This window comes from Streptopelia decaocto, assembly GCF_964273445.1.
Source record: "Streptopelia decaocto genome assembly, chromosome: 2".
NCBI lineage: Eukaryota > Metazoa > Chordata > Aves > Columbiformes > Columbidae > Streptopelia > Streptopelia decaocto.
Genome location: NC_138655.1, coordinates 147417545 through 147489633, shown reverse-complemented (window position 1 = coordinate 147489633; position 72089 = coordinate 147417545). Strand labels below are relative to the sequence as shown.

The following is a 72089-nucleotide window of genomic DNA, read 5'->3' as shown; positions in this document are numbered from 1 at the left end:
ATGTCTTCTCTTCCCTCCCCCCTCACTACTTCGGTAGAAATCCCCTTCATTACTCACACACAAACAAGGCTGTTGCTATAGAAGACTTCTTGACTTGGTTAAAAAGTGATTCAAGAGGATCACCCGGTGGCTGAATGCTTATGCTGAGAGTAAGAGAGTAGAAACCAGGCCCTCTGTGGTGGCTGGGGCTGCGGGGAGAGCCCGGCTCTCCCGTTAGAGCTTGCCAATCTTCATCTCTGCTTTTGCTCAGAAAGTGAAGCTGAACAGGAAATTATTGTGCTGCGTGACACAGAGAAGTATATTATGCAGTATTAGGAAGATCGTGTTTATGAAATGTTATTTTTTACTTTAACAGTTAAGCCTTTGGACTTGTTTTCTTAACATAATTTTCATTGTCTGCAGTTATTTATGTTTTAGTGCTCTGCTCCTCCAAAGGACAGGATTCCCTCCTCCTCCACTAATGCATAAACTCTGTGTCTCTGTGGCAGCCCTGGGGCCAAGGGGAGGGAACGTGAGTCCTGACACACATCAAGTGTGAGGTGGGAACCATCCCCGTGTGCCTCCTCACCACCCACCAATGCCAGAGCAGTGGGCCAGGCTCCTGGGCACACGTGTGGCTTTGGGGACACAGTGCGAGGTGCAGGGGGGTAGGTAAAAGGAAGGGTCTAAGTGGTCTCTTCCTCCAGTGGGTAAATATGTGGTCTCACCTCCTTTATCTTTCAGAAATGGTCTGTAGCAAAGTGCTGGCATTGCAAGAGGCCCTGTGACCCAGAGAGTGCAGTATGAAATAATTCATCCGTTTCCAAGAGTAAGGCTAAAATAAAATATACACTGCTCAGCTCACTGTAAACATTAACAGCCTCCCTTGCAGCCTTTTTGATGAGCCTCCTCTAGTTACTGCTATGTGCTGGAGCAGCAGTTGGGCATCACCACTGCAGATATATGCTCTCCTGGGAACACTCTCCAAGTTAAGGGTCCCTCTTGCTTCAAAGAACTTGCTCTTCTCTCATCCTTGGTAGAGACAGAAGCTGCCAGGTGCCAGACATGCCCCAGCAGTGAGCCAGCCGCGCTGCCCCAGACCCGTCCCAGCACAGCTGCTGCAGGCACCCAGCAGCCATGGGCTGCCCCATGGCCCCTCTGTGCCCTGGACATGCTCCCTCCTGGGCTCCCAAATGTCCCTTTGCCTACAGTGTGGCAAGGAGTGGGATGCAGCACCCTGCCTTTCGTGGGAGGTGGAGGATGGAGAGAGATCGGTGGGGCCTGTCCACAGAAAGGAGGGAAGGATGACACCGAGGAAGGACCAGGTCTGTCGGGCTGGATGGGGATGCCCGGAGAAGGCGGGAGGACAGTCACATCCTCACCAGCTTCCCTAAGTGATGGCAACTTGCTGCTGAGCTCCAGCTGCAAGGTCTGAGGTCTGACCTTGCCCAGGGCTGAGCAGGCTGCAGAACCCAAGGTGCTGGGTTACCCTCTGAGGATCAGGGTGAAACCAATCTCTTCATTAGCTGTTAATTAATGGTAGCCTGCTCTACCTTGGGTGAGACGGAAGTCTTGCAGGAGATGTGTAGCATCTGGCTGTGCAAATAGAGGCTCTGCCACAGTGCAGGATGTGACACAAGGAGGTACAGTGGGGTAGGACATTAGATTAGACATTAGGAAAAGGTTATTCACCCAAAGGGTGCTGGAGCACTGGAACAGGCTCCCCAGGGAGGTGTCACAGCCCCAAGCCTGACAGTGTTCGAGAGGAGACTGGACAACACCCTCAGACACATGGTGTGAACTGTGGGGTTGTCACATGCAGGGATAGGAGTTGGACTCGATCCTTGTGGGTCCCTTCCAACTCAGGACATTCTACGATTCTATGAGTAGCATGGGCATGGATATTGGCCCTCCCTAGCCTGGGGGCTGCGTTTGGTAGCTCCAATATTTAGTAGACATATTTTTATGTTATCTTAAAACACACCCTGAAGTTCAACATAAACCACTGTCACAGGCCTGAAGTTGAAAAGCAAGACAGGGCTCATGATGTATCATGTGTGCATGTGGATCTAATTATCACGGGAGCAATAACAAAATACTCTCTCTCTGCTGAGGCTTACTAGGGTTCTCAAGGCATCATTTGAGAGAAGTATCTGACATCTTCAGAGTATTAAGGTCAAGGATTTTTCATATTTTTTAAAAGCTAAACATGTGGGACACATACAATATATTTTTCCATTCCAATTAGCATTTTCATTGGCTAAACTGATACTTTCAAGACACACACTGATTCCACATGCCATGAGAGCCACCGAGGAAAACAGATATGCAAAGACCTTGTAATTATGCAGGATCTTAAGCAGCTTCTGCTTAATCAGTGAATGGTGTAATACTAGTCTAAAAGCTTCAACCAGTCTTTGATGTAAAATTTAACTGTTGAAAGTGAGAGACAGAGAGAGGAAGAGGGAGAGAAAGAAAAGACCTGAACAGGCTTCGCAGACTGGAGCTGCATAAAAACCTCTGATCATATCAGTTGAATGCCATGATTTGAACAGAAGAAGAGGAAAACTGAACCTGTGTTTGAAAGCTGTTTCCTTCCCAGACGGGAACTCAAAAGATCACCTATCCACTTGGTATTTAATTTGCAATATTGATGCGCCTAAGCTGCTCCGACACACAGTAAATCAAGAAGCAAGGAGCAGAAGATAACTGCCAGCCCATACGGACAGTGACTCGCTTCATTTACTACCCAGAGAAGTGTGTCCATTTTGCAAACAGAAGTGGCATTTTCCTCGCTCGGCAGCACTAAGTGTCTCATTACAGCAGGGCCATCAGTGCGAGAGACTTACTGACAGCTTGGGTTAAAAGTGCCAAGTGCCCCGTGACTACCCCAGTGAAAGCCAGTCTGATGCAGACGTGGTCACTCATATCTCTTTAAATGACACAAATATACTGCAGTGATGCCAGAAGTTCTCAGGCATTATTTATCTGGGAAACGAAGTGTCTGGAAGGGAAAATAAAAGAATTTTGACAAGCTGTCTATGCCAAATGTGAAGTGCTTAGCTGTCTCCTGGAAGCAAGCAGGGGGAAGCCTGAGAAGATATGCCTTCCCAGGCCTGCTGGGACACAGCTGGGCTGTCAAACCCGGCCTGTGCCTCTGTTAAAACAGGCCAGGGGCTGAAGAGACGAAAAGCGAGACATACCTGTTCCATCACCCACATCAGCACTTCTCCACTAGCAGCCTTTCAAACAACTAAGCAAAAAAGCAAGCACAGACTGGAATAACACTCGAAACGTGCTGTTGCCTTTGGATGTCACTGTCATTCATCCTTGTGTGCTCCAAAGCCCACAGTTTTTTTTTAGGTGAGGCCCTGGAAAAGCTCTTGCCCATGAAGCTGAGCAGAGCATTGCACAACGCTGTAGCCCTGCAGCACACCACTGCCAGGCCATAAGATTGCACTGAATTTGTAAGGCATCAGAACAGAGGCTTTTGAGCTGTGCTTGGTCTGAACTTCTATTGACCTGCTTGCAGCTTTGTTTTACTTTGTTTTGCTTCATTTAGCTGTGGCAGCAAGTTCTCTAAGTGACCGTGTGTGCAAAGCTAATTTGTCTTACTTTTGTATATCTTTGCATGGTACAAGCATACTTTTATAGCAATAGCAGTTATTCTGTGGAGAATGAGATATTTATGACTAACATAATACTGTAGTGTAGAGGAGGACAGGACCGCTACAACAGCCATCGAGAAGTGGAGACACAGGATGAGGCACAGAGGAGCACATACGTGGGATGACGAGAGATGTGGCACAGGCTGGCACTGACGATCCCACAGCTATAAACATCTCACCCATAGTTCAGTAAAAATGGACCTGGACAAAACTGGGTTTAGGGTAAAAAAGACAACAAAGAAATAGCACCCTGTAAAAGGTACCACATACAGTAAATTCCAGTGAAACATGGAGCTTCACACCAGTGGAGAAAAAGAAAGGTGTAAAAAAAACAAGTTAGCAAATATATTAAAATTACTCAAAGTAGATCGTAGACAAAGCAAAGAAACAACATCAACCTGAACATCACGCCCCTCCCCACAAAGCACTCCAGATGCCCCCAACTTGCTGCAACACCCCCAGCCCCATCAGACGGAGACCATCCACCTCAGGGCACCGAGGAGCAGGGGATGGGCCAGCCCGACACCAGGAAAAGGGGTAGAAATTAATTGTGTGTGAAAAGATTTTAACTGCATTGTTGTTAATTCTTTTTCTGTAACAATTAGATCTAGACTAGCTGTGATTCTTCTATTACTGTTAAGGTTTCAGTTAGTATAAAACGAGTTTCCTCCTCACCTGTAAACAGGATTTTTAACATAAAAATTGCTGGAAGTAATAAATGATTCATGGAAATGACAGAGAGGGCACAGATAGGAGAGTCTACTGGTCTTCTGCAGGTTTGCTCTAGGCTGTCACAATTCCTCTGACAGAATCGTGGTATGGGGTGACTTCTGGAGGTCAGACGAGGCACAGCTGGGGGCTGCACAGCACAGCGTGTCCCTTGGCCAGGGACAGCTATTTTGGCAGAGAGCGGCCGTGATGGCAAAATTTTCACCCACCACAAGGAAATCACTGCTTTTCCCAGGAACACAAATGGATTCCACTGGGGAAACGAGAATCCTGGGATAGATGAGCTGCCACATACATTATTTATGTTAAAATGCTAAAGATCAGGCCAGAAAATGCTATAGCCAAATTGATTTGGAAGGGCCAAGCTGGATTAATGAGGAGGCTAGCAGAGGACGGTATGTGTATAATTTGTAACTTAACCCAGGCTGCAGCAGTATGGAGACACCAGCTGTCATACCCCTTGTGGATGCACAGGAAACATTGAACATGATTTAACAGGACTATTTGGATCAAGAGATGTCGAAGTTTGTTTTTCACAAGACCTTTGCTGATAGTGGTTTTTTTTATGGACCCTTCCATCCAAAACTGTCACCAAAACTCAGCAGGATGCAATTTCTTCTTCATTTTGCTTGTGAAAGGAAAAGCTCTGCAGTTCAGTGGGGCTAACCATACTAGCAGGTATCAAGTCTTTACCAGTCTTTAATCAAATCCTTTTAAATTTTTTTAAAATTCTTCTTAAATGGGGAAAGGGCTACTAGGTTAAAGCACCTGGGAAACACCACTGCAAAAAAATGGAGGCTTGGGAGGGCTGGGGCCAGTGTCCAATGCATTATTATGCAAACTGTATCACATAGAGCACCGACTACCATTTCTGTAATCACAGTTTTTATGACCTCCGGGAACTGCAATGTGCTTTGAAAACCTAGTTTTTGGGTGGACATATCTGGATGCCAGATCCAAGTCAGCCCAACCAGATCAGTGGGATGAAACTTATGGACATCATCAAGCTCTGGATCAATAGAAGCACAAGACCCTGGCAACTCTTCAGATGGGCCAACATCTTCAAAGGTCATTGCCAATTTTGCAATGCCAGATTTTTAGTCTAACGCTCAGACAGACATATGCCACCTGCTTTACAGATACACAGAAAAGCTGTTTTTTGCTCCAAAGACCTTACTTTCTAAACACATGGATCCCATACAGGCAAGGCTGCTGCTAGAATTAATAGTCTACTAATCATGTTAGCTTTTACTTTTCAGCATATGCTGATGCCATATTTCTGTAGCCAAGTTATCCATAACGTGAAGGATAGTTTTGCCTGCTTCTAATTTTCAAGTAATAGTGGGAAAAATTTAGATTTAATCAGAAGAACCTGACATTGTTCTACAGTTTTGTTCTTGGCATTGCTTTCATGATGAAAAACACTACCAGTGCTCTGCTTTCAAACTCTTAATAGAGATGGGGGTGGGTATACCCAAAATTTCCTGTCTCCATCATTATGGGTGGGACTCACTCAAGAGGTGAGCTGGTTTCCCTTCACTTGCTGCAGAGTCTGGACCTCCTGTGTCACCAGCCCAGCACCAAGGCTGCTCGCACAGTGTCCAACCCAGCAGCCACCCCATACCATGTACAGGGGCCACGAACAGCCCTCCTGGAGCTGTTTTGGAAAGCAGCCCATCCACAGGACCCGCAGCGCTGCTGTGCTGCCTTCCAAAGCAGCTGGCGGTGGGGAGGGCAGGCACGGCGGCTGTCAGATGAGGGGATGAGGAGGATGAAGTCCCCTTTGGCACTGCCATAGTCCTGCCCGAGCTGGACTGTGTGCTGTCAAAGGAAAGTGCTGGGAAATGTTTTGCTGTGGTATGTTCTCCTTCCCATCCTGGCAAGATAAGTCATAGAACAGAGCAAGTTCATTATGTTCCATGTTTGTTGATCTAAGCGAGACAGAATGAACTCAGGCTGATTTTATTTGGCTGGAAAGGGCTGAGCAGCAGCTAATATTAAACACCTCTTATGTGAAGCAGGGACATTGGTACTGAAAGAATTATAATGACTTAATGTGAACATTAATAAAGTGTTCATGAATAATACATTTGAAATTATTACCTAGATATTGGCTGGCTGGAGCTCCAACCTTAGCCCATATTTCTCTGGAACTATTTAACCTCGTCACTAATTTAGGAGATTAGAGGCACTAGAAATCCTAGCTTGGGGGAATACAGATAGATTTAACAGTACAAACTTTGTTCCATTCATGCACTGTTTATCTTTTGCTCGCATGAAAGAGGGTAACAGATAAAATGAAGTCTAAGAATGAAGTCTATAAAACGAAGTCTATGCTGAGTCTGTAGCTTCTCTACAAAACAAGATGGGGCTTCCACCAACCCAGGCCATGTACCATCTGTAAGAGCTCATCAGAAGTGTGGGAGCTGTTTTCCTGCAAGGCTGCAAGTACCTCCAGCAGGTCCCCACTAGTTCCATATCTTGCTGACATGGCCAATAGCCGCATTGTGTCTAATGGAGCAGACAGCAAATTCAGCCCATGTCCTTTTGATTGCTAAAGTCAAGATTAAGATTCATTCAGAAAACATCCTACTAGCCAGAATTTTCCAAGCAATGGATGGAGGAGGCAGAAAACACTGTAATACATAGGCTTGTAACGTGACATTGACACTTGACTTTTCTTTCCCTATCAGCTGCTCAAGTAGCTGTATCCCTTTCCAAGACCCAGACACTCCGTATGTACCTCCTGCATGGCTCCTTCTTGTGGCCACAAAACTGCACCTCTAGCAAGTGTGTTAGTAACACAGGGTACAGCGATGCAGATTACTCTGAAAGAAGTGGAGGTGCAGATTCACAGTGCCAGTGTAGCTGCTAGTGGCAAATTCTCAAAGGCAGCCTCTTGCCTCTGAGCAAATTTCCCTTTATGGTTAGGCAACTTTCCGTGTACCACAGGCTGTGAATGGGACCTTGCTGTGGAAAACATGATGTGATGTCAATGCAAATCCCCACAGTCACTTGTTTGCATAGCTGTACTTTTGGAAATAAGAGTTGCAACCAGAGCTAAGTTTGAAAAGAGCCCTGCTGCTGGCCAAACAATGCTTTCAAAGGACTTTCAAACACTGCTTCATGTGGGATTTGTAAATTGTTTTGTGTACAACTCACTGCAAGCCCATTTCAGCCTGGGTCTGAAGCACGGTTTATAGTTAAAAACACCATGCAGCTGTAATACAATAACAAAGCAGTTCCTCTGTCTAAAACTGGCTGCAGTCCTAGGGGCTTTTCTCTTGCTTTCTCAGTCACACCCTTCCCTTAAATCCCCTCCTGGGTCGTGCAGCTAACCCCAGGTCTGAGGCCTCTAATGATCAGTCTAAACCAGCAAAATGATTTTCCAGACCAGAACATTTTGGGTTTGATAAATAGATAAAGAGTGAGCTTAAAGCACTGTCTCATTTTTGACTCATGAGCGATGCCTGACCTGACTGATGTACCCTCAGCTGGTTTGCAGAAACCGAGCTATCAGGGGAAATATTCATCCTCAAATTCCCATGCACCATAGATGTTGTGTGGATGTCACCAGAAGGCCACACCTAATGCGCACCCACACGCCTCTCCTCTGCCTCACCCCAAACTACCGCTCTGGGGTAGGTACATGGGCGAGAGCCACTGGGTTTGTTCCAGCTGCCCCTGCCCGGCGGTGTGAGCACCCGGAGCGGGGGTACAAGGACCTGCACATGTCCACCCCTCCCCAGCCAGCAAAGCCACAGAGCCATGCAACGCTGTGCGGGACTGCGCTCCAGTTAGGGACTGGGGCAGGGCAGAGCAGAGGGGACATTTTCTGTAGAATGTACCTGTCTTCATCAGACTTTTTTTAAGATTTAATTAAAGTAAGGGAATGTTTAAACACATCTTTGCAGTAACCCAGTTTGAAATTCTGAATTTTTGGATATTACCCTTTAAAAAAAAAAAAAAAAAAAAGTTTTTTTTTTAAATCCTCAAAATCTAGAGAGAAATGTTCCCCAAATTTCTCCAAATTTTCTCAAACCAAAACTCCTGACCGAGCCAGGCACTTTCACAGAAGGAAAAACAGTAACAAAGCTGGATCATTAACATTGCATAGAAGCTCAGTTTCATCTGATTGTGTTCGAAATTTTGATACTTTCAATATCTTTTTCTTCTTTGCCAGTTCTAATAAACCACAAAACTTAGGGGAATAAGATACTACAACACACACAAACCTTAGTAGTTCTCCTCAGTGCTCAGCAATCTCTCTTTAGCAAGCCAGGTGTCTGGTTTTGTCATCAATCCAGACATCACCCTAACCTCCAGTTCACAGTGCAGTGCACAAGAGTGCCTGTGTTGCACTAGCTCCACTTAGCCCAGGGTCCGCTTTCAGTGATGAAAGTCCACAGGACCAGGTGTCTCCAGGCCAGGCATTCCAGTAAGTGAAATTTATTGTTTTAATATTCCTTTCTCCCACTTCTCCATCAAGGGATCTTCCATCACTAAATCAACATGACTCAGCCTGCTGCAGAAAGACAGAAAACAGGACAAACATAGGCTGTCTAAAAATAAAATGGGACCAAAGAGGTCCTGGGCAATATTGAGTTCTACTACAGCACCAAGATGACTCAAGAGAGCTACTTTGTGAGACCAATAGAAGCAGCAGGTAGCAAGAAAAGCTTGTAATTGATGTCATTATGGGTGCAAATCATCCTGGTCTCCATACTAAAGATGGAAATCTGAGGTCCTGCACCGAGCAGGAGCAGGCAATCGTGTCCCTCCAGCCCAGTGCCTTTATCATCACAGTGGTCACAGAGAAGGTCACGGAGGCTCGAGGGTGAGCATTTCCATTGTGCTTTGCCCCTTTCTCTGTGCCCAACACCAGAAGGATAAGAACACCTCAGTGTCCACTGGAAATTTCTCACTGCCAGAGAAGAGAACATTTGGCTTCACGACACCCTGTCTCATGGATGGCCCAAATGTACCACCCAAAGGAAAGGACAGAAATAGTATCTTCAGCCTTTCTACATCAGCTGTCTGTGCAGGAGACACCAGATCTGCCCCTCCCCATGAGTGGCCTATCCAGTTCCTACAAGGTACCTGGAAGTACTCTATATATTTATAATAATGCTGAAGAAGAGTAGTCTCTGATGGTACATAGTGCACAAAAACAGGGTAAAAATATGATCCAGAGGGTTTACAATCTAATTAAAGAGTTTAATTCTTTATACACACTGTAAAACTGAAAATCCAGGGTAGGTCCATTTGAAAACAAAGCAAACCAGAAAAATGTGAGCTGTTTCACACTGGGCTACGGGTATATTTATGTAGAAGACTGAACAAATAAATTAGTGGTTTCTTTTCTGATAATGTAAATACTTCCAAGAACACTGGATATTCCAGCAAAGTCATCTGGACGGGGATATAATGCAGTGCAGATGTGAAAGTGCTTGAAGGGAAGGAGGGAGCGTCCAAGCCTTTCCCAAGGCTCTCCTAACACCCTTATGACAGTGATCTGCCTCAGTGTTGTTGTTGGCATGGCTCGTTCAGCAGCCGTCACAGCCCAGTTTCATAATTGAAGCTACAGGCCCAATTCATTAAAAGAAGATTTACTGGTGTTAAGGGGGTTTTGTTACAGATCTTGTTTTTGTAAATGGGGCTCTATAGTGCATTATGCATGTGATTTACAGAGGAAAGAAAAAACTCTGAGTTATGGGGAGAAGTGCATGAGAGCAAGGTTCTTGGAGTGAGAATAGTTTAGCATGGAAATGAGATTGTGATCTAGGGGAGAAGGAATGCAATCTCCTTCTATCTGCTGGCATCCCAGGAGATGTCACAGCAAGACATGACCACATGGGGGTTGTTGGGGTGCTCTGCACATCACTGCTCCTGCTGTCATCCTCTGCACCCCAGCAGCTCCAAGGGAGGTGGCAGGGAGCAGGGGGGCTCCAGCTGCCACATCTCGCTGCCTCCAAAGTGTAGCCTCTCCTGTCTTGGAGAGCTGCTCAGGTAAGTGCTGAGACCCTGTAGATGCCTTCTACACTTGAGGCGACTTTCCAGCCACATTGGAACAGCATGGTTAGCAGAGGGAGCTGCAGCTATGGTGCAAGTGACTGTGGAAAAACATGGTAGACTATGGCATAATAATGTTTGGCAAATAGAGACCTAGTTAATACAGGTAGTAGAGCCTGGGCCCCCTCTTTCCATTGACTGCAAAGGGACCCAGGGTGAGTGGCCCTGATTGAGATGAGGTTCCTCCACAGGTCCTGGTTTAAGCTACATTTACATCCTGGTTGTCCATCCATGTGGCAGAACACAAATAGTGTGACTACCTACAGTGCTATCTATAAGCCGCCAGCAACACAACGCCTGGATCCAGATGTGGAAATCTGGAACACAGACCAAAATACTTCTAGCCCTCTTCTTCCTCCCCTTAAAATAGCCCCTTGTTAGCCTTTACATCTAGAGTGCAAAACAATTGAGTAAAATAGCCTGTTCCTTTATTGAACCCTTTAAGTTTCTGTTCTTAAAAAGCAGCTGGATTATTTTACACACACAAAATAAAAACCAACAAGCCAAACAAAAAAACTGTGGAAGCTTCTAATTTTTATTGGTTTTGTCTCTCTAAATCCATAAAAATCAATATTGTAATTAACAAACCTAATGAGTAATGCACAGCTTAGTATCAGCCCCTTCAGAGCTGCTCAGAATCCATGATGCCCAGGAGTCAAGGAAGGAAATTGCTGTGTTTTGATTTATGATGCTATGTTATGGTTATTTTGCTCTTGCAATGTCTGATCTGCCATAGTGACCTACCAGAGGATGCCCTGAACACAACCAAGCAACTTCCCTGGTCAGATCTTGTGCATACAAAATGTTTTCTGGAAACATTCATTCACATCTTCACAAGTGATTCACTTACTATAGGAAAATCATAAAGGCCAAAAAAGCTTGTAGGCATTTTAATAAAATGGAAGTGTGAGGTGAAGCATTTACTGCCTTTAATTTAAGCTGTTCATGTTTCTCCAGCTATCATAAACTAGTTTCCAGAGGCCCTGCAGGTGTTCGAGTGCACATTGGATTTGACAGGGTCTATTGTTTGTGCCAAGCAGTAGATTTTCAAGCAACATTTGGAAATGTTCACAGAAAAGGGCAGTTTTGGACTTGTACAATGGGAGTGATCATGCACAAAACCCAAAGCTAAGTTTCACTTGCCCAATGGGAGAATAAGGAACAAAACCATCCTTAGGAGCCATGAATTCAGTCAACTTGGTGTCCAAATACTGCATACTAGATGTAGGCTGCTCCCAAATTTCTTTGACCAGGGAGTTATCCATGGAGTAATTTTGATTAAGTAAAAATGTTGTAAATGCTCATAACTTGCTTGTAGTCAAGGGAAAAAAGATAAATCAACCAAATATAATCTTCATTCCAAGAAGTTTATTCTGTTCTAATCACATGGCAACACACAGGTATCTGTATCCAGGCACACCCCACTGGCAAGCCACCAGTAAATCAGCCTTGATGCTTTTAACCCATCCTTTTCATTTGCAAACCTCTAAAGAATCATGTAGTGGAGGGGAAGATCCTGCATTTCAAATGCAAGCTGGCTGACAACAAGCAGTTAACTTGGACAATCCCCGCAGGAGTTGTTCCGGGGATCCACAGATGATGACTGAAACCCACAGTTTTAGATCAATCATATTTGACAACTCAGTTTCAGGGCTGGGCTTTTTCCATGTTGGAACTGTAAAGTTAGAAAGAGATTAAGAAGCCTGCCTAATAATTGGCATTCCAGCCTGCCAGAGTCATATCATCACACATAAAATTTATATTAGATGGACAATTCAAAGGTTGCCAGGATGAGTATTCAAAAGCTAGGCAACACCAGAAATAAGACATTATGCTCTGTTTTAGCGCTCTGAATGACCCAGCCATGCTATCCTTCTGTGGCAGTCATCACTGTATTGTCTGTCCTCCACAGAAAACAATTACTGTTTTCAAGACAGTTTAGTGAGATTAGCAGATGAAGATCCCATCTATACTCATCCACATAAACCATGACAGCCAGAGTTTGCCAGAAATTTGATTGCTCTGCTTGAAGTGTCTCTGAAGTGTTTGAAGTGACTTTTCAGGATTGTTAAGCCTGGCATTTCATCTGCCCAAAGTACTGGTGTTCAGTGGCACTACCTACCTCTTCAAAGACTATTTGAATGATGTGTCCCACGTTACCCAGGGAAAGGGACAATTCAGGTTTCTGGGGTGGTACTGACCTTCCTATCCCCATGCTTCCTTGATGCAATGTGAACTTCCATTCGTGCTCAGAGGGGATGGTTTCTGGGAGGTACTAAAACCAGTCTGTAAATGTACCTTGAAGACTGATCAGGTGCTTCAAAGGCTGCTCTTTTGCTTCATGATCTGCACTACAGCCAGTTCTTTTGCCACACTGCGAGCCTTTTCTGGAGTGTGAAAGAACTGTCACCCATCCTACTCCCCACCTGAAAAAAAGGCACTCAAAGATTTCAGGCCATGGAAAAAAAAAAATTCATCCTTAACTTGGATCTTGGAAGTAGCTCAAGCTGGATGTCTGGCATGGAAAATCTCCTGCCCAAACATTTTTAAAAGTTTGGCAAAATCACAAACAAGGGAGACTCGGGTCTTATAACAGGGAAAATTTTTCAACGCAAATAATAAGTAGAGCTGCTAGATCTCTCCAAAATAGCACTCGATACAAGATCTTTAAGAGTTTCTCCACATAGGGTTCAAAGTTAATAAGCTAAGGACTAATGTTTTATAAAGACTTAGTAAGACTGCAGAAAATCCTCTACATTTTCCTGTAGACATTTACTGAGATTAGACTGACACCAAGAGTTGTACTGAACTAAATCCTCAGCTGAAAAGTGATAGTGTCTCCTGGTTAATGTGAGTAGCCAGTTTCTTCAGGTTGAATCACGAGATTTCTGTTCTACACTAACAACCTGTGCAAATAATTAATGGACTATAATTGAGCACTTTTAAAATCAAGGTGACAACAAATATTCATACAAATCAGCTTCTGTCTTCCTACAGATGGCTTCTTCAAAAATGTTACTGTTCATTTGCAGAAAGCCCTGTTTGCAAGAAAGGAGAAATGCATTAGTTTGACACTGACTGTCTCTGGGTGCGCATTGCCTCTTTCTACCTGCTTTTCACTTTCTAAGGGCTAAAATGTGGGAAACAGTGATCCAAAAAGGTTCTGATTTAGACACCAAATGTGCGAAAGATATGCCTGAAGATTTATCATCCCAGATGCTCTTTCGGGTTCTCTGCTTTATGCTCATCTCTATTCTTCTGGATTTAGTTTTCACTGACACGTGTTTTCCCAAAAGAAGCGTCTTGCACTGCAGGAAAGAAGGGCTCCCTGAAGCTATTTTGTGTAAATCTTTAAAATAATACTGGCTTACACATTAAAAGACAGACACAGCTGCACTGAAGGACACTAGACTTTTGATCTTAAAAAAAAAAAAAAAAAAAGAACAATAATTTTACTCAAATAAATCTGTGCAGAGAAACAATGGAAGAGAAATCTGTGCCCTTTAGAGACTGGGGAAAGCAGCTGGCCTGGCTTGCGTGGGAAGCAGCCTGTGGGTCTGAGGGCGAGATTCTCCGCTACCAGACTCACACCTGGGCTGTGCTGCAGCGGGAGCAGCAGGACATGCGTGAGGACGTGGGGATCTTGTGGTGGCTGACCCTGCAGAGAAGCTCACCCTCACAGTGCTTGAAGGGAGTTGCTTGGCTCTGTGTATCTAAAAAATGCAGATACCCCTTGGGCTCGACATTGTGTTTGTCTTTTCTTGTGAAGTAAGACTTAATTTGAGAAATGATTGTTCAGAGGTGGTGGCTGGCAGGCATTTCCCCGTCAGACAGCCTGTGCTCTGGCTTGGGTCAGCTCTGAAAAAGTCAGATAAATGCTTTGGTGTCCGCTGTGTGAATACCCCTGCCTTATCATAGGCAGCATTAGGTGGTGAGAAGGGGAGACAAAATAAGTGCAATTGCCATTTGTTTTCTTCCTCCCCAGGCAGATCTGAAGTGCTTTGCCTTTATCTCCCTCCTATAGTCTGTAACACCAAAGGGACCAGTAGAGGTAAAAAATGTTATACTGTGTTGTGTGACCTGCTGGCAATTCCAAGGACTGTCTAATGCAGGTGATGTGACAGCACTGGGTGCCTTTTCCTACTATCAGATCTCAAAATTCATCACCATTTTACACCATGGAAAGCACACAAAGTCCATTGCCAAGTTCATCAAACTTGTTTACAACAGAATCAAAGGTGAAAAATTATCTTCATGCTCCTGCACTCCTGCAACGTTCCTCTCTCCTACTCCCAGCTCATCTTGTGATGTTAATTAATGTTCCCTTCCCCACAACATCGAGTTCAAAGGCTGGAGGAAACCTAAGTTAAGCTTGGGATTTACATAGATTTCAGGCAAAATGGGTTTATTTTGGCAAAATCTCTTTCGGATTTCGAGAAAAATGTATAAGTGATGTGTGAGGTTACAGGGCAGCCGGACAATTGACTGCTCAGCTCAGTGGGTGTTCCCAGTTATCCTGGAGCTCAGCTCCCCACGAAAGAAATGTCAAGACACAGCTTTCCTCCTCCAGCATCAAGCTAACATGGCCAGTCCCTTCCCAGCTATTCTTCAGCCATCTCAACACAACCAACAATGAAAAACAAAGCCAATCTCCATAGACTTCCTATTTACTAACTGTCCTCAAGCTATTTTCCACATAAGTGCAAAATGTCAAATTTCCCTACGCTGGGTCTGAAACCACAGGACTGGGATCAGACAATTCAGTTGTGGTGTCAAAGTCAAATGGGATTCTGGATTTCATATTTGGGACTGGGGTTTGTAGGATGACTGTCATGAAAAGAGCTATGGAGCTCTGGTTGTTATGGCTTAGTAAGTGGGAAGAAACTGTGGTTAATACAGTTTTGAAAACAGCCCCTTATTGCTCTGCCTCCACGAGAACTATCACTGGAATAAACCCCAGGTCTTTTGGAATATTCATTAAAAATAAAACATTCTCCCTTGCCAGAAGAGCCCAGCAGCCTGGAGTATGCAAACCTAACCTCACAACACTGGGTATGTACCAGCCAGAACAAAGAGTCTGGTTGCCATGCATTGGATTTTATTATTTTTTTCAGATGCTGCATTACATCTCAGTCTCTTCTTCTAGAAATATCCTATTTTGTATAGATAATTTGGTATTTGGTAAGAGTAGGAGAAATTATGTCAGTGTAGGCCAGAGTAAACTGATCAATAATTAATGGCATCCCAGTTTAGAAAGAGGAAGAAATTAAAACCAGAGGGTTTTGGCCAGTGTAAGGTATAAATGAGAACAAGCCCGGCATGACACCAAGGGCAGGGAGGAGGGATGGCTATGGGGGGAAAGCAGGATGCTCCAAAGGGGTTTACTGAAGAATCAAGTGCTAATGATGTTGTTTTGGCCAAAGTGGAACTAAAAGTGTTGTTTAGAACCAAGAGCAGACGTCTGGGAAGTAAAGAAGGATGTTTTAAATGGCCAGTGGTAGCTGAGGAATGTGATGAGACTGCTGAGTAACTTCACATATATTTTGTTGATCTTTTCCTAGTCCTGGGAAACCCTGTTACAGTGTAGTCATGGGTCCCCACACCTTTGGGCAAGTTGCTAAAGCAGAATCCACATGTCTCAGGGATATTAGAAGGGCAAACTGTTTGATGGTGGGAGGTGGACTGCCCACCTACAAAGAGAAATGCTGAGCCTTGTGCTGTAACAGGTGCTTCTACAGACCAAAAGGGAGCTGCTGAGGTCAGGTACATGTTCCTAGGTAGGCCTGTCCTAAGGAATGTAACAGCAAAAGTGGTTTCAGGAATGAGTTATATTGATGTATGTCTCATAGGTAAATCCAAAGAAGCAGGCGCTCCAGTGGAAGGTTTTCTGAATTTTTCGTCCCTTTCCAGGTCTGCCAAACAACGCTTCTGTCAGTGTGCCACAGCACCAGCTAGAGCAGCCAGCCACCACAGTGATCTGTGCGGCCACTCCACCCTCATCTGCCACTGGCTCCTTCTGCCTCTTGTCCAGGCTCCAGTTTAACAGGACTCTGAGCCCACCAGCTCCCACCCATCCCATCTCCCACCCAACCCCAACCTATCTCTGAATGCAAAATCCTATTGCCCTTTCACAGCCTGTTTGCATTTCGGCTGTCTGTTGCGGTTGAGACGGACAAACGACACAGACCACGTTCTTCCAGGATGAAAGTAGTAGATGTCATTTGTTGCCACAAGTGCATTTTTATACAGTTTTACCAGTTCATGTGCCTCTTCACTATTGGTTACAAGTTACAGCAGTAACATGTCACTGGCTAATTTTGCTATCATCAATGTTACTCTTCTACTCCCTTCTTTCTCACAGGTTCACCTTACTATCTCCAGATACTCCTTTACTCCCATCTTTCTTACAGGTAAACCTTAATATCGTCAAGGCTGATCTCTGTTCCTATGCCCTCCGTCAGGGAATCCATGGACCCACCGTAGTCCCCACAGCTGTCTCACAAGCCCCTTTAATCTTTGGTAAAGGGCGCCTGGCCAGCACACAACCCTGTCCCACTCCTCCCTGTCCCCCGCGCCAGGGTGAACATGACCGGACCAGGGGGTGAGTCACCCCCCTGCCAGGGACGAGCCGCCTGGGTGGGCTGGTGGCGACAGGCCTGGCAGCAGATTTTCATGGCCCAGCCTGTCCTGCCGCAGGGCCAGGGTCTCTCTGCTGCTCGGCACCAGCTCAGCTCCCCAGGCACCCTCAGGACCGCCCGGTTTCCTGCACGCTCTACTTCAGCTCCCCGGTGTGCCTGGGGGGCTGGTCCCCAGCACCCCGAGCACAGTGTCTCTGCGTGCCCCAACAGCCTCCGCGCCTGCTGGCACCTGCCTGGGCCAGGGCCTCCCCTCGGCCCTGCCCGTGAGCGCCGGCCCGAGCGGCCGCACGGCGCAGAGCCGCCCCGGCAGCGCCCAGCGCCTCCGGGACCAGCGGCCGCGGCGCGCCCGCAGGTGGCGCTGCTGCAAAGGCGGCCGCCCGGCGCGGCGGCACCGGACGGGACGGAACGGGACGCAACGGGCGGTCCCTGCAGCCCCGAGAGCCCGCCTGGGGAGGCGCGGCCGGTCAGCGACTCTCCCGCTGGGACTGCGGCGCAGTTTTGCACAAGACTGCCAGGAAACCCTGCACTGACCGGTATTTACCGCTGTTTGCAAGAGCCCCGTGACCCCGAGGGACGCCTGAGGAGACTGTGCAGCGCGGGGCTGCTGCGGGATGGGCGGTTGCCTCAAACACTTGACCAACTACGGCTTCTTGTCACGTTTTCCCTCGTATAAAGAACACCAATAAAACAAACAAAAGGTATTTACCAACCACATGAATTTCAACAAGGGCAAGTGCTGGATTTTGCACCTGGGACACAGCAACCCTGGCTGTACGTACAGACTGGGGGATGAGATACTGGAGAGCAGCTCTGCAGAGAGGGATCTGGGGTTCTGATCAATGGCAAGTTGAACATGAACCAACAGAGTTCCTGGGAGCCAAGAGGGCAACCGTGACGTGGGTGCATCCAGCACAGCATGGCCAGCCGGGCAGGGAGGGGTTTGTCCTGCTCTGCTCTGCACTGGTGAGGTCTCACCTGGAACACTGTGTCCAGGTCTGGGTAACACAGGATAAAAAAAGACAAAAAGCTACTAGAGAGTGTCCAGAAGAGGCTACGAAGTTGGTGAAGGGTTTGGAGAGGAAGTCGTATGAGGAGCAGCTAGAGTCACTTGGTTTGTTCAGCCTGGAGGAGACTGAGGGGACACCTCATCACAGCTACAGCTTCCCCACAAGTGGAGGAGGAAGGGTAGGCACCGAACTCTTCTCTTTAGTGACCAGTGACAGAACCCAAGGGAACGGCAGGAAGATGTGCCAGGGGAGGTTTAGGTTGGACATTAGGAAAAGATTCTTCACTCAAAGGGTGCTGGAGCACTGGAACAGGCTCCCCAGGGAGGTGTCACGGCCCCAAGCCTGACAGTGTTTGAGAAGAGACGGGACAACACCCTCAGACACATGTTGTGAACTGTGGGGTTGTCATATGCAGGGACAGAAGTTGGACTCGATGATCCTTGTGGGTCCCTTCCAACTCAGGACATTCTATCGTTCTATCAAGTGGAGTAATTTTTTTACTGGCAGACTTTCTTCTGAGGAAAGCAACCAACCAAGCAAGCAAGCAACCAACCAACCGTGACAGCAAGCCCGAGGGCAGCCTTCCATCGGATGAGAGATCTGTAGTGCCTGGGCGCAGTGTTGGCACAAAAAGGCACCAGCCCCAGCAGTAGCATAGTGGCTTCGGCTGCAGGAAACCCTTGTGTTTCCTTGCAGATTTTGGGTTAGGTTCAGGGTATGTGATGGGAGGGACTGGAGCAGCGCAGCAGCTGCGCATGGGGCAGTGGTAGCTGTGTAAAAACAGCGTGGCCACCCAAAGTGGGGACAAGTATTTGACAAAGATGGCCTGAAGTTAAGGGTGACACACTTCATAGTGTGATTTTTGTCTCTGCTCATGACTTCACCTTCGAGGGTGAAGAGTCCTTGAGGAGGACGCTGGGGAAGGAGGTCTGCCACTGCCATCCCAGGGGTTTCCATTGAAGAGCACAGTCAAACCCAACTGTCATAGCAAGAACAGCGGTTACAAACTGCTGGTGAAGGGGACACGCAAGCCAACAACCACACTGCAGTGAGGTGCATGGGCTGACAGATCAGAGGTCAGCCGCAGTCATTCTAAACAAGTGGCTCTCCTGAAAGGAGCTTGGCTTTTTTACTGCCCTACCTGCATGTAATTGAGTTTTTTTGTTTCCCTTCTCAGGTCAAACTATTTGCTTCACTGCTCCACGGCTATTATGAACTCCTTCAATTATTTATGTGGCTCAAATGTAGCAACACTGCCTAAAAAAGTCCTTAAGGCAGAGTTTTAGGAAATTGGTCTGAAGTCCTAGAAGCTGAGTCACTGGGGATGGGTTGAACTTTGCTTTTTTCTTCCAGCTGCCTGCTGGGTGTTTGTCTGATAGGGATTGAAGTGAGAAAGGGTCTCGGAGTTCAAACGCCTTCCCTGCTGCAGTGAGGTGGAGCGTGGCACAGGATGCAGCTTATCACAGAGCACAGCTGTGTGTACCAGGGGTCTCCGCTTCCCTCTCGCGCCTCTTGCTTGGCTCCCTGCTCCCTGCTGCATAGAGGGAGGCTGGGGTAGGGTATGGTTTTCAGACCCATTAACAGCTCTTCAGCCAGCTCAAGTCTGTGTCACAGGGCATATCCTGCTGATTCAGCAGTAGAGGGCAGTTCCATTTCAGAAGGAAGGAGAATAACAGATATAAATAAATCTCCTTCGCCTTTGGAGGCCTGAGTTACACCTTACAACCCTGCCTGGTGGAATGTGGACCTATTATTACAAAACTCTGCTGCTTCACTCTCATAGTTAAAGCCATATAATTTCTCAGCAGTCAAGAAAACTGTACAGATATAAATGTAGTCACTAACATTTGGCAACCACTGAATTATAGCTTCAGCTGGAAGAGATATTCTGTTCCACGGCGCTGTGTGCACACCAGGCTTTGGTGGTTGTGGTATGAAAAGTTGGCGGTGGGGGGGCACCTGGAGGTCTAAGCAGATCAAAAAATGAAAAATTACCTTTTTTTTTTTTTTTTCCTTTTTTTTTCGGGGGGTTCATGATTCCCAATTCCCCCAAATCCTCTTTCTAGATCTGTTACCAAAACCATTATCCACAGGTTCTTAAAACACCAACACCATAACCAATAATCATTTGATAATAAAAATGCAAAGTGGACAGCAATAAAAGGCACAATGTTCTCCATTAACATCCCCTTATTACAAGAGTTGACAACTTTCCTGAATTTTGTTTTTCACTTCTCCAGGGGAACAAAAGATGATTTTTACATAAGGAATGTTTCTGTTTAAAGTCTGGCCCAGGAGCTCAGTGGCCTCTGACTGTCCTGACTCACCTCCCTGCAGTGACTTGGCGGCAGGGGAAAGGGCCCAGTATTTTTGGCATGGTGCTGATATCCTTCAGGGGACCTTTGGCTGAAGTGACCGAGCTGTATGAGAGCTGCTTAGAGTAAGGAGGGTGTTGCAGGAACATAGAGGTGTGTCTGCACTGAGAGCGAGAAGGAGCTGAAAAGTAATGCAGAAGGAAAAAAGAAGTTTAGTGGATACTTTTCTGCCTTGGGAACGCAACAGAAGGCTGAGAAGGGAAGGAAATCAAGCAGCATATCATGAAGTGAAGAGAACAGTGACATTTTACAGCAGCCGAACATCTCCTCCACAGTGTTTGTACTCCTTTCATGTGGTGTTATCAGAGTTCTTTGCGAGAGTTTATTATCGTGTTCTCCCAGACAGAAAGCAGACAGCCATCTTGTGACCACATCCTGAGTTTTACAGCCCTCCTTGTCCTGTGCCACCTGGGGTATTTATAGTGTGACCCACCACTGGGAGAGCGGAGGACTTCCTTTGTACTCCAAACATTGTGCTACAATAATAATGAGAAACTGGGACAAATGACAAGCCTTCCTGCCCACAAAATGTTATAACCCTGCCACTTCAAATGACACAAGCTGGCTAAGTCACCATGCTGTTTGCTCTGCAGGTTCCACGTTACTGTTGTTGCTTCTACAGTGAAGCTGGGGCTAAAGGCTGTTCCTTGCACAGGACATGGAGAGAAAGCCTAAATGCTCTGCTGGTTAGCGCAACATCTGTCCTCCCAGCCCTTCCCAAGGACTGGCTGTTAAATCAATGGCAAAGTGAGCCACAGCTAGCCTTTGAAGTACGCTACTACAGAGCAGCAGTGCAGCACCTCAGAGAGACTGAAGGGTTCTTTTCCTGTTGTCATTTTGCAAACATTAGCCATGATCTTGATTATCATTACAAGAAATGGTCTTATTTTAAGGGGCAAAAGGAGGGAGTTGGCTTCCTTCCTTTCTGCGTCACCCCCCTGAGGTATGACATTTGCTGTGTTAACACCTCACTGCAGAAGTGTTGCAAAGGGACTCCCAGGAGGCTGTTTTTCTTTCCCCCAGGAAAGGGAAGATTCAGAGCAGAACACAGAGAGAGATAATACAGCTTTAATTGAACCTGAGCATGCATACCATTGTCACCCAGAAAAGGTCAAACATGTTCTAGGGCTGTAAGAGGTCAGTGGGAGAGATAAAGCAGATGAGGTGTGTGTAGCGCAAGATAAGAGCTAAGGGTCTTATGCTATTAGCCAAGGGTCAGGCGTGTGTGGGCTGGTGTAGCAAGGGGTGAGTAAGCTGGAGTGCTGGAGAAGGGGTGAAGGGAAGGCTGGGAGGGTTTCTGGTTGACTTAGCAACACCATCCACTCACCTTCACCCACCCCTACATCTTCCCTCTGACTTGCATTGCAGGCCAGGATGGCTCTGAGCACATACAGATTTGTCTGGAGGGAGCACAGGCTATGTTGGCCAGACCTGTCCCTGTCTGGTGGCAGGCAGCAGAACATCTGCCCACCTGGAGCATGTCATGGGTGTGCTGGCCACGTAACATCCAAGAGCAAAAGCGAGAGATGGCTCCTGGCTGCTGTGGGCCAGCATCGGCCTTGGTACAGCTGCTCTCCTTTTGCAGAGAGAGCAGGTGGGAGCAAGTGCAGGAAGGTCTCTGCCCTCATGCCCTCACCTTTCCTACTGGACTGTGTGTGCAGGTTTCCCAACACACGGCCAGCCCCTTGTTCTGAAACATCGGCTCTCAGGGTAACAGGACACTTTGGTCCCTAGCCATCCTAGGGACTTCCTCCTGTTGTAGCTGATAGCAAATGGGCCAATACTACTTTTCTGGAAAAAGTAATGAACAATGTGTGTGCATTGATGCAGGGACCAAAACTAAGGAGAGGAGTAGGAACAAAAAACACCCATCAGCAATTGGAAAGAACTCAATGCCTTCCTTCTCCTACTGGCAAAAAAAAAAAAAATAGGAAAATTGGTTTCTAGATGCAAATTGAGTAGAAACTGGGCTTATGCTGGAATAGGGATTTTTATACTTCCAGCAGGTTGGGGAAGGAGAGGGTGTAGTGAGATCAGATTGGCTAGATGATGGAAAGAAAGGACAGCAAAACTACCACAGTGATTCACATCTTTAGCCTCCCCAGATCTTTCTGGTCTTCTGTTGCACAGTTTTGTTGGTGACAGGTGGGAAAATCCAGGATGAATCCATTGTTTTTCTACAGCAGTGCATGTGAATATGACAGTAAGACCTGACCTGCTTGTGAGCCAGTGACAAAAGACAGAGCTGCACATTTTAGCCATGAGCAGCCTACACTTTTGCCTGAAAAAAATTATATTAACATGATAACTTAGTTCTCTTGAAGTCCTATCAGCACAGATACAGAGGATGCCATTCTTTACTGCAGCATAGCCAAAGTAAACAATCCCAGTGCCATATCAACTTGTGCAAAGGGAGTGGAAAATACTCACATGGAGTGGAAAATGCTCTGACACTGTGGGTTTACCCAGTGCAGATGGCTGGTTGCCAGGCAGGAAAGGAGGAATCGACTCTCACACAGAGGCGGAACATACCCCAAAGGTAGCAAACAAAGAGAACACAACTTGGAAATGAGTGAGCTACAGTCTGTGCTAATCTGAGAAAGTGCAGATGTGGAAAGTAATTCTCTCAAGTTCACACGATTTCTGTACCTGATGGTATAACAGGCCAGTCACAGTGCCAGGTTTTGAAGCAGCAGTCCCCTGGAGAATACTGCAGCCTTTTAACACTTCACCAATACACTTATCTTTCTTGAAGGCAATACAAACATCAGAGCACATGCTCCATTTCGGCCCATGATAACAACATCAACAACATCACAGAGGAACATACCCATGCAAAATCTTTATTTGGAGAATGTCTCCTCTTGAATAACAGCACCCCTCCAGTTTACACGTAAGCCCAGAAACACAGTATTTGCATTGTGCAGAAGAAAATACAAAGAAAATTCTGAAAGCACATTCATCTTGTGATATCATGTAAATAGTATTGTAATTGTTCACCCCTTTTTCCTCTCTTTTTATACCTTTAAATCTGCCCTTGGGCTAGTTAGAGCAGAAAGCCATGGCAATGAGCTAGTATTAGTTTTGGAGACAGGCCACAGTATCTTGAAAGTCAGTATGGAGAATTATCTGCATTGTATGAGGTCAAAGACACAAGGATACTGGTACACTGTCTAGCACATATATCTCCCTGTTTTCCTTCCAGGTTCTGGTTGGAATGGTTGATTATTTTCTCTGCTGGTCCAGAGCTCAAAAGAAGGCTGAGATTGCTGCTGTTGAGGGTGGAAAGTTCCTCCTTCATTTTAGTATCTGCATGTTATTGCGGTTTCTCTTGGCTGGGAAATTTCATTTTTATTTCTAATCTCAGCCATGTGTTGGTCAATTCTGACTTCAGTTCCTTTCACCCTCTCCCTGCTGTGCAGCTCTGCAAGCCATATTGCAAACATATTTTTCAGCATGGGTGGGAAGTAGCACTGAGGTTTGGGGCTTTGCTATTGATATCAGGATTTCCCTTTTTCTTTGTTTGAAACATTTTTCCTTTAAAAATAGAGATGATGATAAACAGCTTTCTTTGAGTCCCCAGGAGTGAGGTACAGTGAACATTTTCAAGCAACTTTAAATGAGAATTAAATCACAATTTCCCAGCTTTTCTAATGAATTCAGTGCTATAGTCATCATCTCATGAAATCTTCAACTTGATCCTTTATTGGGATTATGCAAAGAAAAGAAGTTTAAACTTTGTAGACTCCACTTGTAATTAAATCGCACTCCAGTAAACTAGGACTGCAGCATCATGGCTTATTGCCAGTGGAGGGGAATTAGGGGATCGTTTGATCCTCAACCAAGAAAATACCGATGTCCTCCAAAAGGACAGCTTTACAGAAAACATTCAAAAGGCTGACAAGCTGACAATCCTTTCCGTTCCCTTTAACACTGTTTTATCTCTCTTCTTTGAGCTGGTGGCTCCTGACAAGTAAAGATTCACATCTCATATGTACTTGCCACTATCAGATCTTGAACCTGGACAAAAGTGCCCACTTTGCAGTTGCAAGAACTTCTGCCATTTAAATGCAAGAACATTTCACTTCTACTTTTCTCCCAAACTCTCCCCTAGTTTTTCTTTTGAAAACGAGCAGTGAAGAAAATACCAACATTTTAACCCAAAGAGAAGGTCAAGTACTATAAAAGTAACATTCATCTGGCAACAGAATGTTGACCCTAGATGTTAATACTGGTCTATGATACTAGACAATCAGAAATATTATACTAAATTCCAATACTCATATGTAAATAAGCTTGATGAGACTGTTTTTTTCAAAGGGTGACATTAATTCTGTCACTTGACCACTTTAAGCACATGCTGTCCTTAATTTTTTTCAGGAGTCATTGGATGTTTCAGTAGAGAGACTTTTTGCTCAGGAGCTGAGTCAAGGACACTTGATGATTTCGATAAATGACAGTTTGCAGTAAAGACTAACCCACCTGTGGTAGGCATTACAATGGTCCTTCTTCTGCCTAGTGAAGGCTTTGTGAGTTGGTAGCTGACAAGCGATGCTTAGTCAGGCGTTTCGTGGGCATTTCCAGCAGCACTGACCAGGAGCCGCTCAGGGGCATTTCCCTCCCCTGCCTCCCCGTCCTGCCGCGGTGCCGCTGGGATTCGACTTTTATCGCTCTTCTCGGAACACAATTCTGCCTGGTTCAAAATGCCTCCAGCAAGGAGAAGGGAGCGGGACTGAAAAGAGCGGTTCTCGGGGAACCCAGGCGCCTCCGTGCCCCGGGCAGCCGCCGGAGGGACCGGCCGGGCCTGCATGGGCGAGCACAGCTGCACCAGCCAGGTCTGCAGCCCCCGGAGCTCACGGTGACTCTTCTTTCTGTGACACAAGACCCTGAAACTTCGTGTTCATTGTTTATCTCCCCAGCAGCTTGGCACTGCCACCAGTTGCTGTCACCATCACTAAGCCCTGAGGCTGACGATCCATTCTGGATTTCAGCTGGGTGAATGGAAGGAGATGGCAGGTCCTATTTAGCTATCTATCTCCCGAGGAGTCTCCCTATTAAGCATTTTCAAAATATATAAACGAGGCATGTTTTTTTTGTGTGAATTTCTGGGAGTGCTCATGAAAACAGTATTTTCCCAATCAAGCCCTTGGATAACCTGTAATCCAACTCCAGCTTCCCCAGCTGCAGCAGTACAGCAACAGCACAAGCTGGATACACAACAGCTTGTAACAATGCAATTTCAGATGTTCTAGCTCTGCTCCTTCTCCAGAGAACAAAGATAAATGCACAGTCCTTCACTGCTGCCCTGCAGTCACACACCTGTGCTGAAGGATGGGCTGGAACAGGCTGGCACATCCTCCTCCTCTGCAGCCACCCAGCCCCTGCCCCTGCCCTTACCCGCCAGTGCTGTTCCCATGACAGTGTTATATATCCATGGAGACAGCCCCTGAAAGTCACCATTTACTGTTTTTCAACTACATCTGGTACAAAAGGAGCTTTCTGTTGACTACTATTTGCAACGAGCAAAAGGTTTCTGGAAAGGTATTCAGCTGTGGTACCATCCAGCCCATTCCAAAAGCCGACATTCTAATTGTGGCACAGGTACTGTAGAAACACTGAGCCACAGTCATTCATATAACTACGCTGCATGTATTTCTTAGCTGTCTGTATCATAGTGTGAAATGAAAATGAAATTTTTAAAGCAGTACTAGTTTTAGTCTTTCATCCACTGGTCAGTCACATACTACTGCAAAATAAAGCTTACTAACTTCCTAGGTTTTAATTTCTCATTCTTAGTCAATAAAACCTATCCTGCAATATTGCTGCTTCCTTTGTGTTAAGATCGTGTCTGTTTATGTGCATTGGAAAAGTAATTACTTGACATGACTGATGAAACAGACATATTGCAGAATCAATTAACCCCCTCCCCATCAGAAGAAAATAAAATGCACAGAAAACTCCTGTTCCACGTAGGCATGAACTGAAGGTAGCAGGACTGGTTATGTGGGACAATTAACAGCTCTCCAGAAATCAAGGATAAATTAAAACTTTCAAGCTATTGCCAGGCATCTCAGCTTTACTAGTAAGTGGGATGATGAGAGTTGAAGCAATTCTTTTTCATAACTGTTTTTTTAATAGGCAGAATTGGTTTGGGGAGTGGGGAGAAACATGTTCTGTAGCTATTTACTAGCCCCTGTATATCCTAGATGGTGATGAAAAAAGGTGGATATAGTAAGAATGGTGGCAACAGTTTGTCAACAAGTATTGCTACACAGCATGCACAAGAGTTAATAAAATAAATTATACACCAGATTTTCTTTTCAAACAAGCTTTAAATAGTCCATATGTAACAGAATCATGTGTTACAGACAAGAAATTCTTGCTGCCAAAACAGAAGATGAGTGTTCTACCCTGTCGTTCTTTCCAAATTACAGACTTCGGAAAATACATTTCAAGAAATTAGAAGATTTTAAAAAACAAAATTATGCTAAAAACCAGAAAAGGCCATTAGAATAGACCAGTGAAGTACATGAACAAGTCATCTGAAGAATGTTAGTACATAGGTACTTTGAAAAAAACACACAGGAGTGGACATAAAGGCTTCAAAGACACAGATACTATGCAGGCTAATTCAGTATCAAAGAGCAGAATGCATAGGCTTTATTATAAACTCCGTAATTCATGCATTTGTGTGTGCAGATAAAATATACTTAAAGCCATGTATTTAAATGCCTGAACTCCTCCCTAGCAACATCAGTTGACTTCAGGGAAGAATTAAACTCAGATTTGTTTTTTTATACACTGGCCTAATCCAAACCCATCATCTGTAAAAGGGAACAAAGTGAAAGGAAGAAACCTGGTATCATATCTGAGCCACTTGGAGACACTGGGACAAAGATCCAAACCCACTTTTTGGTAATTGCTGTCACTGGAATGCAATGGCAGCAACACCAGCCCAGACGGTTCTCAGCTGTGTTTCAGAAAGTGGTTCCAAGAAGAACAATCCAAGGGTTGAGTGGAAAATAGAAATTAACCCTGTAGTACATACATACATACACACATAGATGGCTCTTTTCAGAACAAAATAAGGTAGTACTACTGAGTATGTGGCAATATGGGGTGTGCATTAAGATATATAAGTGAAATCTGCTTGGGGCACCTTCACTCAGAGGGATAAGTCTTCTTAAAATATAATATAATAATAATAATACTTCTTTATACTTGCCACTTGTTAGCAATTGTTTACATCATAGAAAAATAGATAGTATTCTGTAACAAGAAATATAGTTACTTTGTTAAAATGGGCTATTTTAAACCAGTTACTATTCTTTCATATAAAGAATTTCTAACAGCAAAACAAAAATAGGTAATACTGAGTGCAAAACAGCCAGTGGTATACTTTGCATTGGTTTGAAACACTAGTTGTGAGCTACTATAATTACACGTTCTGTACACTGTACTACAAAAGTCTTCCATCTTTTAGAAGTTCTGGGGTTTTCACCTTTCTTCTCTCTAGGTGGCAAGTAAGTATTTAATCCAAGTAAATTCAAACTCTACAAGCCAGAAATAATTTCACAATCACTCCTCGCTACCATTCTCTTGCATTCCTTCCCCCACATAGTGCAGCAGCACTTTCTACTTATGGCCAAAAATCCCTTAAGTTAGACAAAGTTTAGACTGTAGATACTTAGAAGTTTAGCTTATAAATTCACATTCTTTTAAAATTCATTTCACTAATCGCCCACGTTTACATTTACACCAAGGAGAAAACTCAAAAGCCTCACTTCATGCATTTCATCATCCCCGCTGAAGACTGAAATAGAGTTCAGATGAAAACTCTTTGCCAACGGTAGATATTAAGTCTTAACGCTACAAAGCCAGATGGTTCCAATGTAGAAGTCAGATTTTTCTGTGGTCTTCACAACAGTTTCAGATACAAATAGCTAATTCCTAGTGGCAGTGGTAAAGGCATTATCAGTACACCACGAACACCACAAATGGAGGCAATTTCCAAACATCAAAGAACAAAAAAAAACAAACAAAAAGCACCCAGAAAAAAAAATCAGTGAAACATTCTTAGTAGAGAAGAAATCTCTGTTCTCCTTTCTGTTCATCTCACACCTTTTCAACTTTGGTGGGGTCATATGTATCTGAAAAAAAGACAAGAAAACACTATTAATAATGTATTGTGAAATCTATTCAACATTGCTAGCTATGGAAACGAGACATTGTTTCCCTAGCTTTTATTAAAACAAACAAACACCAAAACTACTACTGGACTTACAGCCTTAATGATACATACTACATTCCTGACCCAAATTCTGTATTTACACCAGTGTAATTTGGGAGCAACTTGGATCAAATATATGCAGATATAATTTGGGAAACCTTGAGTAGGTAGGAACAAGCACACTGACTGCTAAGTGATTGCTTATAGTTTTCAGATGCTTCCACAGGGAGAAAAAGACATATGATTTGCCCTGCATTGTACTGAACAGTAAGGACAAGTAATTGCTTTAAGCATCCTAGCAGAGTGTTTAAGGCTGGCTGAAGAAGTGATGGTGCCACCCACTCATCAGGATTTCTTCATTCGATCGCAAATCTTTGGTTTCAGACTAATTCAGTAGAATGTGGGAAAGAAAAGCTGCATTGCTTCACTATGGTTGGACTGTCTCAGTCTGCAGAACTGCAGCTCACATTCTTCATAAAGGACTGGACTGGCTTACTAACACTGGTCTTCATTTTCAGCCTAACTCCTGTCAGTTCACAAGGACAGACCATGCGTCGGTTTTCTTTTCCTGAAGCCCCAAGGATGCTCTTCTATCAGATTTTTTTATTGGATTTATCCCAACACTGGCCATGAAGTGAGCCTTTTCCTTCACCCTCGTGACTCTGGGACAGCACTGCCTTGTGAGATCTGCCTACCCCGTGCCACCACGCACACATCTGACTTACCCTTGGCTCCCTCGGATGCACACTAATGTCATGGAGGAACCAGGGCTACCTATGGAGGAGTCTGTAGGCACACGGGGCCTGGACAAACCAGTGCTGCAGCCCATGCTACCAGGTGCTACCTCGCTGGTCTTACACAACCTAGGTGTCTGACCTCACCTTAAACATCCCTCCTGTAGGCCACGCTCCCACAGCACTCGGATTTAAAGTGTTGAGCATGAAAATATGCACACATAAATATCACACTTTGGACTTATCACCCTCAGGACTTTCATGTTGATGTGAATGTCTTCATTCAAACAAGCATAAAAACCCTCAGAGGGAAATTTCTACTCCTGTGTGCAAGTGTCCATCTGCAGCATCCACACTCATACCAAGGGGAGACAGGATACGAAAGAACTTCTGGATTTGGCCCCAGTGGGTGTATTCTTGATGCAGGATCCTTTATCGTATCTCTTGCCCACGCTCCTCAAATTGCTAAGCCAGCCAAGAAAGGAGTCTGTGCCAGCAACGCCTATGTTTTCAGAACTGCTTATCACTATTCAGCCTCTTCTGGTGTTTCCAAACTTCAAGAACAGACAACACATGAATGCGAAAAATGAAGAGAAAGAAGTTTTTGAGGGCTAGTGCACTCCAGGATAATGCTGTATCTTTCTAAGCTTAATGCTCTGATGGTGTGGGAAGATGCCTGTAAAGAATAGAATAGAGCAGAATAGAGTAGAACAGCATAGAATCATTTCAGTTGGAAGAGACCCTTAGGATCATCAAGTCCAACTATAACCTAACTCTAGCATTAAACCATGTCCCTAAGAACCTCGTCTAAATGCCTTTTAAACACCTCCAAGGATGGTGACTCCACCACTTCCCTGGGCAAAGCAGTAACATTTTTTCAGTTGTAAATATTTTGCCATCTAAACTGCTAGAACATGCAAAAATTCTGAACTGTTCTGTGTGAGGCTGACCTAAGAATAAAAATGGCTCAGCATTTCAGAAGCCTGATTTTCCTAAGGCCAGACACATTCACACCAATAGGTGCTCACTGTTTGGCAGGGGGGCAGAAAATCAGGCCACATGATATGGAATGTCTGCATGGCTCAGTTTATTACTTGAAAACTTACCCATACCCACAGCACCCAAACCAAGGACACAAAAGGTCTAGACTGCCAGGCTACATCATACTTCTGGGGGGACAAACATTGGAGTTCTAGCACTGATACAGAAACATTTATTCAACAATTGATTAAGCTGATTTGAAATACTCTCTGCAGGAACAAAGCAAGATCAGCAGCCTCATGGAAGCAGTCTTCAAACAGCAATGGTGAAAAGTCATCCAGTGCATTTGGGAACACTTCGGAGATTCTTCTAATGGCAGTATTTGCATAGTAAGATCAGTTTCTTGCACTCAGCTTCGTCAGAGCTCTTACTCTGAGATGACTGTTCATCTGTCAAGCTGCATTATACATATAAAAACTGGTTTCTGCTAAGGGCTCTAGCCTTCGTGATGGGCCCAGTCTGCAGTTACAAGACTTTACTAATATTCACTCTCTAAAAGCAACAAATACAATGGTTTTCCAGGATTAACTCTCATTTTGGCTAGTGAGCTAGTCTGGAAGTTGGAGTGAGGGTTAACAGAGGAAGACACAGCATCAGGCCTTCCTACAAACATGAATCTTCAGTCCTGCTCCATTAAGGTAAAGTGAAGATCTTGCATGCATCAACAAATTCAGGTCTCTTTGAATGGGAAGAAGCCAGTGGAGGAGACACCTTCCTGCCCCATGTGAGTGCATGTCACCTGTGGTACTGGATGTGTGGCGCAGGAAGGGACATCCACGCTACCCGGACATGGGATGGCTGTTACATCTGCAAAGGAACTACTGCAATGGGAACACACTGCAGAATACAAGCCTAGCATTGTCAGCAAGAGGGATAAATTTAGACCTAATTTACTGCAGAATAACTCTCCAATAAAACACACACAATCTGTTTTGATACATCCCTGAAGTCATGTCACCACAACAGTTACTGTCTTCGCTCCAGCAGAAACCCCAAGGGAGAAAAGCATATGAAATGCATGTGGGGCATACTAGACTTGATGGGTACAAGGAAGCTGAATTAGTCTGGAAAATCTGGTCTAGGGAAATACGGTTCAGAGCAGAGAGAGACATAGAGCTGTGGGATACAGAAAAAACCATGAAGGGAAAGGCTGCAAGACTGTAGGAGTCAATACTTAGAACTTATACAAATACTTCTCTTCAGATGGAAATACATAAATCTGCTTTAAAGTATGCTCCATTTAATTTCAGTCCCTCTGCACTGGAAAACTGTTAACAGATTTATATCAATGAGGTTTAATGAATAACCTGTGTAGATTTAAAGGTAGAGTGTCAGCTGTTACAGAGAGGATGGAAAATGGAAGGAGGAGATTAATATTAACAGCTTTCACACCATGCATTTGCTCACTCCAACTAATTTAATGGACTAGACATGTGTCCTGGGAGATTTATTCCTTTACACACATCTATGGCAACAACTGATTTTCAGTTGTTCAGCACAACGCCATAGGAAAACCGTTTGGCAGGAAGAACAGCTTATGTTACTTTGGGCATGCATATGGACTACACAAGTTTACATGCTTTTGAGAAATAAGGAACACACACACAAAAAAAGGTGTTCACTGAAAAAGTAAACTTTCCATTTGACCTGGGGATAATAGTTATTTTCAACATCTGATCTGGAACATATTCATGAGAGAGAGAATTTTCCAGGCCCTTTAATGCAGTCATTTCCCAGAGGCTTCACAGAAGGAACATCAGATTTTTATTTTTAGTTTCTTCTGAACTCTGATATAGCATGTGTCTACTTAAGTATTAGAGAGGGAAAAAATGGGTATTCAAGGAGAGGCTATGATTAAATCACCACATCTTCCCAAACACTGGCACTACAGCAACTATGTTTGAACTCCGCTGTTTGAAGCTGGCCGTTCCCTGAAACAATTAGACAGAGAGAAAACCTCAGGGAGTGCTTCAGTCTCTGTGAATGAGTTTCAGTATCACAAGTGAGTTTTACAGTAACTTTTCCTAAAATGGGATCAGCAAACACTCATGTTATCTATTCCACAAGGAGAGCAAAGGGGGTGGCAAACAGATAGGGGTAGTACCACCTACAGCCTGTTACTATTTGAGCAGCGTTACGTGGGTGTGAGCAAACCGATCATACCCATTACATAAAGAAACAGAACCCACTTGGATCTCCCATAATAGACTCTTACCTAAAGAAAAATCTCTGTCCATCTTCTTCTTGTCCATTCCACCTAAATATCCATTTTCACTGAGAGAGATAACACGCTTGGAAACAGCCCCTGAGCTTGCTAGTTTGCCTCCTCTTTCCTCTTGTACCCTCGACAGCTTCTCCTCATCCGCATCCTCTCCCGAGTCTGCACTTTTAATGCTCAGACGTCTCATCCGGGACACAGAGTCAACTTCTTTCATTCGCACTAAGCGATCCATGGCAGTCCGGCTTGGTGGAGATGCGAGCTTGCCTTGGAGTGTCTCTATCACTTTCGAGGTGCTTCTCATTCTCTTTTCTGAATGATACACAGCTGACCTGCAAACCAAGTTTTGCTCCTCACCTTGGCTGGGACTTGCAGGTTGTTCAAGAACTTGCTCGGTTACCAGGGTTTTAGCACTGGCTTCCTGCTGAGTGCTCTGGTGTTCATCAGGGTATAAAGATCGGCCTCCTGCTCCAACAAAGAGAGCGCTCTCTGTCCAGCCACATTTTCGTCTGCCTTCATAAGAACTATCTTTTTTTCCTTCTTTGTCACTTACTGTGCTCCCCACTGATGACTCAAAGTCCTGGGCACCATTTGCAGGGCTGGGCCCTGGATGGGGTCCAACATGGTCATCCAGAAGGAGAGACTCCACTGCTACATCTATACCTAAAATTCTTGCAGCTCTTGCCTCCAATGACTCATTCACAGGGATTTCCACTGCATTTGCATTTGAAGAGTGATCAGAACTGTTAGCACCAGGTCCTGGGGCCACATCAAGTCCCACTGACCTCAAATCTGGCTCAGAGCGTCCTTGGTTCCTCTTCGTTAAGGATAAGTGTGCTACCGAGCCTCCCTCTAATTCTGTATCATTTGTGAGAGTTGCACCTTTACTCAGTTTAACAAAGTCTAGGTAATTTTGGTGTTCACTCATCTCCTGCAAGACAGGGTTATTGAAAGGATTACTGGGACATGAACTGCTTGGGCTACTGGACAAAACTCTCTTGAAAGGGCCCACGCGAACTGGCTGCTTGCTTGTTCTGCTCTCGGCTTCCCCTGTCCTGGTTTCTGTTATCAGACTTCCATCTGCTGGCCTGACTCCTTCACTGCTCCCTCCTGCCTGCCAGGAGCCTCCAGCACCAACGCAGCCTGGCTCGCAACCATGCTCCATCCCCACGCTCCAACTTTCAGACTTACTTTTAACTCTTCCTGACCTAAATACAGGCATCTCTGGCACAACCGTTTCCAATTTCCCACCATGTTTTGGCTCCTGGTTGGACTTCTCATTTCTGGATGCCCTCCTCTCTGTAAGGGCATCTGCCTGCGGAGAAGCTGCACCACTTTCCAAATCTTCTTCACTGCTTGTGCTCTCCTCCTGCTCTTGCAGCTCCTTGTTAAAACTTTCCAGCTCACTTATTGCATCCCAGGGACGGCGACTTACAGGCTTCAACAGGAACTGCCCAAACAGTTCTTTACTGTTGCAGGGAGCGCTTGCTTCTCCTTTAACTACATCTCCCTTGGGAAGAAAGCCGTTTTCCCTCTCCTGGGCAGGCGTGGGCTGGCTCTGGTGGGCTTTTGGGGAGGGGGACTGAAGGACTGACGTGGCAGTCCTGGAAAATGCACTGTTGCTAGACTGGCTGAGGTACATCTGACCCTTCATGCCACATGTGCTCTGTCTGCAGCTTCTCTCATCAGAAGGCAGCCCTGCCTGTTTTGACCCGATCATGGATGCTGTACATCCTAGGAGCTTTGGAGACAGTGGTTTGTTACTATTGGGCTGCCCAGGCTTTGTATCAGGGAGAAACTGTGGGCTTTTAGGTTCTTCAGTGAAATTGGTCTGTGTCTGCTGGTCTTTGTAGTGATCACCTGGCCAGGAGCCAGAGTATTTGAGCTCTCTGTGTTTTGCAGGCTGAATAAATCTGAGGTCATTCATTTGTCTGAACTCTTCTGGTCTCCACAGCTCTTGTTTTTGTAACTCATTTTTATTGGTCATGCTTCCTGTAAGTGCTTGTAACTCCAAGTCCGTTGAAGACATACTTAGGAGACTTTGTTCTTGCAAAGCCCCATTGTTATCAAACCCATTCTTATCAGGGCTCTGGGTTATGTTGTTGTTCCTATCTGTATCTGGCAGATTGAATTCTGATTTAACTGGGATAGAGACCAAACAAAATATAGTTTCATTCATTTTTTTCTTTGAACTCTTTTTGCTCTGCATCCCGGTTCCAGGTTCAAACTTTTTCACTTTTGTAACAGTCTCACAGGTGCTGTCCATATGTGAATGTCTTACAGAAAGTTTGCCTCTTGTGTACTCCGCACTGGCTTCATTATGGGGGTTGTGATTAGTTGTGCTATAACTGCCTCTTTGGTCCGGCAAGGCACAATTTTCCTGATCTCGGATGGATGGTGCCAACCATCTGTTACTATGGGTGGAGCTGTCAGAAGTTCTTTCTCCCTTTGCAGAATTGGACAAGCTTGCTGCATCCAAAAAGGCACTGTTGTACTGTACTTCAAGATTTCTCTCTTGCAAAGCACCAGAACTGGGACTACATGCATTTTCAGAGTATGTAGTGTTGTCCTGCAGACCTCCCGGTGGTGCAATTTTAATATGTCGTATCCGAGGGTCATCAAAGGGAATATACTGAACAGAACGCAGGTGGTCAGCGGGACGCCTCGCATGGCTTTGCTTCCCATGAGGAAGATGGTTGTCTTTGCAAGGGTCACCCCCCGCTTCAAAAGTATTCACGGCTGGTCGTTGGCAGGGGACAACCCGCTCCTCAGGACCCTGCTGATCGCTGCTGGCGGGTGTGTCGTCGTTAGGCACTTCACTGAGGGGATGTGGGGTTACGTTTTGGTGAGATGGGGATTTGTAAGATGGAGGAGGTACATAGACTGGGGGCTCCAAACCAGAGTCTTGAACACAAGCATCTTGCCTAGGCTCATTAACTTTGGCTAAGTAGGAGGTGGGTTCCTCTTTCTGGCAGTGGTCCTGGAAACCCATAGTTTCTGCAGGTGCCCTGGTCTGTCGCTGCAGGTCGTAGGATGGAGGCTTGAGAGGTCTCCCATACTTGGGTTTTACCAGGGGAACGAAACGGCCTCCCGTTCCACGGTGCTTGGCTGGTTCCACACTCGGTCTGTTTGGGGGGTAGGAGGGGGTTTTAGCTACACTGAGAGAGTTCTTACTGTTGGTCAGGGAGGGCATTTCCACGCACCTCATGCTCTCGGGCGAAAGGACCCTCGGCAACGACTGCGATTTTCCTTTGTTGTGGGCGCCAAGCACGTTGTCTCCCAGGGTCAGTGAATACAGCTCTTGAAGCAGCTTCTCCCTGTCACCCTCGGACATTTGCCTCCCGACATTTTTTGGCTGGTTCCAGCTTTCCATTCCCAGACTTTGCCATTTGCAGTCACCAGGCACTTCGCAGCTCTCCTGCAAGCCACTTCTCCTGACGTATCCTGCAGCCGTCCCCACCTTCAGCTGGCTCTCCTTGGTGTGCCGGGGACCCCCTGGTGCTGCAGCCAGGCCTTTCATTTCCACACAACCTTTCTGGGAATAGCCCAGGAGCACACTGAAGTCCTGTCCTCGTCTTCTCCAGTAGGCAAGATCTTTATCAGTCTTGGGCTGGGAAGACCAGGCTAATGGAGGCCTGTCATAAACCCTGAAAAAGAAACGCAATGTCACAGGTGGCTTGCACAGATGCCCCTTGTGTGTCCCTTATGGGTAAGGCCACGAGGAGGTCAAATGTTGAGTTATGCCAATGGGGTTTGTGAAATCTATTCGCAAACAGATGACTTTATGATTTTAATGAGAGGATTTAAAAGTCAGTCATTAACATGAGTAAAGGAAGGGACTGATGCTCTGCTGGCATGTTGTTAGCTATGCAAAGCTGTTAGAAAGAGAAACAAATGTACACAGTTCGGTGCTGTGCAAACATGCACAGCCCTCCTCGACGGACACCAGAAACAATTGTGCTGAACTTATTTCTGCACTCTGCTATATCAAAACCTATAGGCATCAAGGGGACTACTGTGGTACACAAGTTTAATAGGAATCCAAAGCTAAAAAGCAGAAGTGGGGAGAACAGGTAAGGGGCTATTTCATAAGATACAGAATTGTAACAAGCATGATTTGCATCCTAGTACAAGAGATTAAATTAAACATGTCATTTCCAGTGTTGATTCTTGTTCATCCTCCAAAGGGAACAAATATCTTGAAAGTACTTTGGATGAAATGATACATGCCACAGCAACAGTGATGTATCAGCACAGTTCTGATTAAGATGGAACCACTATTTGAAATCTGAAGTAGCTCAAAAGAAGTATAACGCTGTTACATAAAAGACAGATTAACTCCAGCAATGTATTACTGAAATATGAAAGACATTAGACATTTTATTGCATATTAGAAATTCAGAACACACATTTACAGGAACAGAAAAGTTGTCTGTGTGTTCTGAACAGACTGCAAACTATTTAGTGTATTACTGCAGAACAAAATTAGTATCTTTCTATATAAATAATTAATCTTCTACTTGAACCATGTTCTGCTATTCTTGTACCTTAGGTGTCCAACAATATAACTGCCTTTACACTATGAAGCTGCCACCAGCATAAGACTGGAAAGAAAAATCAAAATCGACAGAAATAGGACAAGTACATAGATAGAACCTAAGAATTTATTTCTCTTCCCTCTACCCCAAGGTATATAAACCGTGTCATCTGGTTCTTTTTTACTAAAAACAATGATATATACAAACAGCAGTTTGTGAAAATTCAGAATGAAAACTAAGCAATCCAGATCCACAGCAATTTTCTTGTATGTATGTTATTAATAACTTCATCCTGCGACTATAAAAGTTTAAAATCCAAACTGGGATAAGGAGCATCTTGTTCATATTAATTCAACTGTATTAAGACTTAACATCTGAACAAAATGTTCTGCCTCTGAAGCACAAAGTACAGTTCGATTGCCGAACCCCAGGAAGTAACAAACGACTTTGTTAATCAGTGAGATACAACAGGACACCTCCTATATTGGAAAGTTGATTGCTGTAACAATGAACATTTCCATGCCTCTCTGCATGTGGAAACATGCAGCTGAACAAATGCTGCCTTCTGAGATTATCAAAACTACCTTTTCATCTCATTCCCATGCTTCTATGGCACCATTTGTATCTGCTTTTACAAAATGAGGTGAGAAGCAGGGTCTAGAAGTACTGAGGAGGGAATGGACAGATTGCTCTGTTTGATTTTAATCACCATCATAAATGGGTCTATAGAAACGGCAGGAAGTACAGAGTCATAGATTCCAAGATCAGCAGAGACGGCTATGATTATTTAGTTTGACATCTTGCTCAACACAGGCCATCAGACTTCTGAAAATGATTCCTGCTTCAGTGGTAGTGTATCTTTTAGAAAAGCATCTAAAAATCTTTATCTTTAAATTTCCAGAGATGTTGTTGCTAAACTTAATTCAGCATTAAAAAAAAAAAAATGAAGTCAATCCAAATTCTTATCAACCCAAATATAAAAACTTTGGGGGAAGGAGGTATGGTAGACAATAATACTGAGACTTGCAACAATTGCAACTAACAGCACAAGAGTGGAATAGGATGGTCGCTTAAAGGATTTAATAGGAAATCAGGAATAGGGAAGGAAAGTGTTACTTGACTCTTTCCTAGGAAACCACTAAAACAGAATAGTTTTGGTTAGTTTGCTTTTTTTAAAAAACAAACAATACCCAGGCTCAAACATTCATTAAAGTAAACTAGCCCTAAGTTAGGACAGCTTCAGTTACGGAAAGGATATTCCTCCGTTTATTAAAAGCTGTTTTAAAGACTAGATTTATTTTTAAAGATTAAAAGATTAATAACTAGGCTCCAGCAATAAATTTCTGAGCATAGATACAAACCACTGTGACCTGTACTACATCATCATTGGAACGTGAATGTAGAAAAGACATTTAAAAGGAGGTACTTGGTGCATTTTAAACCTGACTTTTTCTACAACCTGTTCACCAGGTGGACAGTACCAGCCTCTGCAGCTTCTGGCTCAGGCACTAGAGGTGGTTGCACAGACAGGGTGTTTCCTGGTCCCTGTGAGCCCCTGGTGAGGATGGCACTGTGATGTGCAGGGGGAGAGGATGCTCCATCTCCTCAGGAACCTTCCAGCTCAGCTTTAGCCTGAAGACTCTTCTGCTCCCAAAGATGGAGAGAGGCTCCTGCACAGCTGCAGGCAGCAGCTGTGGGAGGCAGGACAGCACAACCATGCTGCTCGTGGCTCCTGCCAGGATACACGACACTGTTGAGTGTTGCTGTCAAGTGAAGTGGTGGCAAGGGGAAACACCCAAGAGCCACCGCAAATTCAAGATGCTTCACTACAGCCTCAGCAATGCTGCATCTCTGGATGGCAAATGCCCACTTTGCTGCAGTCTTTGCCTTCATGACGTATTATCAGTGAAGGGACCACACAGTCCCCCTCCGCAGCAGCCAGTCTCTAGCTGTGCCACCACGGAACTCTGTCTCACTCCAATGGTACCGACACACGAAAAAAGTGCACACCCGGACACAGCGGCTTGTAAGTGTTTCACAGCTGGGAGGGGTGCCAAGGATGGAGCGGTCCCATGGGACCAAGGAGGTAGATTTTAACATTATGAACTCTTTCGTAACAGGCCTGCTTCTAACAAATACCACATTCGCTGTCATAGTGCTTTGAACTGATTATATATAAAATGAATCAAACAAAAACCATTAAAACGAAAAAAAGAAAGTACTGCTAGCTTTCTATGAATTTTAGGCCTTTGCAAGAAATAAGGCCATCAGTCCATCTTGCACCAGCTGCATGACTGCACTTGACTAAGCCACCGCCCTCAGAGCAATGGCTTGAAGCTGCCCAGCTCCCCCAGGGCAACGCTGGAGCAACAGGCCCTTGCACAACCCACAGAACGGGGCTAGAAGTGAAGGCGTATGGCACAGACCACGAAGTCAAACCCCTGAAGAATGAGGTCACTGCAGGGCTATCTAGCAATACCACAGGAGCTCCTGTCCCTGTTTCTGCCTTCAAGCAGCAGGCGTTAGACATCCAGTAGCTCAGGTTAGGGGAGCCACAGGCACCAGGACAGACTTTGTACCCAACGAGGAGGCATCGTTAAGAAATTTCCAGGACTTGGCAGCAAGGAGGAAAAATTTTCAGAGGGCTGTTCTGGATGCTGACAGCTTCTCTTCTATTTTAGGATCCTATCCTCACATACACTCTTCCAAGCCTCAACACTGGGAAACACCAGTACACTTGTCTCATTTTTTACCAGCAGGTTATCTCATTAATGATGCTATTTATCTCTAAATTTGCTAGCTACCAACATAGTTCCTCCCACATAAAGAGCTAAGCAGAATGCCTCTTCTCTCTACTCAGAAGAGAAGCAGGAGGGAGTTCTCCTTCTGCAAATCCTCTCATCTCTACCCACAGGGTCATCTTTCCCATTTTCTCTGCCTTGTCTCCTGTTCCAAACCTTTACTGTGCAGCCTCCTAATGCTCAGTTAAGCAAGGACAGCCAGGACAGTCCTCCCACCATCTGCTCCCCTACTCTTTGCCTGAAGAACAACAGGATGGAGCAAAACATCACCTCCCCGCTCTGCCGGGGTGTCATTCCCCCCTTGCAAGCAGCAGAAGTGGGTGGTGTGACGTGCCCACGTGCAGTTGCTGTGAAGCCTCTCTCCTCCTTCTCAGCCAGGACTGATCAGCAGAAGAATCCCAATAAGTGGAGGTAACTGCATCATCCCCTGCCGTCATGAAACACTCTGAGCCCTGCAAACGTGTCTGCGAGGGCTGCAATGAGGTGGACAACATCACTTCCGTCATGTTTGGAGGGTGATTAGCTCTTCTACATCAGTGGTCTGAGGATGAGTGTGGTTTAGATAATTCCTTATCTGAGGAGCCTGAGTCATGCTCCAAATTGTTGTGGAGCTGGTCAAGGTCTGGGAAGGTGGTTAGGACACACACAGCCTTTTCTGGCCTTCTCAAGCCACTGTGCTGCACTGGAAAGGCAGCATCAGCAGCTGGTTGCAGGAAGCCTGCGATGCCCGAAGAGTAGCATCTTCGTGCTGGACCTTGCTGAGTGGTTGTCCCCTCTTCAGGCCCAAATGGTCACCAAGTCTCTGCAGTGTGCTGTTCTATCCCAGCCTCACAACCAGGAACCTTTTTCCTGCGATAGCCCAGAAGCCAGACAGCAAGACCAAGATCCCTGGTGGAGTTCACTATAGCCCACATGTAACAACCCAAACCACCCCAAAGTGGGTCATCACAAAAGTCTTCTCTTCCATTTCAAAACAGCTCACACTTGCATGGCAGCCCTGTGCCTCGGATGCTACTCGCAGGCAGGGGAGCGGGTCTGGAGGGGGACTCTCACCCTGAAGCTCAGCAACTGAAACACAGTGCTGCAGCACCCAAGCTGCAGACAGCTTCCCTGGATCTGGCCCACGGAGCTCGCTCCTTCCTCCCTTCTGTGCCAGCAGGACAGCAGCAGCGCCAGGCTCTGCACCAGAGATGCTCTGCACACCCAGGGATGGCAAGAAAGGGACAGCTGGTACAAAGGTTTTCCCTTGTTCGTAGCTGCTAGTGCCTTGTAAGAGTTCCCAATAGGCTCTCTGGGAATCAGAATTTGCTGCAACAATAATAGTAAAAAAATATTTCTATTTTTGAGGAAGTGTGACAAAGCCATTTCCAGGGCTGCATTTCCTATTTCATGGGGAAAAGCCACTTTTAAAAATCAGGATATAATATTTAACTATGCTGTAGACTGACAGGTTTCACCCCTTGCATTTCGAGATGTTGGAAAGAGACATTCAAACTGTCAGAGGGTATTAGTTTGTATTTAGCCTCCTCCAGCATTACAGACACCTCTGCTACATTCAAGAGGCAGAGCAGCCCCCTCCCCACTGCCGTGCACCCACCCAGGCTCTGCTGTACAGCACGATCACTTCCAGCCTTGTACAGCCATATCGTCTTCATATCAGTTTTTCTACATGCTGTAAAATCTGCTCCAAGGCCAAGCATCACCTCCCTTGACACCCCTGCACACTCTTCCCCTGCTACAAAACCTTTTTCCCTTTCATTCTTTTTTCAGTATCTTTTCTCATTTTATCATCATCCAGTTTACTTCACTCAAAATACAACATGAAGGATCCTTCTAATAACCTTTAAACCTGCATCTTCTCCTTCCTTCTCCAGAAGGGATAGTTCCACCTGGGGACCTTCAGTGCGGCTGGGACTCACTGCCCTCGGACTGCTTTACATCTGTTCCTGCTCCAGGCAAGCAGGCTCACAAGGGGAAGAGATATGAAGGGAAAGAGCAGACAAGCCCAGCAGTCAGGGGACACGTGTCCTTGCCACATGTTACCAAAGGTCTTCGTAAGAGGACAAGCTCCCAAGGCAACAGTATTTTGCCCTCCTTTCAGTTTCAAGCTCCAATTAGGCAGGAGGAAGGGGCTCTTCCTCATAAACCATCGTCACACTTGGGCTGGCTTCCAGTCCTGCTCCTGGCTTCCAGTTCTGCTCTAGCCCCTTTCCTTTGTTCATCTGCAGCACCCAAATAGCCGCAGAACAATGGCCGAGCGCGGTGTGTACACACAGCTCTTCCTGCCCGGCTGCCGCGGCCCCGGCGCGCACGTACTCCGCGGTGAGCCAGCCGCGGCTGTGCAAGCACGTTTATGGAGTGACGACAAGAGCTTCCACTGGTTTTGAGCTGCTTTGAAAAGAAACGCACAGGCACCTTCTCATGTTTACTCCACGAGAGTGGCCTTAAAAAAACCAAGAATGTCCTCAGTGAATGCAGGAACACCCAAGGAGACCTGCACATGACTTAATCTACAGCAAAACCCAGGGCATGTATGTGGCAGAAGCAGCTGGGTTCAGTTTTTTTAAAAACTGAAAAAAAAGGAAGAGGTTTTGCCCCCCTTTTTTTTAATATACTTGGACTACACTTTTCTAAGCCCACCAGAACGGCCTTTCTGATACAGACTATATTAGCAGATGAAATTTTCCCACACCTGGCCACTTCCCATCACCCCAATATTCTCAAAGGCCTTGCTCTGGCAGAATGTGAATGGATGCACCACTGCTTTGTGTGGATTTCCAGCGCATGGAAATTGTCACTAGATGGGAGCAGGAAAGGATCAGAGGAAGATGGTGTCAAGGGTTAGGGTCATGCTTAGTTATCTGTCAGGACCAAAAAGAAGAGAAAGCAAAGCCATGGCATGATGCTGAAACTTACCCCCCTTCTGAAGTATGAAAAGTGGACAAACCCTGAAGGTCATGGTGGTAACCAGGACCTGCTTGCCTCCCTTGGCTCCCACAGCTGCTTTCCGTGCTGCTCGAGCTGGTTTTCACCAAAGGTTTCTTGCTGTAAGCCCCAGCTCTTGAGTCTGCCTCAAACCCATTCAGCGTTCTCTGAGCAGATCTATTCCCCGCGATGTCATGCCGGTATCCATCATATCTGTTCTCATACGGGGGATTTTTGGACAATTTGTATCCATGAGAAATCAGGAGGTCCTCAATACTGAACATATTGTGCTGGTTTCACTCACAGCTGTGCCATCAGAAAGCTCTTTCCAGAAGGACCCATCACTGGAAAATAAAACCAGAAACAAACAGAAGGCCGCTTTAAACAAGGAAAGCTATCTTTGATCAGCTGGTAGGCTGCTGGAGCTCAGAGCCTCATCCCCTGGCTCCAGTCTTCCACCCTGGAAAGAAGACAGATGAAACAAAGCGCATGCAGATGCCAGTGCATCGTGTGCTGACCTTCCCCACACAATACACCTCCACACACCCAGCCAAGCAGCGTGCTGGTGCTGACTCAGTCTGTTTCACTGAAGAATTCACTGGTGATTGCAGCTTTCGGATTTCACTAAGTGATCTCAAAAAAATTTCTGCACAGGAGGTAAGCCCACAATTTGAGTCAGGCGTTTCTGTAAAAAACAATTTTCCCCCATCATGAAGAGGTGTGCTCTGTATTACATTTAAGTTGCTGCAGGAGGAGGAGGCGGATTACAAGGCAATATGACTCTCCCTAAAGCTCTGCATATTCCAATTAAGAAAAAATGTTCACATGAACAAGGACAAAATATGCATGAGAACAAAAATTCATTATGCAACCACATGAGAAACCCAGGTAATATCATGCAGTACTCCAGGTGAACAGTCTCTTTTACAGATTACTTTCTTTTTGGCCTGTGTTGGCCTGTTGGAAACCAGTAATCTTCAACTAGAGACATACAAAACCTAAGATTTCAAGTGTGGTCTATTTTCACAGCACACTTCCACTGCGTAAAATGACTAGAAACAACCTGAGATGCCTGTGTCTATTGTGTCTCAATGATTTCCAAGACAGCCAAGATATTTCTTCCCAGTGACAGCCCTCAGTTCTGCACTGACTACAGCAAAGATTCAGCAAACTGAATTACTTGGCCGGAAAAAATCTCTATTGTCTATACCACTCTCGCAGCTTGTTATGGCAATTACAGAATATCCATTCTTCCAGAGTTTTAAAAAGAGTGGAAGGTAATGATCTATTCTGTAGGTTGTGCACAACAATGGACACATTCTGGTACATTCCTTCTTGCTTGAACTGTGTTACCAGAAGAGGGAAAGAGGGAGAGAGGGAAAGAGGGAAAGAGGGAAAGAGGGAGAGAGGGAAAGAGGGAGAGAAAGAGGGAGAGAGAGAGGGAGAGAGAGAGGGAGAGAGAGAGGGAGAGAGAGAGGGAGAGAGAGAGGGAGAGAGAGAGGGAGAGAGAGAGGGAGAGAGAGAGGGAGAGAGAGAGGGAGAGAGAGAAAGAGAGAGAGAGAAAGAGAGAGAGAGAGAGAGGGAGAGAGAGAGGGAGAGAGAGAAAGAGAGAGAGAGAAAGAGAGAGAGAGAAGGAGAGAGAGAGAAGGAGAGAGAGAAGGAGAGAGGTGCATAAAGAAGCAGTGAAACACAGAAACAGATTTGTTATGTAAAACATCAAACACTCGAGATGATTTTCCCTGCATGAAGAGTTCATTGAACATGCCTGGTGAGTAGTGTGCGTCCTCAGTAGTAGCAGGTCTACCTGAGGGACAGGAGCCCAGCACTGGCAGCTGCTCAAAAGGAGATTGCCTATGCAAAGATCATGAAAAGCAAGTGCATTTTCTACACAGCCCTCTAATGCTCTCCTTGGGCAGGAAGAGATGGAGAACTTTGTTCACTGCTGCTGACAATAATTTACTTCAGATGGAACAACTCCTGAGATGGCTGCTGCACATTTATTAGTACTAAGTGTCTAAGGCTACATACACGCAGGAGTTGATGGGTTGCCTTAGAACATAAACCAGTTTCTGCGGTGCAGCTCTCCATACATTATGGCCACCTTTTGCCTATCCAGCGCCCCATCCATTTTCTGCTCCCGCCCCGTCTCCTGGATGCTCTGCAGATGAAGGAGCCGGTCGGTCCAGCCGCTCCGGGCCAGCCTGGTGTATGGCTCTGGGGCACACAGGGACTCTCCAGCCGCTCTGCCATGTGCTGCCCACAGCAGCCATGGGCTCGCCCGAGGACAGCCCACAGCGTGGAAAAACAGGCGTGGGTTGTTATGCAGAGACATAATTCAACTGGTAACCTGGAACGCTGCAAAAGTGGCTTTTCAGTCTGAGAGCCTGCCGAGCACTTAAACTGGTTTCTCTCTAGAGCTTAATTAATCTTTTCCCTTTTCACACATGTAACACTACACACCCTTTAAAAACAGAGAAATCAGGCTCTGTGCCGAAGATATTTTAGGAGTATCCCTTGCTAGAATAGGACTCCAAATTCCGAGTAAGTGCTCTAAGCGAGCCAGCAGTAAGTACAAACAGACAGAAAGCAGGGAGGAGCAGGACCCTTCCCTCTTGGAAGGAAGGGAAGGCTTTGTGGGTTATTTTTGAATGCTGACCTAAAAGGCTGATTTTCCATCCACCCGCTGCCCCGAACCGTGCAAGAAGCCAGGTATGAGCACAGCACGGGGAACAGCTGGCTGCTAGAGCTGTTCAGCTTCTAACAAGAGAAAGATCCAATGTGACTACCATAAACAGCAGAAAGCCCATCGGAGCACTCACAGGTGCAAGGAAGAAATGTGCTTTTCCTGCTATTATTGTCAGGCTGGCTTGGAGCACACATTAACCCTCTCTGTGCCGCCCACTGCAGCCATGGAGCCACCAGAGAGCCAAAGATGAGTACGCAGGAAACCTCCAGCCCGTGGGGTTTACTCTGATCCTCTTTTTGGCACTGGTGGTGAGGAGCAGCAGACTGGAAATGCACCATGAGGAACTGGTGCGACCATTTCCTCTGGCTCTGCAAACATATCACATGTAGAAGGGAAAATCCCGTGGTGCTGCGGGTGGTGGGACAGCCTGGTTAGGAGCCAGATTCTGTCACTGTGCCCACCACAGCTCTACAATGGGAACAAACAAGGTAGAGAAGCCTTCACCCCTCTGCCTGCCCTGGTGCCCTCAGCACCAAACCCGACGAGCTCTCCCGAGACCCATCACATGGAGAAAAGCTCTGTGCCCATGGCACAAGCTCCCAGGAGCCAGCAAAAGTGGTGGCGGGGAACTGCTAGCTGGGACACTGTCAGGACACTGGCCTTGAAAGGCCATGCAAAAGTCACACGGAGGTACCATCCCCCTGCACAGAACCCAGCGGGGGGCAGGGGAGCCGGAGGCCCTGCCCCAGCAAAGCCTGCAGGACATCAACCGTGTCGGCACCCAACATCCACAAAGACGCTGGCCAGCTTTCCAAACCTGGCTGCAGTGCTGGGATGCTCTTCCCACCCTCCCTTAGATAAATAAATCTAAACCAAAAAAAGAAAAAATATCAAAGAAATTAGATTGGCAGGAGTAAAAAAAAAAACATTGCTGCAGCACTGTCTTGTAAATAATCTGTCAGACTGGGCCAAAGAGTAAAGGCAAAGAGCTTCTAATTTGAGGGAAGATCAACAACGCTGGAAAACAGTTTGTTTTTCCAGCACTCATTTGTTTTGTTTGCCAATGACATCAGTGCTTTCTGATAGGGTTTGCTTCCTGAGGATGCCTGCTATCTTGCCAGCGTTTCCGACTTGTCCCCGTCAGCCGGTACAACTCCACATTACGCTGGAAACAGGGGCCAAGCTTTTCTCTGGAAACTTCTCAGCAACACTCTCAGATGCAAAGAAACAAGCACAGGCTGACTGGTGGAAATCAGCATCACTCCCCCTGTACGTGGACACAATGGGGACCCGCAGCCTCGGCAAGTGGGACACAATGGGACCACCAGACGGAAATGTCATCAGAGCACCTCGTCTCAGGGTGCTCTGTCCAAATGCAAGGATCTCATAGCTGTCCCTGAGAAAAGCCCAATGCACTTCTGAAAAACACCCTGGAGAAATCTGGTGCTAGAGTTTCCCCTGAGCTGCTTCTGGAGACCATTCTTGGTGGGGGAAATACACTGGTTCCTGTTGATGGCTGGCTTTTACCTGCAGGTTTTTCAGTAGCAGGGGTTCCCAAGCCTTATTATTTTGGGAGGTGGCACCACCACCTGTACAATGACCAGTACAGCGATGAGAATGCCAGCACTTGCAGCAGTGGCAGGGGCAGCTCTGACCTCCATGCTCTGATATGGCCTGCATGCGTTGAATTCTCTGCGTGGCGTCCACAGCAGCCCATTGGCGTGCTCCTTCCCTTAACCCCGCTTCCAGAGAGCATCCTGGCACAGCACCCACGTATTGGGTGGGAGACCAGAAGTGATCGAGAATTTGGCCCTGGTTGCCCAGTGTTACATCTCTCCCACCCTCTGCTACCTGAAATAAAGTGGAAGGTGGCAACCCTTTCACTATTTGAATATGACCCCTAGAAGCCCTTCTTGAGCATGATTTGTCCTGCTCACCTCTGCACAACTACTTACAGCATTTTTGTAAGCAATTCTGTACAACTTCACAGAAAAGAAAACATCAAAGGAACATGATTCGTGTTGCAAAATGAAGCATATAAACATAATGAATTGCCAAAATCAAGGCACCTTACATGGACACACGATTTGCCACAGTCTGTAATTACATGACTTCAGGCTACTGAAGGCTGCAGCCTCCTGCTTCAGTTGTACACAGGCTAGGTGATGCTAGTCTTCCCAGGCTTTATCTACAGCAGCTATCCAAACACTGCTCTGAAGACAGGGTTACTAACAGGCATTTGAATTACAAAGCATATTATCCAGATGGGTCACACATTAAACTAGTTTATCTTCACTCACGTCTGCGTGACATTATTCCCATTTCATATCAGACGTGTGCCAGACAGAAGTATTTATGCAGACAGACTAAAGTGTAAACAATCCTCTTCACTCCAGGCACCCATTCTGAAGTGTCTACAACCTGATTTTTTAAAGAACATAGCCATAAAACTGAACCAGGAATGGGGAAAGCAAGTGCTGCAAGAACCTAGTGCCTCTGCATGTCAAACCAGGTGTAGCAAGTCAGGTGCCCATGCAATGAAGACATGGGATAAGCTGAAAGAATCAGTTGCAGTAATTTGTCTACCTCACTCTACTCTGTACCTATGCCTGACTAATCCAGCACCAACGCTTTTGTCCAGGCAGCCCCCACCTCTCTCCTACTCCCATTAGTTCTTCACCACCGTGCAGACTGGTGCCTTCATTTCCCACTTTTCCTTCCCACCGCCCCCAGCATCCCTTCCCTGCCTTCCCATCTCCTAGTCCCACCAGTCTGGTAGCTCTCCTTGCACTGCCCACCGCTGTGTCAGCCCAACCTGCCCTTCTGCAGCCCTCAACAGCTTCTCCCCACCAGTCCTCCCTTCACATCCTTCACCCCAACTTTCCTCCTTCCCCTCCTGACCAGCTTCTGTCCTGTCTACTTTTCCAGCAGAAGCACTTCTGTGCCAGTTCTCTGCTCACAGAGACACCATCTCACCTGTACCTGGCAAAAGCAGGAGCTGTCATCATGGGGACAACCCAGCTCCACCGCCGCAGCCCTGGCAGGGGCACCGTGCTGGGGCTAAGCACACACGCTCTGCTCGAAGAGCTGTTGGAGGCATGAGCACCGTCCCTGCGTGGGGCCTGGTCACGAGTGGGCTGCTCAGCACCAGAGCCTGAGGGGTGCTGATGGATGGGAGGGAAAAATCTTCAGAAAATAGAGCGGCTAGAAACAGAGACAACTCTGGAGAGAATGCGTGCGGACGTCTCCGAGCCTTGTCACCATAAATCCTGTTCCCGAATATGATGGCACCGCCGGTCTCAATCAAACAGCTGGAGGATTTCTTTTCTTTCCCCTTTTTAATGTGGGCAAAACAACATTCCTTCTCTCGTCCCTCCTAGTTTTTCTTGGAAATGGTTGAATTGGTTTAGCTGACGATATTAAAATAAGTTTAGCCTGAGAGAGAGACACAACCTGAAAGTCTCAGATCAAGTGATAAAAGCTTGACAGACTACAGCAATGGAAAACAGGTTCTTGTAGTAGAAGTTTTAAAACTAGACGGTAGTACTTGCTCAGTCTAAATATAACCCTGAACAACATCCCAGGAGAATATGTAAGTCTTTGGTCATTGTAATCACTCCTGTTTTCTCACTCTGGTTTTGCATGTGTGCATGAGACAATTTATCAAAAATAAACACATGAGATTTTTACCTTAATCATTTCATCTTTTTGGGGACAGTAAAGTCAGATGGGACTGTAAACGTCAGGCTGCTGTGTGTGCAGCTGCCCCGGAGTTCTCTGCCCCTGCCCTCTGCTGCAGAAACAACCACCAGCACATCCCTGGCTTGCAGACACACACTCCGTTGGGAAAGACAAAATCCATGTGTTTGAAGAGCCTTCAACAACGATGTTCACTATGAACAAATACTAGATATTTAATTCAAAGATGATAGTCTAGAACACAGAAAGAAGAGATTAATTTTATTATAAGTAGGATGTATTCAACTCAGCAGAGCTTAGTTAAGCATAGGCTAGGAGTTAGGAAGTAGGGAAGTAGGGAACTAGTCATGAGTAAATACCTCCTAGAAATTCTCAAAGGATGGATGAAGGGCAAACGTAGTATCTAACTTCAAACAAAAGGGGAAAGGAGACATCTGAGGGTATCATAGATCAAACAGCCTGGTTTTGATATCGACTCAGACAAATTATTATTCAACCCACTTGCAAATACTTATAACAGGTGTTGATTTATCACGGAGCAGAAGGGAGCAAGTGTGTGATCCAGTAGGACCAGCGGCAATTCCAGCTCCCTGCTTCTCACCCCGCACTGTAACTGCATCCACCCCCACATGACAAAGTCATGAGAAAAGAGAAAACACAGACTTGTCATGAACAAATTAAGTCTAATCAGTCTAATTTTCTTCTTTGACGGAGTTGGGAGCATAGTGACTAGGGAGGAAAAAACAGTAGAAATCGCACACTGGAATGAGGAAAGCTTTTGATGGATACATGCGACAGTCTTATATGCAAACCAGATGAATATAATTTAGGTATAATTTACTCTAGTGGGTATACAAATGTTTTAAATCTGTACTCCAGGAATAGTTAGTAAATTCAATGTCAACCTGAAAAGACATATAAGGGCTGTGCCTCAGGTCTTGCTCTGTTCAGTATTTCCATTAATGTCTTGTAAATTAGAATAAAGATTACAATTACAAATCTGTAGGGAGTGCTGCAAGCATTTTCAGGCATTAAAATTAGAATAAAATCTTAATAAATCAGAGACGCAGTCTGAAATTAGCGACTGAGATTCAATACGGGCAGGTGAAGAACAAGGATGCAATGCAGAAGTGCAAAATGGAGCAAAAGAGTCTTGGGGGCTAGAGCCACAAAGAGAGAAGACATTAAGAGAAGCACAGGGCTTGGCACACAGAGGTGTATAGGCTTGGAGACATACTAAGAGGAGCATTATGTCAGACTCTTTACTCCCTATATCCAATTTTGGGCCCTACCTCAAGCAAGATGCTGCTCCCTACCACTTGCTCACAAGAATTAAAAGTTTAGGAAGTGTGACCCCTTGAGAAGAGGGTACAAGAAACGGTCTTGTTTAGTTGAAAGAAAAGGGAGGAGGAATGAGGGTGAAAGAATGAGAGATGATAACAAGTTTCAAATATGTCAGGCTGCTAAATACAGTGATAAACTTGAACTGCTCCCTGCAGATGTGGAAAACCAAAGGGACTGGCTTAGCATGCAGCAAGGGAGATTTAGGTTAGATATTAGGAGGAACTGTCTACCCATGATGATAGTTAACTACTGGTTATGCTGGGAGGCTGTGAATCTCCATCAACAAAGGTTTTCAAGAATAGGCTAAATGACGATCTATCAGGAACAGTGCAGATGAAGCCGATCTTGACTCAGAACCATGGGATTTGGGATGGAAACTAAACATTTTTACAATCCTCCTCTCCTTCCACCCCCCAAAAAGGTATTGTTTTGTTGGCATGCCCCACACCTGGAGTTTCCAGACTTTGAAAATTGGGTATTTCCCATCTTGATTCCTCAGTTACAGTTTGTTGGCCTCCATTCTCTCCTATGGGGCTGGCTGCCGGTCTTTGTAATCCCACATGAACCTCCATGGTGAGACACACAGAGCTGAGGAGGATCAGTGCACTGATTTTGGGGAGCAGAAGTCCTCTGGGGATGTACAAAGAAGTAGTGTTAGAAGTACAACTCCCCGAGGTAATACATCATACACACAACTTTGTTTACCTGTCTGATCTTCTCTCCCACAAAATCAAAATCCTTTTGTACGAGACTCCAAGTCTTATAAATAGCCACCCTGCCTGAATTACAACGTGGCTTCCTCCCCCCATCCCTGATACTACTGTCCAAAGTAAAACAAACACTTTATCACAAAATGCCACCAGTGACCTATCTTGCACCCCGCTGTCCTGACATCCTCTGCTCTGCAGGGAAGGGGACAGGGTGCCAAGGGCAGGGAGGCTGGGCAAGGGAGCAAACACCACTTAGTAGGAAGAGAAACATTGCCTCTCCCCAGAGATGGGAGGGATGGGGAGGCTGAGACACAAGAGGTGCGCTCACATGGAAGGATCCCACACAGCAAAGAGGCAGTGGATGTCCTGAGTGAAGGCACAAGAACAGAGTCCTGGCCAGAGGACTTGTATCAGATCATGGACACGCACCAGACAAAACTTCAAAAATTTCCCATTGCAGCCAACACCAAGAGCTTCAAAGCCACTAATGCTAAATGCATAATAATCTCTGCTGACTACATGGGAAGAAGATGTGCCAAAGCCATGGTGTAAGATAAGCCAACTTTATGTTGGCTCTGCACATCTTCCCAGACCTGCATGTCTCTCCCATTCATCTCACAGAAATTAAAAAGAAGGCTGTGAATTTTTGTGTTTAACCCTCATTACCTGTGGGCAGGAGGATTCACATTTTTTCTCTAACACAGAGATTCACAGACAGTGAAAATTACAGCTCACATCCTCTTTGCATTCTTTGAGCAAAAAGTCGTCACTGAAATCACTGAGGAACTGTGCCAAAGAATAAATTAATGATACTACGTGTCTCCAATAAAAGTAGGAAGTTGGGAGGAGAAGTGTGTTAAAGAGTTTCTTTAACTCGAACAAGGTAGTTATTCCTGTCTTGCATTTCACTGGTGCAGATGCATCAGCAAACTCACTGTGGCATGAAAGAGAGCACAGAGCATCTCCTGGGGGAGACCGTAACGAGTGACGGCTGCTCTCCAGGGATTGCCAGCCCCATTTGTTAGGAGGTTTCAAGTCATGTTTTAAAGTTTACCTTCTCAGATTTGCCACGAAAAAATGGTAGAGAGCTAGATTATTTTTTTTAAGTACCGTGGGTACTTTAGTACTGTATTCACACAATGCTGAAACATGTCTGACGATGCATGGATGGGAGTTTGTATTTGAAATAATGTTGATTTTTGAATTTGCCAAATCCAGCCCCAATCAAGCACTGATTCGCTGAGGCTCCTAAGCATCCACATAGAAGTAAATGCATACACGGAGAGTGGAAACGTCCAAGTATGCACAGATACTGCTGCTCGTATTAGCTGTTTTTCAAAATGTCAACAGCTTGCTTCCACCGATGACAGAGCAGCACATTACTCCACTGAAATTGGTCCAGATTTTTTTCAGAGAAGGAGCAATTGTTGAAGAGCACTCATTGCTACTCTGTGCTCCAGATACAACCAGTCCTTAGACCAACTGGCAGCATATGGTGTATTTCCTCAAATGACAGCTTTTGTTTGTCACAATAGGAGAACAAAATAGTACATTTATTAAACAAAGTGTAATTAGCCAGCTCTTCCCTCCCAAAAAGGAACTGCAGAAGAGGATATTTCTTAGGACTTGCATGAATGTTTCCAATGGTGTTCATGACACTTTTGTACAGATCAATCTACTATGATGGAACAAAGCACAGGGAATCACATTTCTGGCTCACATCTTAAAATCAAGATGTTAAAGGCTAACCATCACACCTAAAATACCTATGGGCAAAGCACTAATAAGCTACTCCCATGCTAGGATTCCATCATGATCATTTAACAGAAAAGCCCTCCATCTGTACAAACCAAAACAACCCCCAAAACTCAATAATAACTGTATTAAATCTTTCAAACTACTAATTTTTAATAAGGGATCCATCACATAGCTGAACTTCTTTGAGGTGACAGTGACATGACTTATAGAGCCTGGGCTCTGTGATCAAAAGGATTACACACATTAGCATCCTCCTAATCACAGCAGGACCGGCCGGCCCATCAGGCCAGGACTCACGGAGGAGAGATCCGTAAACAAACACTTCATCCTGCTCACAAACGTGTCTGGGAGCGGAGGCACTCCAAGGTTGGTGGGGTCTTCTCCTCTTTCAAAGAGATAAAGATTATGTCTGCTGGAGTAAATAAATTCTCAGCATAGCCTCACGTATCTGTTTACTCATTTTCAGACATTACTATCCTCTTCTGTGTTGTTATCCCTTTTATATTACCCTTGTATGTATAATCAAATGCCCTCTCTTCTGGATTGACCCTCTGCTTCTTCCTGTATTATAGACGCCTTTGATCTTTCTTTCTTGCATCTGTGCGTCCTGCCTTGTAGTCCCAGCAGGATTTCCCCCTGACCTCCTGCACTACCAGAAAACAAATGCCAAAGTAGCATTTGTGTGCATTAGTATTTAAAAAAAAGAAAGACCGACACTGGAGAAGCCTACGGGGAATCCCTGTGGTGCTGCCCGCCGGGGAGGTGAGCCCAGGCTGCTGAAATGTGGCCCAGCTCCTGAGCACGGGTGAGAGCCCTGGGCCAACCAGGTGAGCAGCCATCATCATGATGGGGGAAGAGCGACCATCCTAAAACTTCAGAAACAACTGTTAATTTTTACCTCTTTGTCATACATTTGATGACATGCAGGGTGCCCTTGGCACTTTCAAAAAGTGTAACTCAGCCTTTAACATTTTTTTAGCTACCTCAGATTCCAAAACCCTTTCCCTTGTCCCACCATGTGAGATGGTCCAAGTTATGGCAGGAAAATTCTATTAATATCCTAACTGTAATACACTTGGGTGCCGAAGAGGCTGCTGCTGATCTTTGTTCTTGGCAGGCACTGCCAAGACCAGAAGAACTGAGGGTTATCTCTCAGCAGATGTAGAAAGATGCCATCAGTTCACATAGAGACCTTAACAATCGCATCAAGACGGCTGAAAGGCCGACCAACCCCTTCCTTCATAGCTGGAACTAGTGAGTAAGCTTCCCCAGCAAGCCTGAGCCCACTGGGCTTGAAACAAAGCACAATAACAAGGTTACAAAAAGTGAGATAACCCTTTCCACTCAAGAAGTGGAAAACAACATCTGTTAAAAAACAAATAAAATGGTGTAATGGCTTCAGCAAGAGACCCAGAGGATTTCAGAGATGCAGCTCGTGGCTTGGTCAACACATTGTGAACAGCAAATTACAAGAGAACAATTGTTTCAGACCAAGGTCTCCCACCCCAGAACTCCCTCAAGGTTAATTAGAATGGCCTCCAGCCAAATTAATTAGAAGAGAAGATTTGGGTAGGACTTTGCTATGCACTTGTAACTAGTTCCAAGGTGACTTAGAAGTTCAGAAATGCATCACCTTCCAAATAAAGCCTGCTTGGCAAAAACCAAGCTCACATGTGCCATGTCATTTCTCTGACAATCAGAAGAAACACTTAAAAGTAATCTTTCCCTAACTAATGGATAAGGCAGAAGAATTTTCTGCATCCTTCCTACCAAACAATATGCCCTTGTTTATTTTCTGTGTGCTTTTTAGGTCATAAGAGGCCAGTGAAGTTATGCATCTAAAGAACAATATACTACTGTAACATGCCACTTGATACACACAGCCCAGCCGACTCTGAAAGATTTGCCTTTTCCAGGACCTGGTGAACACATATTGCACCATGGAGAAATCCTGAACATCACCAAAGGAAGGGAAGATGCAGAAGTGGGCCCAGCCTTCGAAAACAACAGACCGAACTGGTATTCCAGTTGATATTATACCATGGCCCAGTGGCACAGCTTAGGAGAGCACCCTGCCGTGAGGGGGACAGCCCTGCCCAGCTTCTCTATCCCGCGGCAGCAACCTGCCTCGGCCTCCTCCGCGCTCCCGCTGCCCTCAGCATCCTTGGCAAAGGGAACATCTGGCAGGACCACACTCTCTTTTTTCCTCCAAGTGGTTCCATGGTGAGTGGTAGAACTGCAAGAGCATAGCAGGGTAGGGCAGATCTGGCCTCTGTGATTGCAAATGAAGCGCTGGCACAAATCGAGGCTTTCGCAGTGGCTCTATCTCCAAACTGCAGAGCCCTTCTCTGTCGTTAATCTGACATTCTTCAGTTTGAAGCTGGAAGGTTGCTATTTTCCATGTGTCTCTTACCCACAAACAGCAATAGTGTTTCTGGGCAGAATCAGAACTTTTAAAGTAACACAGACAAAATGCTTCAGCTCATGCAAAGAAGTGTAGCTGAATACTTTTTGGCAGGACACAATTCTCATTGTCACTAGCCAAGATTTAATGTCTTGACTGTGTGGATCAGAGTGACTACTCGTAATAGTACGTCCCATTTTTACTTAAAGACATGGGCTGGAGTAACTTAGCATGTAGGGTCCACGCCACAAAAAAAAGCCATTATGTTCAACTCTTGACAAAAAAACCCCTCTTAATAGATGCAAGAGTCCTCCGGCACAGATCCAGCAGCAGACTAAGGCCATAATTTGTAATTCTCAGGCAATTATGAAATGACCAAACAGCACAGATCTCCCTCTAACATAACAGGTTTTTTTCATCTCCTTTGCAACTGTGCATGGTTCAAAACAGCCACCAAAACCGAAATAACCCCAAAGATCTCTTTGACTGCTGTGTAAATATGGGAATAAGAATAAACACCAAGAGGGGCGGCAGTTGACGTGATGCCACAGCCTGGTCGGTGTCCAAGGGGCCGGCACTGAGTGGCAGCCGGTGCCCGGTCCCAGCGCAGGGGACGGCAGCAACGGGCGCTACATCCCGGTGAGCGGCTCCGGCGAGCGGCACCGGCAACTTCCCGGGACCGCTGCTTCACCCGGCTCCCCGGGGAGCCGGGCCCTGCGCTGGGCTCGGGCTGTGGGCAAGATACACGGGGGGGAAGAGAGGAACGAGCAGGTGCAAAGCGGCCGGAGCAGCGCTGGGAACCCGAGGGATGTGTCCCCCCGCTGCCGCCCATCACCGCCCCGCGACATCCCCAAGCACACCCCGTCCCCCTCCTCCCGCTGCCCGCTGTCCCCCTGCCCGACCTGCCGGGACTCACCTCTCCAGGCAGCCGCCGCAAGACCCTGGGGTGGCGGCTGGGGCCGCCGCGCTCAGCGGCCGCGGCAGCCGGGAGGCGCCGAGCCCGCGGCGGGGCGGGGGGGGCGGGACGGGGCGAAGCCGGCCCCGCCCTGCCCGCCCCCCCGGTCCGTCCCACCTCCCCCGCCCGGACCGCGGGCGGTTCCTTGCGCTTCGCGGGCCGGCGGCGGGGGAACGTGCGTGCGGCCCTGGAAGTGGCTCCAGGCGGCAGAGCCCGCCCGTCCCGGGCTGCTCCCTGCGCGCCCAGCTGGGAGGCCGGGGCGGAGAGAGAAGCCAGAGGGGCCTGGGCCAGGAGCCCGCCCCGGGAGCACGCTCCTACGGGGGGCAGGTTGTCTTCTCCGACAAGTTGAACAGGCACCTTCTGGCCCTTTGCTCCTTGCCTGACCTTAGCGCATGGCTCAGCTGAGAAGAAAGGCGTCAGCTTTCTCAGCATGAGGACAACCTGCAGACGGGGGCCACCAGGGACAGGGAGGCACTGGAGGAGACCCTCTCAAAGCTGGCTGTGCCTGCTGCCACCTGGCCACACACCCGAAGGGCTCATCCTCACCATTGTTTTCACTGGGACATCTGCAAGTGTTTTTAAAGCATTGCTTGTTGCCAGCATCTCCATCTCTCTCCTGCCCATCATTTATTCAGATGTTAGAAACAAGTAAATAATTTGCAAATCTGTTTTGATTTAGTGAGACTCTCAAAAGGGTGTATTTGTGAATAATTCACTTCACCAATTGCTTGGGCCCATCAACTGCTCACCATGTCTTTAATGACTTTCACCTTAGGCTATCAAAAAGTGCTTTACACGTGTTCATAAACTAAAGTCCTATTCAATATGTGCTCTAGTTAATAGCGGGAAAACTAGGCCAGTGAAGTTATGTGGTGAGTCCAAGGTCAGGGGAGAAGTCTACAGGAGAGGCCAGAACTGACTACAGGTTTCCCAGTGCCCTCGTTTTGTAGGACACTGGGAGTAGCTGTCATTGACCCACTTTTCTGCAGGCGTCTTCTCCTTTCATGCTCCAGCAGCGAGGCTGTGGGCCTGCAGCCACTGACACATGAAGCGCTGACCGAGGGCAATGCCACCAGGAGCAGGGGGACCTCCAGTAGGACCCCGTGCCAGCACCTGTTGCCCTGTCCCTACAGGGTACCTGTGGAGTTCTCTGTGGCTTTTCTGATTGGGAAAACTTGTAGCTGGCATAGTCAGTCAGTAGAAAGTTTAGGTTTTGTCACAAAGCAGTTTCTTGTGGGTGTGATGGTAGCACGAGTCTCCATCAAGGAAGCCATTCTGGCACAAGTTACGGTTTATTATTTAAATCTCTTGACTCTGACAGGCAAATTGGGAGTTGTGGGTTTTAAAAATACCTGTCTCTACTGTCTTGTATGAAAACAATTCCAGGCTTATTTTCTCATCTGCACGTCTGCAGCTCTGAGCTGTTTGCTCTCCTTGGTTGTAGGAGACAGTCCTGTTTACATCCCTCCTTCCCAAGCCAAAAATGTTTTGCTCCCTGTTGGGTAGTTATGGTACACCATACAGAGCAGCTCCTTGCTGCCAGAGCTCTCGGCTCTCCCTTGGGAAAACTGCTGCGGCACTGGCTTCAGGGAGTGGGAAGAGGGCGGCACAGACTGGAGCTGCCACTCCAGTGAAGGAAATCTGGATCATTTACTTGACAATGTCAAGGTGAAGGGAAGGGACACATTTTTGTCTTCAGGAGGCTGCAGCCTGCAGAAGGTACGATTAAAGCACAGAAGACAGCACACCTCAGAGCTGCCTCTCTGCCTCTGGGGGTTCTTTTTGTTACACCTCTTCTGAGAGCACTTCGTGGGCTGTGAAGGGAGGTGTAGCCCTTGGAAGGAGGCACTTCAACAGATTTGTTTGGAGTCCTGCAGTCACTGAAGATTTCCCTCAAGTCAAGTCAAAGGTCCTTGACCCGAGAAACAGAGCTTTCCTTCTGAAAACAAAAAAAAGCAGCCACTTCTGCTTCTAGCTCTCCTGTTACAGAACAAAACCTGAAAACCCGGGCTGAAGTTAGCTCCACGGTCAGACACCAGAAAACAAATTGCATGATTTTTGAGACAATCTGAGGGATTTCCTGGGCTGGATTCACAATTAACGACTGATGGTGACTGACAGCCCCAAGTCACATCCAAGTGGGATTGCTCAGTGGGTGGTGTAATGCACGAAGCCATTATTCTGCAGTTTGGGAAGTCTGAGTGCCATGCTCCTTGGTAGCAAAGCAGCTTTCAGGGCCTCTTTCTGCTCCTGCTACATCTTGCCCTCTGCCTGTTAGAGTGAAAACTCTTTGGGCAGATGTTCCTTCTGGTTTTGCCTAAGCTCAGTGCCCAGATCAATGAGGTTGTAGTCTCAGGTGGCTATTGCAGTGTAGACTATGACTACCAGAAGGGCCAGGATGAAGAATAGAAAAGGTGTCAGGAAAGCAAATCTGTTTTTTCATGGTCAGAGTGAATGTATACAACTGATGGAGCATTGCTCCTCTGCAAAGCCCGTGGTCCTGTGGCCACCTAGGGAGATCTTCCTCTCCCAGCTCTTTCCAGAGAAGTGGATTACAGCCTGACAATCTTCAGTTTGGATTTTCAGCCTCAAAAAGGCTGCAAGTACTAAACATGGCTGCAAGAAAAGTGTACAAATGGGGTTTGCGGAAGAGAAAAAAGTGCTGAAGCCTCTGCCCTGCCACTGAGGACTTCTGAGGTACATGAAAGTCAGTGTGGTGGGACAGGGTGATATGATGGGGCAATTGAGGAGAGAGCTGTTATTGCTTTGCATGGCTTGTAGGGGCTAAGGAGAAGGGCAAAGAAACCATGAATCAAATGTCATCAGTAGCTGTGTGCAGCAAAGGTGTGTGTCTGGACAGGAGCATGGAGGGGCTGCACAAACCCAGCAAGCAGTAAAGCTGTCCCCTGTGTCACAGTGGTCGGGTTCAGACCAGTGTCCTGTGGGACATGGTGGAGCTGGTCCACGTGCTGGGGCGGTCAAAGAATGCCAGGGCTTGGCTCCTCGGGAGATGAGGAGCAGCGCCTGCAAGTCTGAGTGAGTGGCCATTATGGACAGAAATCCTGGAAAACAGAAACACACGAACACGAGAGCGACAGGCCAGATGGGGGAAATACAGATGAATTAATGCACAGGGAAGGGAAAAGGAAAAACACAGGCATGCTGCACGCCAGCCAGCTCTTCAGCAACAGCACTGCTGCGTGCCATTGCTGTGTGATGAGTGAATGGGAAGTCCTGCTCTGCTTGGTGCAAGTTATTGCTGCTTTATGCCTTTATAATTCTCCCTGAACTTAAAAAGTCCCTGACCGGGACTCCTCTGTTTATGTTTTATGTCCCATCATTAGTGTTGCTGCTCAGGGCCAGAGCTGTCCTGCCATTCCTACCAAGCTTGTTGCAGGCTTGGAGCCTCATTTCTGGAGGTGATCCTACATTCGTGGTTTTCACATTGAAATCAAGCAGATTTTTTCATAATTTGGTGTGGTTTGAAGTGACTAGGTGCATTAATTATCCCCTGAAAGACTGTTAACAGTTTCTGTCTTAGATCCAGTTGCCGGGAGTGTATTTAGGAACATACACTGAAATCACCACATACCTGAAGTTTACCATAACTAACTAGCCACAGATGTGCTATTAAACCCGTGCTTATTTTTTCCTCTTGTCTGTCCTATATGGCGCGTTACAGCCATCATATATTAAACTTTCTTAGAACAGATACTAGTCATAAACAAAACAGCTATTACCGTTTTGCAAGAAAACATGACACATTACCTATCCCGTCAGTAACCACCTGTTTATAGAATCGGCACCTCTTTTTAGTTTGAAACAGAGGAGCTTCAGATATTTTATAGCTACATCAAGGGAAACATTAAGCACTGCCATGGAGAGGAGTTGTTTTCATTTGACAGTTCTTTGGGGCTTCTTTAGCTCTATTTTAACCTGGTATTTGGGGATGTGGGTCTTGAACTACTTTATCGCTTCTTAAGCATCCCAAAGAAGCAGATGGGATGGGTGTGGGTCTGTATTGAACAGAGGGAAATAGCTCACGGTGTTGGGTGCTGAGCACTCTGCATGGATGATTTAGTCCGCAGCAGTTGGTGTCTGTGCAAGGTGTTGGGCCACGGGCTGCTGGGAAGGAGTAATAGTTCAGTGCACTAATGGAGCATTTTTTCCTTTAATGTAAGGGCTCAGCTATCAACTCTGTTAGACATACCTCAGAGTCCTAAAATATGACACATGAATGTGTGGTGGAGGGGAGGGAAAAAATGGGGAAAAAAGCTAAACAATAAAAGAATAGTCAACATGGAGGAAGCGTACACACATACTGTGTGTGTGAAGACACCTGAACATTGTGAAGACTGCTGAAAAGACTGAGGTGTGGCACACAAATTACCCTTCAGAATTTGGCTGGTTTACATTTGGGAAAATTAGGTAGTACTCCCAAAACTTTTGAAGTTTCCTTTGCACTTTTTGAAGTGTTAAGTATTGTTAAAATAATTCTTATAGTTTTTCATTCAAGGACTTGGCTCAGGGTACTCAGCAAATATTAATGAGTTTCTCATCATAACACCCAGGAGAGATGGGAGGTTATCACAGTAATTACCCCTGTCACCCAGCTAAGGAACAGAACAGTTAGGCCTCATTTTTCAGGAGAGTTTCCTGACCAAAATATTTGTGCAGTCGTTCAGCTGAAAAGTCCTTGAGAAGGGTTAGGAGCTCCAGCTGGCCACCCAGCAAGGTGTCGGGACTGGGGATGGAGAGGGTCATCCCTAAAGGCAGGGTAAGATGAAAGGGAAATAGTGACGCAGTAGCAAAGCACACTGGTGCTGGATATGTCCTGTTTTTTCTAGTTTAAAATTTGCTTGCTTACTACTCTAGAGAAGGCTAATCCCTGCATTCACTTAATAATGTAGATTTGATGCATTACGTACAAGGGTACATGAACGGTACAATACAGATCTTATCACAGATCCATCGATCTCCATGAAGGTACCTATGTAGGCCAAGCTGTGATGGCCACATAGTAATTTCTGCTAGTGATGTGAGCTTCAGTCATTAAGGAAGGAAGTGTTGTACACACTGGGAAGTGAGGTCGTGGCTGAAATGCATCCAGACAGGAAGGGGTCTTTTTCCAAGCACAGGCAGGGTTTTAGCTTGATTTCTCTAGTCAAAAAGAAGGGGCTAGCAAGACTTGTGGATCCTATTAACATCACTATGTGGACTGGTGCTGATGGAAAACACACTTCAAATAAGGCAAAAGAAAATCACACCCTGGTTAGATCTCATGTGTTTTCACGAGATGTGGGTGACCTCCAGGCAAAATGCCCACTTCACCCTGACTTGTGAGCAGTCAGCCGCTACCAGCCAACACTCAGCAGCCTGTTGGGTCATGCTCGACATCCAGGGTAGGTCTAGTCGAACAATAGGGTGCACCCTGTCCTCTCACTGAATTTCATGCTACACCTCAGCATGGTCCAGCTGTGACTCCAGGTTTAGTGTGGCAAGAGCAGATACTGACCTGTTGGTGTTAGAGCGAAGGATGAGAGCAAACTCAGGGTGTCCACAGGCATCAGCTAAAAATTCTTTGCCTTTTTCATGAAACTAATTGCAAACCGACTTCAAAAAAAAGCAACTTCAGCTGCAAACATATTAGCAATGTAGGTAATTTAACTCACAAACACATAGCATGTGCTAAGTGGCTCTTTATCTGGAAGAACAGAGTCTGAAATAGCCAGGCACCTGGGGGAGGAGATGCACAAGGGGCAGGGTGATGAAGGTATGTGAAGTAATGTAGAAACAGGAGCGGCAGTTTGGGAATGTCTCCTCCCTTTCCTGAACATATATGTATAAGCAATTACCTGGAAGGTGGCAAATACAATACTGATAGAAGGATTCTTATTTATTTTCACTGATACTGTTACAGTGTGAAAATCACTGCTGTAAGATACACCTGAAGCCCTGAGGTTCATAAGGAACAAGCAAAAATATATACTGACCAGAAAAAAACATAGTTATGGCAGTAAATGTCAATAAATAGAGTCTGGAGGGGTTACACTCTTCAAAGCTTTGGCCAGGCTGTAATTATTGGCAAAATGAAGGAAACCTGCCCCAGAGCAGGTTACCGGCTTCCCCCAGCCCCGGTCAGTGCCACTTAGCGAGGCTGGGAGGTGCTGGGGAACCTGTGCACAGCCAGGCAAGGACATGCAGCAGGACGGGGCTTTGGGATGGTGACTGTAGGCTGTGGGCTAGCTGTTGGCATCATAGAGATGTAGGAGATAAACACAGCTTCAAAATCGAGAGTCCATCCTTCCCACAGCACTTGCCGTGGTTTGAGCGGCATGGCTTTGGGAACGGCTCATGCCGGAGCTTCTGGGAAAAGCCATTCCTCGGGGAGCGCAGGTTTGTGCTGGGGAGCGGGGAGCATTGCTGAGATGATGTGTTTTAATGCAAAACCACAGCACACAAGGAAAAGGCTGTTTTTATAAATGCTCTGTGGCATAGTTCCTATTAGCTCCATAAGGACTTAAATAATAGCTATTTAAATTTAACTTAGAGAGTTCAGCTTTTAGCTGCGGTAGGGTTAGATTTTGAATCACATATTTCAAAGGGCAGAACTGTCCTTTCTGAAATACTGTCTCCCTCCTGTAGATCTACATGAGCTGGTTTCAAGAGATCAAGGGGACAAAACTATCTATAGTGGGTTGCTTGATCTTTTTTGAAAGAGAAGTTGAGCACAGGAGCAAGGGCAGAGCATGAAGAAAGGCTTGTCTGTAACGGGACTGCTCAAAAAGTTCAACAAGAGTTTGCAAGACCCCTTCATGCCAGTGCATTCCCACAAAAAGCCTCACCCAGAAAGCTGAAATTACAGTCCTTCTCCATTAAAGAGAAAAAATGTGAGGATGGCTTGTAATTTTTGAACCAGAAAAGCTATGTTTATCTTCCAAAGAACAGCCCCTTTAAGATGTGATCATCATCCAGGGTTAAAGAACAGCAAAAAGCCCACAGAGGGATGGGCCCTTGGTGGCTTAACACCCAGCACCAGGCATCTGTCTCCTCAGGCGGGGGGACACTCCTGTTATCTAGCTGATATATACCAGAGCGTCACGGCTTTCTGTATCCAAACACATCTTGACATTGGAGATTACACAGATCCCAGAGCTCTGGAGAGAGGCCAGGGACGTGCACCCGCCCCGGAGCAGCTCACCACCACGGGAGCCGGCAGAGGCCACGTGGAGCATCGTTATCAGAGAGCAGTGACATGTCATGGACATCTCAAATGGGCCTTGGGGTCAAAGGATTAAGGTTCAAATCCATTCTTCATAGAAAAAAAAATCTCTTCCAAATGCTTGGCTTAAAGCTATGAAATAACACAGGGAGTGTGCTGTTATCTGTGGGGGTGGTACAGACCCACCTCTGCTTCAAGTGGGAATCCAAAAAAATAAAAATATAGCTGTGCAGAGCATCCCTGTTGCACAGACTCATGCTTGCCCAGCTGCTTTCCTTCCCCCTCACACCTGCTGATGGACAGGTTTAGAGGAGCGAGTGGGGATGTGTCATTAGCCCCACAGTAATAAACTTGCCATATGTATGTATGTTTTAGTCTTTAATTTAACTCTAATTTGCTCTCATATTATTTTACAGCATGATATGAAGTTCTGCAGAGACTGTCATCCCCATTTCTTACCTGCTCTCCACTGGAATTGCTTTTAGAGGGACTGGAGAGGAGACACTTTTTTGGAAAACTACTTTTGCCAAGAGCTTATCTGAGCAGCATCACAGAAACATGGTTTTGCTTGATAACCTTTAAAGTTATAACAACTGTGCAAAAGATTGCAGCACCAACACCAGAAAGTCAGCCTGCACCATAAAGGTTTGCAGGTCTATAGGGATTGTATGTGGGTTTGAAAGTCACTGAAATCTATTAATTATCTTGTAGAAGTTGATACTGAAATTACAAAGAAGTCTTGCCTGGAAGATAGAGAAATCCAAGCTCTCATTCCACAGTGCTTTTCCTGCCAAGCTGAATTCTTCCATTTCCCTCCTTTTGTCTAGGACTAGAGGGAAAATGGAACCAAGCACCAAAATAATAGAGGATTTTGATAGGCAAAGCCTCATTCAGATTAATCAGAAGGTATCCATGTGCATTTTACTAGGTTATTTTGGTCTGAGGCCACCTTCTGTACAATTTTATGCAGCCCCCTGATTCACTAGAGGGCTCTCAGACTCATCAGTGGAAATTACACCTATTTACACCATATTTTCTGTGCTTTGGATTAGAAACAGCCACCATGGAAGCCTTAATTTACTACACCCTTTCTTTCGCTGGCTCAAGCTTCACCCCTGATATTTGGGTACATTGTAGTGCTGTGATACAGAAGTGTCAGACAGGCTCCCGTTCAGAGACAGGCTGGTTAAAGACCAGAGGCATTTGTACCACACACACTCTTTAATCACATCGCCACTGTGCCCAAACCCAGTCATCCCCACAGGCGTGTCCCCACCCTGGGAGGTCCCACATCCCCCTGCCCAGGGTGGAGGGGACCTCCCAAGACCTCCCTTCACCTCACAAAGACCTGAACTGGAAGGAGACGCTTTGTTCAAGCTGTTTTGGAGAGCCTTGTCTGTCCTCAGGAAGGGTCTGGGAGAAAAGCAGCCAGCCAGCCTCCAAATGAACTGCTGTTTGAAAGGAGGTTAAACCCTCCCCTGTACATGCAACTTATAGTCAGGCAGACAACGTTAGAGGACCCGAGCTGCATCCACTCAAAGTAGAAAGTTTAAATAGAAATGAGTCTTCTTAATTCAGGTCTGCCTGTTGTGCCCTGCAGGCAGTGTGCACCTGCGACTGTGTGTCCTCCCAAGTCAGAGTGCACTTGCCCAAGGTGAAGAATGGCACATACAGCCTTACATTTAATTTCCATCATTTCTAGAAGAGCCTCTGTTGTTCTTCTATTGAACATGACCATAGTGGTCATGAGCAGCACCAGAAACCATGTAAATACTTGACACACCTCAGCAAGGAAACTGAAGGGCGAGTTGTGAAGCTCAGAGTGTAGCTCAGGTCCTTACAAGTGGCCACTCATATTTAAGGAAAGAAGCAAACAACCACTACAGAAATGACAATACTACTGTAAGCTGCTGTCCTCTTCTACCTGCTGGGAGCCACCTTCCTCCCTAACAGGGATGGTGGGAGCTGAAAATCCGTTTCAACACCAACAGTGGTACTAGCATGGCTGGTTTTCTGGAGTGCACTAGGCCAATGGTTTTGCAGTGAAGCCATGAGAAAAGCTGAGGGATGTTTCCTTGTAGAAGTGATGAAGGAAAGAGCTTGGGGCAATGACACCATAACCCAATACAGCTGTTTCTGCAGTCATCATTTGTTCACATCCTAGGATGCATTAAAAGAGCAGCTTGGAGCATTTCTGTTGCTGCTTATCCTCTGACTGGGCTGTTGTTAATGCAACACTCACTCAATGAAGTGTTTGGGATGAGGTCCAAAAAGGCACTTAGGTGCCTAAATCTAAGACAGCAATTCACAACTGCCTAAGGACTTAGGTTCCTCCTTTTGTACAGCCCTTCCCAGAACCTCTTTAAAGACTTGGACTTCTGCAACAAGGGTGACTCTGGGTTCTGCGGCTTTAGCTGGGCTTGGCCACCAGAGCCTGCCTTCTGCCTCTGTGCCATCCAGCCCTGCAGGCGAGGTGGCTGTTTGGGGCTGCTCAGATGCTCTGTGGCTCTACCCTGAATTCTCCAGCCATGGCTGGTGCTGCTCTTCCCCATGGGCATGGCCACCATAGGGGTGGTGGTGCTGTCTGGCTCTGTGTAGCCAGAGAGTCATGACGAGTATGTCACAAGGGTGACAAGGAAAGAGGCTGCCTCTAGCCTGGCTGGAGTACATTGTCCCCCATGTAGCACTCCCAAAGAGGGGTGCAGGATAGATGTGTTGAACAACACATCATTGCAGAAAACAGATGTCTGTCTTCCATTGCTCTTGCTGATGGCCTGACAGGGAACAATGGAGCCAGGTGGACTCTGCAGTCTGGCAGCTGCTGCCTGTGTGGAAGCTGGATGGGTCATGGGATGCCAGGCTCAAAGCTACTCATTCTGTCACCTGTCTGTAAAGCTGTACGAGAGCTACCTGAAGTCATTCCTAACGTGGTATAGAATTCCTCCATTTACCAACTCTCCTACTACATTGCAGAGGATGTCTACCCGTCTGCCTCTTTCCTCAAGATAGAGCTCAAAATTGTTACAGAAATCTGTTTATCAAACTCCTGTGACTTACGGGGAGTGAGAGAGTGCACAGTTGTTCTTCTATTACGGCTTGTTCACCTTGCTCCTGGAAAAGCTGATTACCTCCTGGGAAGCTGTCTGGGTAGGGGACAGGCTGGGGCGGTGTGCTGGGAATGCCTGAGTTGGGATGGCAGCACCCCTTCCCGCAGCCCGAGGATCTGTCTGGGTGAGCTGACAGACACCTTTCAGCCACGTTCACTTGTCTTGCCATGAGATCTTTAAGCTTTGTCAGGTTTCTTCTCTCATCTGACAAAGCAGTTAGGGGTCTGTGTAACAGACACTTGCACTTTTCCAATGTGTGTCTCAGGTAGGGCTCTACACACACAGGCTGTTTTTCTCATTAAGCCCTTTGGTTCCTGCAGTTTACCTAAATCCATGCCGGACTGTAAAAGGCTTAATCGATGTAACACATTCACTCCTGATGATGTCAGGGAGCCACTGTGCCAATCTAACAGATGAGCTGATCTGATAGCTGGTAAATTTGGGATGACAAACAAGGTTTATCATGTTAAACCAGATGCCGTCAGCACCCTTCAGTCCTGTAAAAATGCTCTAATTCTTCAAAAAGCTATTACTGAGACGTATAAGGAAAATATGATATCTGAGCTCCTTCCCGTTGCAGCCTTCTGCTGCTGGCTCCTCTTCCTACAATCAGGAGAGCCTGATGTGGAGGCATGTTTCTGAAACAATCTCAAAGATCAGATTCTGTGTCTTCTCTGCCTACATGTGTCCTCAGCATGAAAACTACAGAGCAGCAGAAGAGGGAAGATGAAGGCTACTGTGGGATGGAAAATTAATCTCCTGTAGATCTGTCCGTGCATGTGTATCTGGCTGGGCCCTGTACTTCAGCCATGCTGCAATCTGTATTTCAAAGGCACCATCATTCTTCCTCAAACTGATGGTGCTGGCAGAGCAGTAGAGCTGGCAAGTGAACTTTCAGGAATGTCTGTATCCTTCACAATCCATGTGAAATAGGTCCAAGTAGTAATACTCTTGGAGAGCCAGATAGACTTTGTAAAGGTTGGAAGCAGCAAAGCACGCTATTAATAAAACAGTCACAGTGCCCTTGGATTTGTTCTGATTGTGATAATTATAAGCAGAAGATTTCTTTTGTCTAAGCCAAAGTCTCTGTTGCTTAGAGCTGTCAGATGCAGATGAGTAAGAGGGCTTCATTCAAGGGACAGCGGTGTCCGATCCAGCGAGTGCCGTCAGTCCACTTCGGTGATTTCAGTGGAAGAGCAAAGAGGTGAGGTTGCCCGAGGGCCCTCTCTCCCATCCACTGTTAAGACTAGTGCAGCTCAGAGTAGCTTACCAAAGGCGTCCTGGCTTAGGGAAAAAAAAATGGATTTTTCTGGATGTGTACAAGCATATCCATGACCATATACAATGGTAAAAGCTAGTATTACATAAATTGTCATATTTATTATGCTATTAATGCTGGCTTATTTTAAGAGAGTAGCTTCAACAGGGATAAATAAAGGGCATATTCTCAAAATACTGGGAACCAGATAGAAAAGAAGAATCTGCTCATAAGTGTCTTTTTTATCCTCAGCCAAATGTTATGAAACTAAGTTGGTGCCTTCTGGCAGTATGAGCCTGCTTAGGAGGGGAGGGTTTGTTCTGATAACAAATAAAATTTCCCTACACGTTTTCAACTGTTAAGTCTCAGTCACTACCATTAAGAATCAAAGTTTTTGTTCTCCAGAGACCCAAGCACCCACCATTTCACTTCATTTGCAGTTGAACAGGTTTACAATTTACACTATGTTGTATCTTTTAAAATAAATCCTGGTGGAATTAACCAATATTAAATTTCAGGTGCAGCGGGAAAATATACAGCAAAGCACATTTATGCTAGAGACAGAATTTTTTGCCCAGGTATGCTGCAGTGGATATTGCTGAAAAGGGCAGCTTTTCTGCAAAGTTCTGTTAGATCCCCTCAGCAGGAAACAATTATCTCTAATACCTATTTCCCACAGAATTTCGTAAATCCTTCCCTACAGGGATTTCACCTTTCATTGTTTCTCCTGCACAGGACAGAAAATCTAACTGCAGTGGTACAAAATCAGATTTTAGCCATTTTTTTTCAGCCTCTGGCATCTGAAGGGAACAATCTCATCTTTGATTAGAAGGAGATGGGCAAACAAGGTAAGAGCTGATGACCTGAGTCCCAAGATGACCTGAGTCCCAAGATGACCTCTGGAGGTTCCGTCCCACTGCACCCCTTTCGTGGTGCAGTGCTCAAGAGAGGGGTGGAGGGTGCAGTGGTGGAGTCCTTGCTTTTGGGACACTCATGCCTCGGCAACAGAACGGGTCCAAATCCAGGCATGCCAGAGCCCCAAAACATCCATGGGAAGGAGCACTGCTGTAACCGGTGCCTGCAGTGGGGAACCCCTCACAACACCTGTCATCCCCCCTTGTGTCCTCTGAATGTCACAGCATCCCCATGGCAGAGCCCCAGGCTGCCTTCAGCCACCTTCTGTTTTCCTTCCAGCTGAGGATGACAGCCATGGCAACTGGGAGTCACATTCTCAGCGTGTTTTTTTGCATTTTTCACTGATGTCCCTGTCTGCTCTTACATAGGGAGGTATCTCACTGCATGGCTTCCTGACAGTGTGGGCAAGCCCTGCCTGTGCAGTCAGTCCCAGAAATAACCCTTGACTTATGTGAGGGTCTGCTTTCTTCTCCCATGTTGGAAAGAAACTCCTGGCTCAGCATGGCGGTGCACAGACCCAGAACTGGGCAGCACGTGCCCAGGGAAGGAGGGTGTGTGAGGTGCTCCAGGGAGGTGATTGTACAGCCAGAGCAGGGACTGCTCTTTACAAGCATTTCAGCATATGCAAAGTTACCATGTACCAAGGTTTTCTTGCAGAATCCACCTTTTTCCACCTCTTCAGACATTTCTAGTGGGGGGAAAAGACAAGGATTTTGGCTATGTGGTTAAGGTTGCAGGTAGGGTGACCCTTGAAACACAAGACTGTCCATTTTGGTATCCACGGTACCTGGCAACCTGGCAGCAGCAGGACCTGGCCTGCTGAATGACAGGTACAAATAACCAGTTAGATGTCTTAGCTGCATTTCCAGCAAGAGAAGGCTTGTGAGGTTGCACTGTCTGTCCGTCTACCCATGGCAGAGTGTGGCTCTACCAGCCACTTTCACCCAGTCCCAATGAGGGAGACGTTTCAAAGCCATGAAGTCCACACAGGTTTGGGACATGCAATGAGCTGGGTCCATGCTCAGCACCAGCTGCCCTCGGCCCAGGCAAGCGCTGGATGCCAGGGAGGGCAGCAGCCAAGGCAGCGCAAGGGGCTGGGCCCCGCAGGTGACCAACCTCATGAGCAACTCCATCCCTGTTTGTCCCTGTCTGTCCCGAGCTGTTTATTAACTCCAGCCCAGATGACCTGACATTCAGGTAAGCCGAATCTGATTTTCCAGCTGAGAGAGCCCTCAGATCTTTACCATTTCTAACTAGATTTCATTGTGGAAAGCACACTGACCTCTGAGACCTGATGTCCGATGCCAGCAGCAGAAAGCACCAAGCACGCCCAGAATCCTCAGACCTTTACTGAGCCCTGGCTGCAAACTGGGGGGAAGAAGTAATGCTGGAGCAGCCCCTAGACACAACACTCAACTGGGGGTCTGACCTGGGGTGCCGCGTGGGTGCTCGTGTGTCACCTGGAGTGCAGCTCCTCCCTGCATGGCTGGCATTTACGGGCTGCTGGATCTGGAAAATGCAGCCTGTGCCGGGAGGACACGTGGGGCAGTGAGATCCTGCCCTTCCTCAGCAATATGTCCCCAAGGAGGATGTAATTACTGAATTGGGTTTTTTTAGTCTTTCTGCTGGGCGATCTCTGATTGACAGCGTGGGCCAACCCGCGCTTCTCTCCTTCATAATAGTGGAAGCTTATCTGCCTGCAGTGCCAATAAAAATAAATCATCTGGTTGCCTTATGCTCTGTGTGGATGAAAACAGAGTCATCAGTGGTCTGTGTACTTCTATGCTAACTTTACGCCCACAGCATTCTTTTTTTTTTAAATTAAATTGCAGGATTTAGAAGAGTACTACTATGTACTGGAGAAGAATGGAGGGGTGAGTCTCTGTGTGTGTGAATGATGAAGTTACAATACATTCATTGTTCAGTTTAAATAATGGTTTTTCAAACTAAGTTTGCATGTATGAGTGTAATGTTCTCATTGACTAGAGTGATGAACAATAGACCACCCACCATTTGGGAGAGTTCTATGAGTTTGTCCCTTTGTGGGCAGACATCACTTAGTTTTCCAGCCCCATTCTGCTGATGTATCTCCAGCCTGCCTTAATTGTTCCTTCTAGATGAGCTGGAAGCATATCTGGAGCACATAATTTTCCAGAGTGGCCTTATATGCAGTTACAAGAAGATTTGAAGTTGAGAGTCCACAAAGCCTGGGGAGTTGAGACATTTACCACTTATCCAAAATCCAACTTCAGCATTTTCCACTCATTCAGTGTGGGAGTAAATCAAGATTTATTCTTCTAAGTCAGATGTTTACATCACTTTAGAGTGGGAAAAAGTGAACAAGCCTCAACTGTCAAGGGGAGACCAGGTAGCAAGTTAATTTTTTTTCCTATATACTGGGTATCTTAGCTGCTTTGCAGTAGTTTTGTTATCTTCCCTATTACCAGTCCCCCTTCTTTCATAAAAAAATGTGTAGGCAGCCAAATACAATGCAGTTCATGGAGGAATCACTCCCACTCAGGTCACATTGAGATAAAATTATACAACTTGAAGCCACCGAGGGCACAACCCTGGGTTGTATTTCCATCTGGAACATACATCCTTCCCCCTTCCCCCAGCACTTGTAGGGGAGATGGTTGGATAGGTTGTTATTTACGTCGGCGCAAGCTGGTGGTACCAGGCATGTCTCCATGGTAGTGAAGGAAAGGATTAGCGTCGGCATCATTGCGCGGCATATGTATGCGATGAGATAATAGACATCTGGTTCTGAGCGGCTACTGGGACTCTGTAAATCCCTTGTTTTGTAGTTTTATGCAGAAAAGCTACCTCCAGGACAGTATATGACTGTATAGTCTGAAGTAAGAAATTAAAGATTGCGTTGGTCCTTGCAAAGCACTGAGCTGTGTAACACTGCTTTTGGGTCCCCAGCTTGGCACTTTTGCCCGGATGCCCCTGCAGACTCCAGTGCCCGGAGAGAGACTCAGGGAGCTCTCAGATGTCTGTGAGCTTCCTTGTAAATCCCCAAGGTTTGCTTTGCTTTCTCACACCCCAGCAATTTGGCCAGGCCCAGCAGCTC

At 46.1% G+C, this 72089-nt stretch overlaps 1 protein-coding gene across 5 annotated transcripts; it reads right to left on the bottom strand.

The window, feature by feature from the left end:
* Positions 1–23295: 23295 nt before the first annotated feature.
* Positions 23296–56564, bottom strand: JCAD (junctional cadherin 5 associated; the record flags this gene model as incomplete). Of its 5 annotated transcripts, XM_082044118.1 has the most annotated exons (5): positions 56473–56564; positions 42947–43299; positions 35895–36338; positions 32689–35816; positions 23296–28618 (listed from the first exon to the last, which is right to left on the bottom strand). In XM_082044118.1, exons 2-5 carry the CDS (start codon positions 43237–43239, stop codon positions 28584–28586), a joined length of 3900 nt encoding a protein of 1299 aa, XP_081900244.1. In that variant the 5' UTR covers positions 43240–43299; positions 56473–56564. The 5 variants fall into 5 exon arrangements, with proteins under 5 accessions (XP_081900244.1, XP_081900243.1, XP_081900245.1 ...); XM_082044117.1 differs by having other exon boundaries at positions 32689–36338; XM_082044119.1 differs by lacking the exon at positions 56473–56564 and having other exon boundaries at positions 32689–36338; positions 42978–43118.
* Positions 56565–72089: the final 15525 nt, after the last annotated feature.